Source organism: Onychostoma macrolepis, chromosome 02 (genome assembly GCF_012432095.1).
Source record: "Onychostoma macrolepis isolate SWU-2019 chromosome 02, ASM1243209v1, whole genome shotgun sequence".
NCBI lineage: Eukaryota > Metazoa > Chordata > Actinopteri > Cypriniformes > Cyprinidae > Onychostoma > Onychostoma macrolepis.
The window spans coordinates 21,693,013-21,765,101 of NC_081156.1; the positions used below are offsets into that span (position 1 = coordinate 21,693,013).

Sequence of the window (72,089 nt, forward strand, 5' to 3'; positions counted from 1 at the left end):
AACTATGATTGCAAGTTGCATTGTTGGTAATGATGGAACTTGGGACCAGTTGCTTTTGGGAAACGCACCTCTGGCCAGGAGTACTGGGGCATGAGCTCCAGTGAAATACAATAGTACCATAGTACTGATAAATCCTTGTATTTCCATGTGATTAACATACTCCGACCTGAGAATCGTTTATTTATTACAGTTTTTCTCAGTCGCTTTGGTGCATTTCTCAGATCAGAAATGAAATTCTCGAAACTACTTGTTCAACCTCCACATCATCTAGTCACTTGTGCACATCATAAAAGCAGTTTCTCATTCTTTTGAACAAGTTGCGATTGCTTTGGTACATTTATGCAATTGATTATGTACATTTGTCTGCGGTTTCCTACATTTTCAGTTACTATTGTCATGTTGCTCAAAATGTATTATATAGTTCTCTGTGCTATAGTCTTACCCTCCAAAACCTCAAGTCATTAGTTCATCGTATAAGTCATTACATGCAAAATGGTTGAACAAGTTGTCATAATATGTCAAGCATATTTCTATACATTTCCATTAGACTTTTTTTTTCTAAATCTGTCCTGAACTGGTAAATTGCTCCCAGGTGAATCTTGACTTTCTCTAACGAAGGCGCATCTCATGAACCATCAACTGGCAAGTATATATATAGCCGGAGCACAACACAATGTTACAATGCCTGACAATTGAAGTACAAGAAATTGGACGGGGTCAACAGCCAGAGAGAAGAAGAGGAAGAGGAAGAGGAGTGAGGCTGCGTGGCGGAGGAGTTGGGAGGCAAAACAGAGGAAGAGGCAGAAGAGGCCGAGGACATATGCGTGTTCCTGATGAGATAAGAGCCACACTTGTAGACCACGTTCTCAATCATGGGCTTACAATGGCCGAGGCTGGTCGAAGGGTGCAGCCAAATGTTGGGAGAACAACTGTGTCCTCAATCATTCAGACCTTTCGTCAACAGAACAGGTATGTAATCTAACAATAGGCACTGTACTGTAATACTGTATACTTTCTGTAGTGCTTCATACAATATTACAGTATTCCACTTGCATTTTACAATATACAGTAAGTATACTTTAAACAGTGACATTTTATCTTACTCAATTTTGTGTTTTCATTACTATATTTTTTCCACATAGGACTGCAAGACAACTTCACAGGGGTGGCAGAGGGCCTCTTTTCACACCTGAACAGGAGGAGGCTATTTGCACCATGGTTGTAGAAAACAATGCCATAAGACTAAGGGAGATAAAGAGTGCCATTATAGAGGACAACAACATCTTTGAAAACATCCAAACAGTCAGCATCTCAACCATTGACAGGGTGCTGAAAAGACACCAAATGAATATGAAGCAGCTGTACACTGTTCCATTTGAAAGAAATGGTGAAAGAGTGAAGGAACTGCACTACCAGTATGTACAGGTAAAACATGTATGAGCATGCAGCAACTGTACCTCACAGTAAACAGTACAACATCATATAGTGATATACAGTACAGTAAGTGTGACCTTTACACATTTGCTATGGCTGTAGAAAAGATGCAATATGTGCTGTCTACATTTGATGTAACTGTATCTTGGTCAAAATGAAAATGCGCATAATTCATAAAACTCATTTTGTGTCTTCTGGATATAGCGTATAATGGAACTGGAAGCAAGTGAACCACCGCACAGCTTCATCTACATGGATGAGGCTGGCTTCAACCTAACGAAATGCAGAAGGCGTGGTCGAAATATCATCGGCCACAGAGCTACAGTTGATGTGCCAGGCCAACGGGGCGGGAACATAACCATGGGTGCTGCTATCTCTGAGAATGGTGTGCTAACACATATTCCCATTATTGGGCCATACAGTACACTCTCTTTTAGACACTCTCTACAGGGATCTCATCCCTGAACAAGAGAGGGGTCAGATTGGAGATGACCTGCCAAAGTACGTGATAGTTTGGGACAATGTCAGTTTTCATCGCTCCAACATCATCAAGAGAAGATATTCATTGTGATGTGGATGAGAATTTGTGGCCCAACAGACAGGAACGTCAGGAGGTGTAGGAAGACTGCACTGTAATTCCTACAGCACTGCATGTACAGTTTTCCCTAAGGAGATTGTCCCATGTTCACATTTCTACTTTTTTTGTTTGTTTCTTTGTGCTATGTAGTGCTGTCTTTTCCTTTCTGTATCGCAATGACATGGTCTGTCAACAAATTACAGTACAAACAGTAAAAGCGTAAATGTGAATCTTGTCCAGTCTCTTTCAATCAATATCCTACATACAGTAATGTGTACGTTTGAAATGGATATATGGCATACATGAAAAGTGCAGCATTCTGCATTTCAATACAGTAACTGTCATTCAAACAGTTGCAATAGTTTACATCAGAACATCCCTCCAGAGTACACTGTTATATTGACAACATGACTAAGCAATTTGACTGTCTTGTCCGTACACAATGACACAAGGACTTGTCATTCTGATGGCACTGACATGTTCATTGACACAGATATTTATTTTTGAGAGATGAACTAAGTATTTTGAGCAAGAGACTGGCTTTTGCAGGTAATCCATGGTGTTTTGCTATTTGTACGAGTTGTTTTGAGAAATGCACTTACTGTTTTGCAAATAGTAAGGATGATTCGAGAAATGCACCAAAGCGACTGAGAAAAACTGTAATTTATTTAAAAAAAATTATATTTCAGCAATCAAGTTACAAGTCGTGCGTTTTCTCTAAGGTGATTAGAATCAGAACTAGTGATGCCAAATGCGCAAATGAATCATTTTTTGGATCTAATCGGTCAAACAGCTTTGCAAAAAGGTCCAATTAAGTTTGATTCATTCAGATAGTTCACTCATTGAATTGTTTGCAGTGGTTTCTCACACTGACATAGTAAAAGGATATTTTATAATGACGAAGCTCTTTATTGCTTGTGCAGCTTATAAACAACTGGTAAAGACAATTTTTTAGGAATTTATATGCAAAACAGTATTACAAAGAGTATCAAAATATGGACACACTTTTTTAATGGGGGGCTTGTTGTGACCCAGTACTGATGAAAGGTTAGAAACAAATGTCTCCGTTCTGTTGGCCATACCCTGAAATGCATCATATTATGGTAAAATGAATTACGAATGAGGTTTCATGTCAGCAAAATAGTGCTATACCAAAGTGCAATGCAGTCCATGAACTTACATTTGAACCCATGTTTCACTGCAGATCTCTTTATTATACATGAGGAGCTCAGATGCAAAAGCCTCTAAGTACGTCTGGCTACTATGCATAGGTTTCTATGTAAGTACTGGTACTTCTGAATGGGTTGAGGCTGGGATTTAGCGCATTTGAAGTGAACGTACTTGATGAACATAGCCTATACTATGTGTGGAGAGCATTCACTCAGTATCGTTATCTCATTTTTGACCAAGATGGCTTTTAGAGGCTTTTGCGTTGGAACTCTTCACATATACCTGGGCAAATATTAGATTCAGAGTCTATTTTTATGAGACTTCTTCAGTGTAAACGTACAGGGTGATGTTTGAAAAGCATCTCAGGATGATGCGCATCTTAAAATAATCATACCTAAACTGTAGTAAAGCCACCCAAGCAATGTTTTCATGTTTTCACTGTGGTCGTTCACCTTCATGTTTATTATTGTGTTCAGGTGCAGTTCGATGTCCCCGGAAGACTATCTGAGATGGAACCATTTAAGTTTCTGTTGAAATAAATGTTTACAGCATTCCAAACATTTTGTGTGAGAGACAGTATGTGTGGTCCTGTCGGCACCTAGTGAGAGGTGATGTCTTGTAAAGGTGTGTTTCTGTGCGCCTGCTTGTTTTACCTGTGTGTGTGGTTACGCGTGTGTATTTGGGAGAGAGAGAACTATGTCTGAGTCTATGTGTGTGGGAGGATGTCTGCACATGTGTGAGTCCCATAACTTTTTAACCAAAGTTTACACACACACACACACACACACACACATGCAATTAAAAAAGGGGGACAAAACATATGTTTTAGCACTTAGCCTACTGTACAATTGTGCACACTTACATTCTTTTATTGTAAATGTTCAATTTTACAAGAAAGAAAGAAAGTGAAAGAAAAAAAACTGAAGAATCGCATACATACTGCTTATTCATTGAGAACCTTCTTATGTTTAATTTTAGTAAGAATACATTTTCAACATTGTGGCTATTTATTTATATAAACAGATTGCTTGCATGTATGGAAAAGTAAGAAGGTTCCACTGAGACCGTAAAAGCAACACCATAAAATGTGTGGAAGCAATTGTGTGAATTAGGAGACTTTTATTATACAAAAAAAAGAAAAAGAAAAATTGCCAAGTTCCAATGAAGCATCTTGTACAACTCTGCTTCTGTAGCGATTTTGATGATTTTCTGTTTGCACAGCGCCACTTGGTGGTCCGTTTGCGTATTTCATGGGAAGTAAACAGGTTGTGATTTCCACCAGGTTCAAGCCAAGGGTCTTGCTCGCACAGGGGCCGAGGGTCCTGAGGCCCGGAGAGGGGGGTCCGGGGATGAGAATTCCTGCTTGCTATGGCTGGTAGCAGCTTCCGCTCACTCTGGGAAATCGGTTGAACTGGAGCCATCCTGTGAATCCCCACGCGGAAATAAATCATTCTTAACTAGCCCCCTCACACACCATACTGCGGCACAGAATCAGGCATGTGTTTCAGCCCTCTTGTTGTGTGTGAATGTGCACATATGTGTCGGATCTGTGAGTGTAGGTGTGTGTACGCAGCTGGATCTGTCTTTTATTCCACTCCCTGGAATAATGTTCCTCTCCTACGCATGGGGTGCTTTACGCTGTCTCTGAATAAAGACTCTGTACAAATGATAGCCTACTGTATATCTTACAATTTCTACCCCATACTGTCTTTTTCCATCTGTCTTGGGCTTAAAAGAAGGTATAGCGCACCATACTTATAAATAACACATGCATGATAGTGGTGAGGACACATTTAGTAGCTTTCATAAGCATGTGGCCATTCACAAAGTTCCTACAGAGTAGTATTTAAAAGTCATTCAGTCAATGACAAACACACACATGGAAACATGTAGGGTGTTACATGACTTTAAGATGGTAAGATTTTATAATTAATGTACCTAACATGAAGTTAGCATCCAGTTAAAAGGGATACTTCATCCAAAATGAAGACTATTTACTCACCCTCACGTCTTTCCAAATCTGCTTGACTTTCTTCTGCCGAAGTTTTAGTTATAATTGACTTTCATTGTTTGGAGAAAAAAAGCAGTGAGACATTTCTTAAAACATTTTCTTTAATGTTCCACAGAGGAAAGAAAGTCAAAGGTGTGGATCGAAAATGATGACAGAATTTTCATTTTTAAGTAAACTATCCATTTAATATTTTACCTAATTATGATCTTATTATCTGTTTAAACAACAGCATCCTGTCATAGTCCAAAATGAATGACGAACTGTGTAATTTTTTGTGTTATTTCTATTTGTGTCATTAAACATAATTGCAAAAAGTAATGTTGTAAAACAGATTTCCTTATAGTTGTCTCTGTATATTATGCTTAGAAAATATTTTAATATCAAAAAACTTGAACCTGATGCAACGGAGTCAGACTTGGCATTGCAGCATTGCAGGCCACTGTATGTCCTTCCCTGCCTTGCTCTGTTTCTCTCTCTCTCTCTCTCTCTTTCTTGAATGGACGCATGGGAATGAGACAAGAGCAGGGTGCAGTGGGTTTGCTTGGCAGCTGGCATGCCAACAGCACTCCCATCACCTCGTTGACTTAAAGCCAGTGGGAGTGACACAAAGACCACCCCAATGCAGTGTATCAGCCCCCGTGCCATGCTCACCAACACACTGGACTAGAGAATAATACAAACCAAAAGGATGAAACGTTTCTTCAGTGCCAAATTAGCATATTAAAATGATTTCTGATGGAACATGTGACACTTAAGACTGGAGTAATTAAAATTACATTTGAAAATGTTTTGAAATAGAAAACAACTTACAATTTAAAGTTTTAATATTTTACACTATTTCGGTTTTATTGTTTGTTTGTTTTTGTTTTTGATCTATAATGCTGCTTTGGTGAGCATTAGACACTTTTTAAAAAAAAATAAAAAAATAAATAAAACCTTAAAAAATATTACCAGTGTGTATATATGATTGTAAAATAATACATAATACATCAAATAATATATATGCGTGTCAAATTAATACTTTATGTGTGTAATTCATTGAGCATCCATGTAATAAGTAATACAATGAGCAGTTAATTTGTCATTATTGTTACATAAACTATGATTAAGTGATCAGGACCTTGTATTATCCTGTTAATTTTACAATAATGATTTTGAACATTTTCTGGCATAAGTACATGGAAATGGAGAGAAAAAAAAAACAGAAAAAAACACTAAACTGAAATTACTGATATAGATACAGGTCATGTGGAATGGAAATAATTTATTATAACAGTAAAAAGCATGAGCTTTGGGATGAGCATTTATTCTGACCACAGTTTTTTAATGAGTGAAATAGTGATCATATTACCTTTTATAATTATATATTAGTTGATTAGTTGCTTCAGATTTCTTTGATAAGCGTACAGATCCAAATACTTTTATTTTAATATTTGCTCAGTTGAGAAATGCCAAGTTTTAGGCAGTATAAACACCAGAGTAAAGTCTGTAAAATATATTATTTGCTTTAACTGACCACATTTACGATTCACAAATCGTTCCCAAGAGAGAGATAGGCGGTATCATATATGCCTGTTACTGTCCACCTAGGACTGTGCTTATATTTTTGTACAAGTTAAATATACTTTTTGTGGTTTACTAAATGGTTCCTGAAAATCAAATGAATCATGACCAGTTTCCCTTTTCAAACTGGCGCAACAGATAGAGCTTTTGCTGATTACACTCAGACTGAAGGCTGTCATTAGTGGAAATGGTCAACCAATCAATGGCTCAAATGTGGTCAGTTGAGGAAGGTGGATTTGCTCAGATTGAGTGAAGCGGCCGGGACTTTCCAGACCTGACCGTACACTGCACTTTCCAGACCTGACCATATCTTTGGCTTATTAAACGTAATTTTATACAGAATTAAACATTTTTAAAGTTATTTTGCTGTAATTGCACAACCTGGTCGCTCACATAAGGCCACACATTATTGTGTGTTTTAAAATATGTGAACAGTTTTTATTTGACAGTGACAAGTAACAGTGATTGCTTTTCCTTATGTGTATGCATATGCATGTATGTGTCTCTGTGTGTGTGTGTGTGTGTGTGTGTGTATAGCCTATTATAAACTGAATTTATTTTGGTTCATGGGTTCTGTTGACACTAAAGCAGCTTTGAAGCTCCTTTTCCATTCAGTATATCAATACATCTGTCTGGTTTCACATCAATGAACACTTGTTTCGAAGTCCAGCAACTTCTCCATTTGTTGCATTGACTCCTGATTAATGATTGCCCTCTGGTGGGAGACTCAGGTGATGCCTCTAAAGCTCCACTCATATGGTGTTATTGTCTTTCTCTGAATATTACTTGAGCTCTTGGTCTGTGTGGTCTGTGAACTGTACTTTGTTAGTCGACCTTGTAAAGCTGGTAAAGTGACCTAGGGTTTTGGACATTTTAACTTTTGGTTACTATTATTATAATTTTCATCCAGGATCCAGGGAAATACTGCATATATATATATATATATATACACTGTAAAAGTGATAAGTTGACTTAACTTAAAAAATTGAGAAAATCCGTTGCCTTAAGATGATTAAGTAAATAAAAATTAAAAAAAAAAAGTTAAGTGAACTTGACAATTCACTTAACTTATTTTTTTTTTAATTATCATTTACTTAAAAATTTTAAGGCAACAGGTTTGCTCAATTTTTTTAAGTTAAGTCAACTTATCACTTTTACAGTGTATATATATATATATATATATATATATATAGAGAGAGAGAGAGAGAGAGAGAGAGAGAGAGATTCTTATATTTACTATATATTATGTTATAGATATAAGATAGATAGATATATTCTTATATTTAATATACTCTATATATTTATTTTTCTTTTAAATTATTTATTAATTTATATTGATTTTAACTGTGACTTTGATGCACAACCTAGCCAACAGAAGTGTGAAGTTTTCCCTGCAGCCTTGTTTGAATGATTCCACCAAAATATGTTTTAACTTATTAAACTATTATTAAAATAAATAATTTATACACAAATATTACCGTTCAAAAGTTTGGGGTCTGTAAGATTTTTTTCATGTTTTTGAAGGAAGTCTCTTATGCTCACCAGGGCTGGATTTATTTGATTAAAAAAATATCATAAAAACAGTTATATTTGAAATATTATTACAACGGTTTTCTATTTTAAAATGTGATTTATTCTTGTGATGGCAAAGCAAAGCTGAATTTTCTGTAGCCGTTACGCCAGACTTCAGAGTCACATGATCCTTCAGAACTCATTCTAATATGCTGATTTGGTGCTCAAGAAGCATTTCTTATTATTATCATTGCTGAAAACAGTTGTGCTGCTTAATATTTCTCAGGAAATTGTGGGCATTTTTGAGGATTCTTTGCTGAATAGAAAGTTAAATAGAACAGCATTTATTTGAAATAGAAATCTTTTGTAACATTATAAAATTCTTTACTGAAACTTTAGAAAAATGTAATGCATCCTCCCTGAATAAAAGTGTTAATTAAAAAAATTAAAAAAAACTTACTAACCCCAAACTTTTGAATAGTAAATCTCTGATTTCTTTGATATCTCTTATGCTCCACTCATTATAATGTAGTTAGGGCCGGAGCATAGTGGAACAACCTGTTAAGAATGCGTCCTTTGCCTAATTACAACTCAGCCCTTCCGTCCCCTCCAGTCCTCTCCTCAAGAGTGGGCCCTCCAGGTCCTGTGGCCCCTCCCCCCCACCCAAACCTCAGCTGCCCCACCTCCTCCTCCCTCTCACCCTCATGCTCTTTTCTCCTGGTTGCCTGGGCAATGCCTAACAAAGCCATCATTTCACCAATTTCCACAGAAACAGGTGCTGGCACAATGGCTGCTTCCTTCTGCACTGAAAGAGAAGGTTAGTGAGGTTCATGGGAACTCGGGCGGACAATCTCAGGGCTGTCCAAGTGTCGTCCTTAGGCTCTGACATAAAAGAAGGCTAATTTGTTGTCGCTGTTTTCCCAGGAGGGGGGGAAAGGAGGGGGGACACATTTTAGGGAGAAACAGACCCTGTGATATCAATCTCAGAGTAGCCGAGAGCTCTTTTTCTGATGTAATTGACGTCCAGTGTTTTGCCTATGTGAAATGACACGTTTTATGTGTGTGGTTGTACGACAAAAAAAGCCAGGACAAAAGCAGAAGCGATGTCATTGCTATCAGATGTGTCTTTGGCTATTTGATGCTGGTATTCACCTGATATTGCACACTATTCCTGGTCCTTTCTGGCTGCCTTCCTCACTCCTCAGAACTAAAATCCAGGGATTGGGTGCTGGCAGCAAAGTAAGTCTGGATTTTTGGGGAAGGGGAGGTTCCCTTTTGAATGGTCCAAAATGATGTTTTGTGTAAACACAAACTGTGTAAGACAATGTCACTGATATAAATGCTTATTTTTTCTATTTTTTTTTTTTCAGCAGTAGAAACTATAGGCCCTTAGAATGTTAAACCTCTTTTGCAATACAAATATTTAAAGTAATTACATTAAAAGTATTATATTATAAAACTTTGTTTGTTTTATAAACATTAATGTTGCTGAAAAATGTATGTGTAGGAAATTAATCAAATTTAGTTTTGTGCTACATCATTTGCATGTGCAATAAGCGTTTCATTTTGAAATTCAGACACAGCTAAATCTCTTCTGATCATTTATGGTATTTGAGGAGTTCAGGCTGATTAATCAGTGTCTATTGAGAAGGTCTTGTTTACCTCTATTAGTGATGTTGTTTCCCCCCACATCAGGCTCCAAAGCACTGCCTCCTATGGTTCAATTTGGGGGCCACCAATGCACAAAGTAAAACACTCTACAAAAGAGTATAATAAAACATGCCACAGAACAGAAACAGGGGATAGAAAGAGAGAGACTGCAGGAGAGAGAGAGAGAGAGAGAGAGAGAGAAGAGGGGGGGACTGAGCGAGCGAATGAGAGAGAGAGACACTTGTAAACCTGTCCGAAAGCATTCTGATAAACAGTGGAAGAATGCAGGCTTATTTGAGTCTCATCTAGAATGTCTTTGTCAGAAAACTACACACCTTTAAAGACAGACAGGCGCACACACACACACACACACACACACACATGTCTGGTTTGCTATCCTTGTGGGGACTCTCCATAGGTGTAATGCTTTTTCTACTGTACAGACCGTATATTCTATTGCCCTACACCAACACTACACCTAAACCTACCCCTTACAGGAAACTTTCTGCATTTTTAGATTTTCAAAAAACTTCATTCTGTGTGATTTATTAGCTTGTTTACCCGTGGGGACCTCAATTTAGGTCCCCATCGTGACACGAGTCCCCATGAGTCTGTGTGTATTCAGGTTTAAGTCCCCACCTGAAAAAAAAACAAACAGGCACACACACACACACACACACACACACACACACACAAACAAGCAAAAGGCAAACAGGTACATTAGGATAAAGTGCAAGCTGGAAAAAAACCCCAACCAGAACAAAATAAATAAATAAACAAACAAACAAACAAACAAATAAATAAATAACAAAGTAAACAAAAAGTAATGTGTGAAAACTTTGTTTGTTTATTTGTTTAATTATTTTTTAATATATTACAAATTTTAGTATTAAATATTAACTTATTTTATTTAATATATTTGCCAAGGCAACATTTCTATTTTTTATTTATTTAAATATATTTTAATTGTAATTACGTTTATTTTACCTTAATTATTATTATTATTATTATTAGTAGTAGTAGTAGTAGTAGTAGTAGTAGTAGTAGTGGTAGTATAATTATTATTAATTATTATTACATATTTTAATCGTTTCAGTTACTTTAATCATTATTGATAGCTACTTTTGTATTTGATTGAAGTAAGTCATAATTGCTGAAATTACAAATTTATTATCTCCAAATGTAACTTTTTTAGCATTTTTGTCACCGTAGTGCATAATAAGATGCAGGACTTTTATTTTAAAACGACTATTTCCTGTGAATGTCAGGAAACTCATATAAAAAAATAAAAATAAAAGTGGACGGCGTCCCGTAAACCCAGCGGTTGTCTTGATATTATCTGGTCAAATCTCGACGACTTAAAATTCAATCTGGACCGATTTAATGGACAAATAAGGTGAGGAAATCACACCTCTTCTGTCACAGTCTTTACAATGCGTAACGCCACCTTTGAAAAACCGCTCTAACAGTACAAATCCGATACTTCGATCAAGCTAAGCTAGGGCTAATTGACACTCCGTTAACCAGTGTGTAAACAGTGAGTCTCGCTCACATATATACTTAAACCTTGACCTTATGTGTATTAAAACCATGCAGTTATTTTAATAACACTCCCCCTAAAGGATTTCGCTTCTGCTCGCGCGTAAGGTTTGCGTTAGGAATGCTCTGGGCCCTGTCAAATTGATTACAAACATCACAAGACCAATCTTCAATACGTTTCCAACGTCCATAACATTATTGAGCTGATTTGTGTATTATTTGCCTCACATTTCTTTTTTGCTACATTGTCACATTTCAACATTTCACTCTTCAGGGCAACCAGTTACCCCACATGAGCCCAAGTTATGTTATAACTAAACTACATTAAATAGGTCTTAAATAGAAAGCTCTGGAGTTAAATGTCAATATATAAGAAGTCTACGTGTTATTTATTTGTAAAGGAACGTATGTCACATTCTGATACAGTCAGTGAATTCATTTGTGATGTTTACTATGGGCGTGTGTTGCGCTCATATTTGTTAGTCATGCTGTTTTCAAGCTTGTTTGCATAGAGTTCAAATTGCTTGATCTCTGGATAATCATTTTTTAAACATAACTCAGCATTTGGCGCAACGTTCAGATTACTCATACATGCACAAAAGAGGCGTTTGAAATCATGTTGGCATGTTTTGAATGTATTTTTAATCTTTTAATTTCTTCTTTCTAGTAGAGAAGTATTTAAATACTAAATTAGTTTCCATTTAGCACATACTTCCATCCAAATCGACTTCTCATAGTCAAGTAACATTTATTTATATAGCATTTAATACAATGCCAAAAGCAGCTTCACAGTAATAAACAGGTAAATAACAGAATTAGTGTTGCAAACTTCTTCAGTAATAAGACAAATGCAAATTTAGCTGTAAAGCAGCTTTAAAAAAAGACATTTACTGTAAAGTCCATCAATCAGGAAACGAGTTCAATTCAGCTAAAAGCACCACACAAACTGACTGTTTTTTTTTTTTTTTCCCTAAGGGGTACCAGTGCACGCCCAGATACCACAGGAATGGATATCACAAGTCGCTGCACCCTTGGTGACCCCAACAAGCTCCCAGAGGGAGTTCCTCAGCCTGCCAGGATGCCCTACATCTCAGACAAGCACCCTCGGCAGACCCTGGAGGTTATCAACCTGCTCCGCAAGCACAGAGAGCTGTGCGACGTGGTTTTGGTGGTGGGAGCCAAAAAGATTTATGCACACCGTGTGATCCTGTCCGCCTGCAGCCCCTACTTCAGAGCGATGTTCACGGGGGAACTAGCCGAGAGCCGACAGACAGAAGTCGTGATCCGGGATATCGATGAACGAGCCATGGAGCTACTCATCGACTTTGCTTATACCTCGCAGGTACGCAGTCCTATTGATGTATGCTCAATATTATAGTTGCATTGAATGTTCAACTACTGTAAATTTTGATGCTTTGTATTGAAGCTCAATATTAAACTTTAAACCAGCTGACGTAAGTTGTATGGTGGCCTGCAGGTGACTGTGGAGGAGGGAAATGTTCAGACTTTGCTGCCCGCTGCCTGCTTGTTGCAACTGGCAGAGATTCAGGAAGCCTGCTGTGAATTCCTGAAGCGGCAATTGGACCCCTCGAACTGCTTGGGCATCAGGGCCTTCGCCGACACTCACTCCTGCAGAGAGCTGCTGCGGATTGCTGATAAGTTCACCCAGCATAACTTTCAGGAGGTAATGGCTGACCTAAACACGCCCTCTATTGTGTTGACAATGAATGTACCATGACTTTGAACTTGAACCTTTTTGTTTCCATTTCTTACTTGTTTTTGCTGTCTTTGAGTAGCACAGGTCTAAATATATTCTCTTTACTAATCATAAGTGATATTACAAATTAGGTAACACTTTACAGTAAGTAATTTGTTATTAGATTAGGCAACATGAACAACATTTTTAAATTACATTAACAAGCATTAAATTGATCCAAAATTACAGTCAAGACGTAAGGTTAGTAAAGATTTTTATTTCAAATAAATGCTTTTCTTTTAAACTTTCTATTAAAAATAATCCTGAAAAAAAATATATATATATTAAGCAGCACAACTGTTTTCAACTGTGATGATAAATCCTGTAAATTACACACAATTTATATATAGCCAATATAAATGTTTCTAGTTGTGTTGAATGAAATATTACTTCGGTTAGAAATGACACTGGTCAGAAAGTGTGGGACCCCTATAGAAGCCTCAGTTGTGACTTCCTTGTATCTAATTTTAGCCATACACACAACTTTTCCATCAGCTAGTTTAGGGTTTCCCTGATGACCGTGCAACCCTGTTATTTTTGACTCGTGAGAAGAACCCCCACTGCTGGTATCAAATTAACACCCCCGTATTGCTTTATTTAGTTTAAAAGGGTCATATACCGTATCATGGTTTTGACTCTGTTTTTATAAACAGCTGTAATCTGTTTATAAAATCTTCAACCAAACGTGAAGTGAAAAATTGATACGTGTCACACTAATGTTTTTTTTTAATAATTTCTGCTTTTTAGGTGATGGAGAGTGAAGAATTCATGCTGCTGCCAGCCAACCAGCTGATAGACATCATCTCCAGTGATGAGCTCAATGTTCGGAGTGAGGAACAGGTGTTTAACGCTGTAATGGCCTGGGTTAAATACAGCATCCAGGAGCGCAGGCCTCAGCTGCCACAGGTCAGATATAAGCATATAAAACACTAAAGACATACTGCTTATGGTAGGTGCTCATAATGTGTAATGAAACAATGCAATACATCAGCGTTTAAAACAAGTGTTCTGTTTAATATTATTCTGGAAACGGTGATACATCTTTTAATGAATAGAAAGTTCAAAAGACCAGCATTTATTTGAAATTGAAATTCTTTAACATATAACATACATATATATATTATATAACATTATACATGTCTTTGCTGTCACTTTTTATCAATTTATAGTATTCCTGCTGAATTAATGTAACAATTTCTACATTATATTTTTATTATATATCTCTTATTTAATAATGACTAGCTGACAGGCTTTTAAATGGTTGTGAATGTCAACAGGATTAAAAAAGGGTTCTTTGTAAATTACATGCAAATTTTGTTATTATTTAGACTTGCATCAAAGAGATGAATAATTCATAAGACCGCTCATCTCTTTTACCATGGCAACAGGTTCTGCAACATGTGCGTCTTCCCCTTTTGAGCCCGAAGTTTCTGGTTGGGACGGTGGGTTCAGATCCTCTAATCAAGAGTGATGAGGAGTGTAGGTGCGTTGTTTACAGTCACTTTTTAAAGTTTTAGTTAATGGTTGAAGATCCTCCTCTATCCAATATCTCTGAAGCATATTTTAATAGACTATGATGGGTATAAGTACTGTAGGTCTCTTTACTTTTCAGACAATTCTTATGAATTTTTTTTAATTTATTTTTATTTATGAAGTGAGACCAGACGTAGTTTAATTAAAAAAAAAAAAACACTTTCATTTGTTTTTCAAAAAATATTTATTTAAATTTATTAATTTTTCTATTTTTTTCATTTGTCTCTTGCCTTGAATATACCACAATAGCTGACAAAGTGCTCAATAATAAACAAACAATACTGTATTTTTAGGAATTTGTGCTTTAATCATGTTATTCAAACAGAAAATAATATTCTAAAAATATATAAAACCTTTTTGGAGACCCTTGCAAAATTCATAGTTGATAGGTCACCTTGATCTTTCGTCTTGCCTTGCTTGGCTTACAGCCATTTGCAATCAATCATTCTGTATCATTAAAATATGTGACCTTGGACCACATCCAGTCTTAAGTAGGGATGCACCGGTTGACCAGCCATAAATCGTAACCGGCTAGTTTTTGCTTATAATGCGCGATCGGCAACCGGCCCTTTTTTTTTTTTTTGGCTTTTTTTTTTTGGCCGATTTTTTTTCCAGAAGTGCGCCCACGTGCACACTACATTGTAATCATTCGTGAACATGTCATTTGTGTGGACGACATTCAGCACAAGCACAACAAACACAGAAAAACAGATACCAAGAAGCGAACAGCCGTTGGTGTAACATTACTGGCGCACAAATAAGAGCCGCTTTCCTGCACTCGCTGAAGTTGCGCGAGTGTTATCTGTCCGCGCCCTGCACAAGCATAGATAGCGAACGGTTGTTCAGCACAGCTTCTCATGTATTGGATGAGAAATGAAACAGACCAACTTGTGACAAAGCTGAAATGCTTTTTTTGTAAAGTTTTTTTTTTTTTTTTAAACTTGCATGCACTTTTGAAAAGCCATAAGTAAACATCAGTTTTGTACAGGATGATTATTTTTATTTTACCTTAAAATTACATTGACTTAATTTGATTTAAAAAGCACCTGCTGTAGCATCTTTGTTTTACTCGTTGAACTAAACATTATTTGATTTAACATTTTGGAAAAATGTATTTATATAGCCTACTTTGGTTTTATTTAGTTTAACTGGTAAAGACCTTTTTTCTTTACACCAAATTTAAAAAATGAAAACAAATGCTGATTAAGTAACATCTTTGTTTAGACTGTGTGTTGTTTGGATTGTAACTATGCAGTTGTTGCCTTTAATTTCACATGGTTACAGTTAATGTTTTCATTTAAGGACAGTTTTATGTAGTTTCAACCCAATTTAAGAAGAAAAGCTAAATGCTGATGTCAGTGCCATCTATATTTCTATTGAATGTACTTACTGCACAGTTACAGCCTTTAATTTCAGATGGTTACAATAGCCAAAAGCCAGTTTGGCCTGTTAAACACGAAATAAACATCTCATTATTTCTTGTTTGTTGCTTAAAGAAAAAAATAAATAAATCGGAAATCAGTATCGGAATCGGCCAGTTTGCTTGTAAAAAAAAAAAATCGGTATCGGAATCGGCCATGAAAAATCATGATCGGTGCATCACTAGTCTTAAGTCGCATGGGTATATTTGTAGCAATAGCCCAAAATACACTGTATGGGACAAAGTTATTGATTTTTCTTTTATGCCAAAAATAATTAGGACATTAAGTAAAGATCATGTTCCATGAAGATATTTTGTAAGTTTTCTACTGTAAATATATCAAAAATTTATTTTTGATTAGTAATATGCATTGCTAAGAACTTAATTTGGACAGCTTTAAAGGCGATTTTCTCAATATTTAGATTTTTTTTTTTGCACCCTCAGATTCCAGATTTTCAAATAGTTGTATCTCGGCCAAATATTGTTCTATCCAAACAAACCATACATCAATGGAAAGCTTATTTATTTATTTGACTGGTTTTGTGGTCCAGGGTCACACATGTTTTTATTTCTCCATTAACATTTAAATTGAAAATTTCCATTCCAATCTCTAACTGTGACCGATGAATCAACACCCACCCCTATAGGGACTTGGTTGATGAAGCCAAGAACTACCTCCTGCTACCCCAAGAGCGCCCCCTAATGCAGGGACCTCGAACCCGGCCCAGAAAGCCAATCCGTTGTGGAGAAGTACTGTTTGCTGGTGTGTGTTTTAGCAGCTATATCTTGGTTCTATTGGTTGGTTTTTGTATGCTTTCTAAGATTTTCCCTTTGCACATCTGACTTCTGTTTGTGTGACTCAGTGGGAGGTTGGTGCAGTGGTGATGCTATCTCAAGCGTTGAGCGCTATGACCCTCAGACCAATGAGTGGAGGATGGTGGCGTCCATGAGCAAACGGCGCTGTGGAGTTGGTGTCAGTGTTCTGGATGATCTGTTGTATGCAGTTGGCGGACATGACGGCTCATCTTATCTCAATAGTGTGGAGAGGTGCTGCTCGATTAATACAAATGAATCAGTGGTGTTTATCACGCTTCTAGAATCTAATGAATGAATCCTCACAGGGTGAAATGAAATTTAATTATGGATGAAAAAATGAAACTCAACATTTCTGCTCTCTGCTGGCTTTGGCAGGTATGATCCTAAGACTAACCAGTGGAGCAGTGACGTTGCCCCTACTAGCACCTGCAGGACCAGTGTGGGTGTTGCTGTATTAGGAGGGTATCTGTATGCCGTGGGAGGTCAGGATGGTGTTTCCTGTCTCAACATTGTAGAAAGGTTAGTATTAAGGTAATTACGGAATTATCATCTAAATATCTAAATGGGCATGGCTTGAAGTTTCCTTTAGGAGGGGATTTAATTAGATTTAATTTTTTTTTTTTAATTTTTTTTAGGTATGATCCGAAAGAGAATAAGTGGACTCGTGTTGCCTCGATGAGTACCAGGCGGTTGGGTGTAGCTGTAGCTGTATTAGGAGGTTTTCTTTACGCAGTAGGTGGTTCAGATGGCACATCCCCACTAAACACAGGTAAATACTGGAAGATGTAGAGGCAGAACTCCGTAATATTGGAGTCAGTTCAAAGTGATCAGACATTGCTATGTTTGTAGTTAATATTTGATGTGTCTTCTGTATTTCTAAGAATAAATGCAGCTGAGGAGTGTTTTGACAGTTTTAAGATTAAAGTATTGGATATTATTATTCAATTATATAAGTAAAACTTTGAAATCGTCAGTTCGGTCAAATTACGGTAATTATTGTTCAAAGTTTCAGTAGCACCAAATATAATAAATGTAGGAACTTTTTTGCTAAATTTGTCAGTACTACAGCAAAAACGTTAAGTTAAATATGAATATATATTTCGAATAATTCACAATTCCTTTAAATTGTTTCAAAGTAAATATTGCTTCACGATTTTCCAAGCAATTAAAGAGTTTTATTATGCTAGGTGAGAAGTTTTCCTTGTTTTAATGAACAGATTCATAACTGACTGTATTTACATTTAAGATCTTGCCAAGACACCATTTTTGACCACAAAGTGCATATGAACACTCATGTGGCGCTGTATTGTTGTTCATTTATTTCCTTTGTCAAATTGATATCGAAGTACTGGTATTTTCAGGGCAGGGAAGGTTACTTTTAAAATGTATTTCACTACAGATTACAAAATACATGCTTTAAAAAGTAATCAGTAATGTATTTCGTTAGATTACTCAGGTTTAGTAACTTAATCTAAATACTTTAGAATACTTTGAAATACTTAAGCTATATAACACAAAGGAACATATTAACTTAATGTCTTGTTTTTATGTTTTCTCTTTGCATTTTTCAGTTTTCATTCATCAGTTTTCCACAGCATTTCTATGAACGACGAAAAAAAAAAATGTTATGTCATTAAAATCTACCAATCAATATAAATTCAATTTGAATACAATGAATGGGATTCCGTGGTGTTTCATGCTGCATTCCAAGCTTCAAAACGAATCCAAACACACCAAACATATCATAAAAGTAGCCAAAACAACTGGCACAGTTCTCCAAGTTATACAATAGATTTGTTTAATGAATGGACCAAACTTTAAGTGATTACTTCATAATCCTCTCTATGGAGAAGCGATTGCTGAGACAAAATTGACAGGGCTCGTTTCCCAAAGCAACTACGGTCGCAAGTAATGTCGTTATAGTTCAATATAATTTAACAACCACAGTTCGCTAACGATGCTTTTGGGAAACATACCCCAGATCTATCCAGTTTAATGTGAACCATTCACACTGGTTTCGTTAAACAAAAGAAATGATTAATTTAAAAGATTGACTCAAAAGAATCATCTGTGCACGAATCGAATCATGAACTCGCATTACCGCGCCAAAGATGATCCATTCTAGATCATTTCAAATGAATAAAGACACACAGCTATCGTTTGACTTTATAAACTTTTATTTCATGCATGATTCGTATGGATCTGTTAACTGAATTCAAAGTGTGAAATCTAGGAGAATTCAGTGTCATTTTTCAATTAAAATCTTAGAAATATTAAACGTAATGATTCAACACTCAAAATGTGAGAAAATAGAAAAACGATCACTGGATAAAATTTTTCAAAGATCAAGAACAACTTCTCTCAAGATACTTTTTCAGATTAGACGTTGTATCCTCCGATGCTGATAGAAGTTTTGTTGCAGGTAGGCATTTCACTGAGATGTTTCGTTATCTTTTTCAGATTTATATAATAGTCTTTGTATTTCCGCAAGAGAAATGCATTATGCGAATGGCTTTCTGTTGTGTCGCACAGTTATGTGTCGTGATGAGCGTATGCACTCTCTCTATGAGTTGCTAAATGAACAGGCTGCTGCACGCAGTCTTTTTCTTTTTTTTTTTCAACGGAGAATCAGTTGCCTTATTGGTTAAAATCCCCAAACTGTTTGCATAAATATTAAATTAAGAAATTACATTAAAATTAAAAGTAATCACTTTGGTAATCTAAAATACTTTTCGGATGTAACTGTAATTTGATTACCACCTCTTTAAAATGTAAATATAACGAAATACAGTTACTCATATTTTGTATTTTAAATATGTAATGCCGTTACATATATTTTGTTACTCCCCAGGCCTGGGTATTTTTAACATCCCCAAAAGTGACAGTAAAATCAGTTACAATGTTACAAAGGATTTCTATTTCAAATAAATGTTTTTCTTTTGAACTTTGTTCATCAAAGAATCCTGTAAAATCTCGGTTTCCACAAAAATATTAAAGAGTTTTCAACATAAGAATGATAATAAGAAATGATTCTAGAGAGTCAGATCAGCGTATTAGAATTTATAATGGATCATGTGACACTGTGCCATCACAGCAATAAATTACAAAAAATTTAAATATTAAAATAGTAATAATATTTCAGTGTTACTGTTTTTATTGCATTTTTAATAAAATAAATGAGCCTTGGTGAGTGTAAGAGACTTTTGTCAAAAACATTTGCAAAATCTAACTGACTCCAAATGTTTGAATGTAGTGTTGATTGCTGTATTTCAGATATTATAAAGCAAATGCAGAATGTTTATTAACAGTGATTTTGTTGGCAGTGGAGCGGTATAACCCTCAAGAGAACCGCTGGCATACAGTGGCACCCATGGGTACCCGTCGGAAACACCTGGGCTGTGCCGTATATCAGGATATGATCTACTCTGTGGGCGGCAGAGACGATACAACGGAACTGAGCAGCGCAGAGCGATACAATCCCAGAACCAATCAGTGGTCACCAGTAGTCGCAATGACGTCCAGAAGAAGCGGGGTATGTGAATCTTTGAATTTGTTTCTGCCTCTTTTAAAAAAAAAAAAAAAAAAAAAAAGAATTGCCCAGCAAATCAATTCTCTCTGTTGTTCTAGGTTGGTTTAGCAGTAGTAAATGGCCAGTTGATGGCAGTTGGAGGATTTGACGGTACCACATACCTAAAAACTATAGAAGTCTATGATCCTGATGCCAACACATGGAGGTATGTACACTACCATTTTTTTTTTTTTTTTTGTATCATGGTTTCCACAAAAATACTAAGCTGCACAATTGTTTTCAACATTGATAATAAGATATGTTTCTTGAATGCAAAATCAGCATATTAGAATGATTTCTGAAGGATCATATGCCATTGAAGACTGGGAAAAAATGGCTGTTGAAAATTTGGCTTTGCGTTTAACATTTTAAAATGCATGAAAGTAGAAAACAGATATTTTAAATTGTAATAATATTTCACAATATTGCTGTTTGCATGGTGACTGTTAAAAAAATTGTATTACCCCAAGATTTTGACTTGAATCATATTTTTACTGTCACTGATTATTTTTTCTGTTTTGTTTTTGTCCCCCCCCAAGGCTCTATGGAGGAATGAACTACAGGAGGTTGGGAGGTGGCGTTGGTGTAATAAAAATGACTCATTGTGAATCACATATATGGTAACACCTACAGTATCCATCTCTCAGATGCCTCACCATAGCTCGTGCCTCATAGAGACATTGTACATCATGCAAGAGGGAAAAAAACTCAGTATTGTCTCCAGTTACTGAGATGGCAAAAGTACCATCTCCTGAAGCTGCTCTGAGGAGACTCACCTGGTCCTAGAGCATCACTCCATTTTGTTTTTACATTTGGTTTCTCTTTCATACTTGAGAATAGCCAAAGGCAATGTTTTGAAGAAAGAAACAGCAGCCGGAAACGCGTCATCCAGAGCGTTTGTTTTTCTGCAAGGAACTAGGCTTCTGCCGGTCTGTTTGACTGCATTGCAGAATAACTACAGTAACCTGAAACGCACATCGCTGGGGATTGGTGTGAATGACACTCGTTCTTATGAGCAAATGTTTCCGATTGATGTTCTAGTCTGAATTGGATGCACTGTGATATCTTTACCATTTCTTTAAGTTTAGGTTTTTATAATGAGTTGTACACTGAGCATAAACTGTTCTCTGCATTTTACCAGATGTAAGCAGATTAGTTGACGTTTTTCTCTTTTTCGTTGGTGTACTGAAAATGCAGTCCCTCCTGAAACATTGCAATCTAATGAAGGCTGTAAAAGAAGAAAATAAGTTATTTTTGAAGCAGTAAAAAACAGGTTTGACGTATTATCAATTTGTTTACTTTTATACAACTGAATGCATCAATGAACCAGTCCATGCACTTTAATCCACTAAGAGTTTTTCTATTAAAGTTTGTATTTTTTTTTGTTTTGTTTTAATATTGTTGGATGTATTGTTTTATGCAAGTATGAGGACCCAAGGTAAAAATAGATTTTTTTTATAATCTGAAACTTTACAACAGGTTTGCAGTAGTAGCCTGCACGTATGAAAAAAAAAAAAAACGTAATGTAGAGCTTGTTACTGAATGAGATGAATCTCTTTGAATTGTTACAACTGCCCTTACATTTTTTTTTTTTTTTTTTAATGAACACTTGTTTTCCCACACGACAGTTATGTGTTCTAATCTTGGTGTTGAGATACGGTTACATAAAGTATATCTTCCATGATCTTATTTAATTTTAAAGATGTACAACTGTCTATACATTTCACATCTTTGAAAGTGGAAATAAAATATCCAAAGAAAAATAATCCAAATATTTGCAGTCATTGAAATTGTGTCTATTGGTGATCAACCTTTTCCATGAGGTTTAGATCAGTGGTTCTCAACCTTCTCAATTTTGAAACCCCTCACTGTTCAAGACAATATTTTCTCTGGTATGTCTGCTATAATGACAAAGCAGCTTGTTTTCAAACATTTTTATTACCGAAACTAGGAGCATCAATAGATACAATAAAAATACAGTGATTTGTGTAATTTCCTCAATTTCTAAAACTCTGGTCTTCACATTTAACATGTTTTTTTTATAGCAATTTTTATCATTAAACTTATAAGCCCCCTGTTTGAGAACCACCGATTTAGACTCCTTGAATTTAAATGTCCATTTTTCCTCATACAAATTTGGTGATCTCTTAAAAAAATAAATAGAAAATTCAACTTAGATTTGTGCTTTATTTAGAGACAAAAGGTAACTCAATTCAAATACATTTTGTTATGCACATCTTAGGTCCTTTTCTGATGTAAATGCTTAAATGAAGGGTGTTTAGAGTGCAAATCAAAGAACTAATCAAAGTAATATGCAACAACACAAACAGTCCATTTAAATCAATTACAAATAAGAAACCAATCAAATCCAAACTAATTTCAGAACTACCATTAGAACACAAACTTCTGCTACCTACAGGCTTTGTAAAGTGTTATACATTTAGATTGTTGGATTCTGACATTGTTGGCACTACTAGCAAAACGTAATCAAATCATTTCAGAGGCCCTGAGTCAAAACACACCAAAATTAAGCCACTATTCATTATGTGAAGATAACAAATATATGATTTACACACTTTAAAAGGTTCAAAATGTTTGTATAAAATATAAACATATGTTACAATATACTAATAGACATATTGCCTATTTGTGTGAACTATTTATAAGAACCTATACATATAGTAGTGATAAATTTACACATAGTTAATAATCAGGTTTATTTGTGACAAATGAGTTGTATCACATTAATATAGGCCTAAGACTGACATGTTATTTGTCTTGATAAAACACTAGCAAGTTAAAAAAAAGAAAACAGGCAGAATAAAAAGTTAAATTTCAAAAGCTGGAAAACAAACATAGACATATTTTACAGCACAAAAAATAAATACGAGACAATAAGCTTTAAAAGATATAAAAGTTTAAATGGCATAGAAAGCAAAAAAAAAAAAAAAACAACCAAAAATGTATTTACAAATCTAAGGTAGAAAGCAGATTTTAGGTTGGCATTCTCAAAAGAGCAGACTCTGTCAGCAGGGTAAGTAAGGTGGTGATGTAGTCACTGTTTCCAATCTGAAAGAGAGAAAAATCAAGTTACAAATACAGATGCAACTCACTCACGCAGTATATACAATGAATATATACGACACATAACAATTACCTTGATTTTCCCATCAAGATGTGCTGATCCCAGAGCGGTAGATACTTTTACTAGTGTACCAGCAGACAGGTAGATCTTAAAGTGTCTAAAAAAATGAGTCTCCAGCCCGTTGATGAAAGACTGGACCTCTTTAATATCAATCTTGTCGTCTGGAACAGCATTCTCCTCTGGGTGAATGCTGTTCCAGAGCTCCCACGCATCCTGTGGGTTAACTGTATATGAGACATCCAGCGGTGGCTGTGTCGGAAGGCTCCAGGCCAGTTTCAGATACCTGATGTTGCAGGTGGGATGGCAACCAGTCCACAGAGCAGCCAGCCAGTTGAGAGTGGTGGAGTTTAAAGCCAAAGAACCAAAGTTGCAATCAAAAGCCCTCTCGAACCAGGATTTAACCAGGGTTGTAAGAGACTCCGGTCCGCTTGTGCAAAACAGAGGTAAGCTGACAAAATCAGGAGGCAGCGACCTCAGGTATTCTGGATCACCATTGACGCACGTGAGCCAACCGCGCCAGACAACTTTCGGTGCATCTGCAGCTGCAGCAAATACCGGTTTGGACTGGATCTGATGGAGTAAGAGAAAAATGTTAATTAAAAATGTATATGCTTCCATTCAAAAGTTTGATCGGTGAGACTTTTTGAAAGAGGTCTCATATGAAGAAGAAGTCTCTTATGTTTGCCAAGGCTGCATTTATGATAAAAAACACAGTAAATATTGTGAAATATTATTATTTAAAATCTCTTTATTTTAATCTTTTTTAAAATGTAATTTAATCCTGCGATGACAAAGCTGAATTTTCAGCAGCCATTACTCCAGTCTTTCTTTCAGAAATCATTCTAATATGCTGATTTGATGCTCAAGAAACAGTTCTTCTTATTATAAATGTTAAAAACAGTTGTGCTGCCTAATAGTATTGTAGAAACTGCTATTTTCTTTCAGGATTCTTTGATGAATCGAAAGTTTGTGTGGCAATGTTGCGTGATCTTTCAGAAATTACTCTAATATTCTGATTTGGTGCTCAAGAAACAGTTCTTATTATTATCAATGTTAAAAACAGTTGTGCTACCTAATAGTTTTGTTGAAACTGCCAATTTTTATGTATTCTTTCGTGAATTGAAAGTTTTTGTAGCATTGTCAATGTATCTATTGTGACATCAATTTAGTGCATTATACTGATTAAAAAACATTTTTGAACCCAAGCTTTTCTCGTGACCTTTTAGAAAGGATTCTAAAATGCTGATTTGGTCCTAAAGAATTATTCTGGTTGAAAACTGGTTTGATGCATCTTTTCAGGATTCATTGATAAATAGGAATAAAAGCATTTATTTAATATCTTATGTTACATCATAAATGTGTTACTTTTGATCAATTTAATGCATCCTTGTTGAATAAAAGCATTTATTTCTTAAAACAAAAATGAATGAATTAATAACCTGTTCAGGTTTACCTGAATAAAAACAGTCTCGGCATCCTCATCAGTTTCAGCCAGTCCAAGAACTGCAGTAAATGTGACCTTAAATCCCACTTCTAACCCAACTTCAACTGCAACTCCACGTTGTTTCTCTGCTACGATGAAGGCTGCGAGATGTTTGGAATATGATTTCAGCTGTGTATGTCTGAAGTGATGCAAAGGGGTGACGTAAGAAAGCTTCCACTCATTTTTCACCAGAAGAGCGATATGCTCAGGGTCAACCTTATTCTGTAGAAAAAAATAAAGACATTTGACACTCGACCCACTCTGTATCACATTGAGATATTGAATGAGTCTTTTCCATGATCTCTTACAGTGATGAGTTGTGATTTGGCAGCCTCTCTACTGGTTGGGATCTTCAAGACTGTTAAATGTCCTGGTGTTTGCCAGAAATATGAGGGTGCTTCCACACAGCTCCGACCATAACTTTTGCTCCTACGAGTAACAGGTCTGCTGGCGGGAGTGTTGACGGCACTGCATGGGTAATACAAGCAACAAATATAGTTATTATTATTAACGACTCTACTACTAATGGAACCAACAATGATCAACAACTTCTGTTTTAAAGACAAAAATACGTTATATGTCGTAAGTGTACGCTTACAATACATTAAATTTTTCATTTAATTAAACGACTTGATCAGAAAAAAGACAACACTTCAGACAACCGCTAAGTTACTATTAGCATTTCGCTAAACCACTGCATGATCCATTTTCGTTGTATTAAGTGAGACGCGCATACGTGTTGTGTTTCAAATAAACATTCTGCGCGACAAAACGTTTTAAAATAAGTTTAAAATCTTAAATCTGTCATACCTGCCTCTCCCCTCCATGATGAACAAAAACACACCGAGCCAAAAAAAAAAAAAAAGCAGGAAGAGGATTTGAACATCCCGCTTTCCCATCGTGCAACGGGGCGGCACAGGAATACTAATCGAATGCTGCTAGTAAGAGTAATATGCATCACATATTCCTACATTTAGTCGACTCTATATCATATTTACCAGGATAAGTAAATGGTGTTTATAGACTTAAAATTATGGTACATGAATATAATAAAAGTTATTTATTGTCATGTTACAAAAGCATAGATCGATTAGTTCTAATTTGATTAGTTATGCCAAAGTATTCTATGCGCCGGACTGTAGCACACGGATACAGTTCAGTCATGATTCAGAATGTCAGTGAAAAGTCACATGGATTAAGATTTTGAATTTAATTCAGTTATTTTTATACGCTATGTGAGGCAAATTGTATAGGTGTTTGTATTCTGTAGACCGACTTAGGTGTAAGATTAAGGAAAGGAAAGAAAAACAAAGGTGACCGTCAGTGATACATTCATTGCAATGATGTAACTGCATTTATAGATCTAGACTCGCGTACACAAAGAAGACATAAACAAAACACAATTATGTGAAATAAACAGCTCTGAGAAGTATCTTTTCATTTGTTAAAGACAACACAGAATAAATCTGATAAAGGACGATGGCAAACAAATACAGACTATTTTTTCTTAGATCAGCCCAGCAGGTATTGAGATGTCTGTATAGCAGAAGATCAGTACCTTCCATCAATCATATTTATTCCACAAAACCACCTCTACCTACAAATTCGTTAGCATGGGCTCATAACTTCTCCAGAAACTGCTCTACTTACTCATCAGGTAACGTGACCTTCATTAAACGAGACAGTATTTGTAATAGCCTTTTTTTTTCTTTCCGATATTTTAAGTGTGATATTTCTAATCTGTTTTGTGTCTTGTAGGTCAAAGCAGTTTTTCATTGAGAAGCCACTCCTGTGGAGAATTGTGTTCCAGTCATATAGATGAAGAGGTTTCTTTATGTGGCTGGATTCAGTACTTGAGGTATGAGACACAATGCTTATTCTTTCAAAAAATAAAATAAAAAAAAACACTGAGCCACATCACTATATCAGACAGACATATCTGTACTTGTCTCTTTAGGCAAGATCTTTTTGTGATCTTGAGAGACTTCAGTGGATTGGTGCAAATTCTTATCCCACAGGATGAGGTAGCTTTTATTGCTTATATTGTGTCTGATCATTTAATTCTGGTGCTGCTACCAACATATGTTGGCTCATTTGTTGCAGTAACATGTTTTTACCATTACTGTATATTTTTCTTTGACACTTTATTTCTTTAGTCCAAATCTGAGTTGAAGAATGCTTTTCTTGGTCTTACTGTGGAGTCCGTCATCATGGTTAAAGGAAGGGTCAGGCGTAGACCAGAGGGACAGGAGAATAAGGTCTGTTCATATGCACAATAAAGAGAAAAGTATGACACTGTGTTCAGTGTGAAATATGTGTAAAATTGTCATTTTTATTCAATACTAGAAAATGTCCACAGGAGAAATTGAGGTCTGTGCTGAGAGCATGGAAGTGTTGAATACCTGCCAAAAGCTGCCGTTTGAAATTAAAGAATTTGTCAAAGTAAGTAAAAATTATTTTGACTATATCAAAAAGTGTTGCATGTATGAAATTTCGAAATGCATTATGAAGTAGTTGTAGTTTTGCCTACAGTAGTTCTAGAGTGAATCTCACAACGAACATAACAAAGTCATATTTCCCTACAAGATCAAAAGTGAAAAAAATGTGTACCATTGAAAATATTTCTTTCAAAAAAACATTTTTAATTTCATTTCTTATTATCTATGTTAAAAACAGTTTTGCTGCTTATATTTTTTGTGGAAAACATGAGAATTTGTAAAATTCTGTAAAAATGTAAAACTGTTTAACTAATTGCTGTTACTTTTTATCAGTTATCTTGCATGGACAAGGACAAGACCTTTGATTCAGTGTCATGGAAATGATCTCACAATGAAAAAATCTTAATTGGCCTAAAAATGTGAAATATGACCTTGAAGTGTTTCTTGCCAGTGTTTGTGATATTCAACCTATGTCATTTGCTGTGCAATAGCCAATGAATTTCATTCCAGATGGATATTGATTTCATTATTTATTTGAGGTTATGAATTTCATAAAGTAACACTTGTTGTCCAAGTAGGATAAAACATCCCTGACATGTTTAATTTTAATTCTTATGTTGGCCTTGAAGAAATCTGAAGCCCTCCGGATGCAGTATCGGTATCTTGATCTTCGGTCGCCCAGGATGCAGTACAATTTAAGACTCAGATCACAAATGGTGATGAAAATGAGGGAGTACCTTTGCAATTTGCATGGTGAGAATTTACAGTGGCATTTTTATACTTGTATATACATTTATTAATGTACTAGAATACTCACTGAACATTACCTGTCTTTTCCCAAGGATTCGTGGATGTGGAAACACCAACATTGTTTAAAAGAACACCAGGGGTAAATATTTTTTTCCTGTATAAACCAACTGTCATTCATATAACCAAAATATAAGGCAAGGTGCTAATTCAGATACACTATTTTTTGTTTCATAGAAAGCTTTGCACATTTAATCAATATGGAATTGTTAAGAAAAATATATGCATACATAATATGTGCTTGCAATTCAAATGCACTCCAAATGACTTCAGGAATTCAGAAACGTGGCCATGAGTGTTTATTTATTTGTTAACTTTATTAAACTTCCAACATTGTAAATTGCACTCATAAAAATGCAATACAAAGATAATACCTGCTGAGCCAAATCCAAAGAATGAGAGAAATTATGAATGCAGAATGTAGCTTGACACACTAAGCATAAAAACGTTTTGTAATTGCAGAAAGGTTACATTTATGAGAGCTTATTTTACGCTGCACAATGATTCTATAGTGACTCATGCTTCTGTTTCTTGTCTCCTGCAAGACACCCCTGTAAGGCTTGCCCAAACATCAACAAAATACAGCTGGTGCAAAATATTGCCAGATCATTACTCACAAATTTGTGAGCAATCACATCACTCTGGTTTCTTCCCGCTGGCTTTGTTGTTCTAAGAATTTTTACATCTGTTTTCAGCGAATGGACTTTTAAAACTTTTAAAGCTTTGATACATATGTATGAGCGTCTGACTTGATCTTGGGAACCCCGCTGTTATTGGACACTTCAGTTTGCAGAATAAATGAATCAAGACTTGAGTGAGAATAGTGAATTCATACAATGGTATCGGTAACTGAAAGCATTTTTGCATTTATTTGCATTCATGCACAATGTGTGATTGACACACTTAAAAACAATTGCATTTGACATATGCATAACTACAGTGTTTTTCTATACTGTTGTCACTTCATTTAAACATAGCCTATATGTTTTTGTAAAGTCACACAAATTGAAATTAATTAAATCACTTCAGAAGTATACTATTGGACTTGTTATTTATTGCCGAAACAATTCAGTAGTTTTGGCTAAATAAATTCATTTTAGTGCCTCACTAGAAACAGCCTTCTAAATAGTACAAGTACAGTTGAGGAATTGTCTTATTTACGACATGACACAATGAGGCCGGGCAGTTGCAGCAAAGTGGTCTGTAGGGGGCAGATGATCATCTAGAATGTTACAATGTCTGCTAAGTAGCTTAAATATGAAAACCCACATTTGTACAGTTGGAGGTGTTGAATAACCTTCTATCATACGTAGGAGGACTTCTCTGTATACAAAACCCATCTATGTTTCAAAAGAAGGATGGATGATGGGGGGGGGGGGGGGGGTAGATAGATAGATAGATGGTGAGGTGTTTTTAATATTCTTTTATATTTTGCATTTTTTTTTCTCCCTCTGCACTGTGCTAATTTATTTTGTTTCTCTCTTTTGTGTTTCATAATGTGACTTTCATTTATCAGATTGGCTTGAGATATGCTGGGTGATTCAGTTCTCACTGAGAGGCAGGAATACACAGAGTTTATTCAAGTGTAACTGTGTTTCTCAGGGTGCCAAAGAGTTTGTGGTGCCATCTGGAGACCCTGGGAAGTTCTACTCTCTTCCACAGAGCCCACAGCAGTTCAAACAGCTTCTTATGGTGGCTGGCATAGACCGGTAAAAGTCATATTTTCTTGCCTTTTTCTATTTCCTTCATATTCACAGATTGTTGTCAGATGCTTGGCACGTTCACTAAACTCTGCCTTCACTGACTGACAGCACCTTGAAAACAAAACTACATCCTGTTGGCCAACATACTCTCGGAATCAGTCTTATTCTTAGCTGTTAGCAGCTCTGAATTATGCAGAACTGCATTCATTCCAATGCTGTGTGAAATGCCAAAACAGTGACATGCATGTGGAGTGTACCGCCTGATACGGATTAGAATGCTGCTTTGAATTCTAGCTGCTTTATGAATGTTTTTCTAATTTGGAATTCAAAGCAGAGAATTTTGAGGTGGTTTTAGCACATCAGTCACTGTGTGGGTTGCTGCTGACATGTTTAGCTTTGTTTCCAATGTTTGTGTATTAAACGGGTCTAGGGCCCATGTGAGTAGTTAACATTAATAGTTATAATAGTAATAACAGTTAACATTAAAGAACTGTCAGATTTCACAGGACCTAATATATGATCATTTCAAACTCAAACGATGAAGACACTATGAGATTGACACTATAAAAAAAATATTGGAGCTCAAAAAGTTTACTAAAAAATTGTAAGGATGAATGTTTGAGCATCTGCAGACATTTTGCATATGCAGTGATTCTGTTCGGTACAATGAGTAATATTTTTTTTCTAAATAAGATAAAACGCTAAACTAAAATCAGTAATTTTAAATTTTACAATGCATCTGATATGTTAAAGAGTATATAATAAGACTAAATAACTTTTTAAATGAATTTGAGATGATGGCAGATGTAATATGAATGTACATAGATGAAATGAACATGCACAGTTAAATATCCAATATGAACTGATATAAAAAAATCTCTAATATTGACCAATAACCATTATGAGTTCCCTTGTTATGATATCACCTTTTATTTATAATGCAACTATTTTTTACTAATTATAAATATACACTACTGTTCAGAGGTTTGGGGCAGTAAGAGTTTTTTTTTTTCAAAAGAAATTGAATACTTTTATTTAGCACTTAAAAATCAGCATATTAGAATGCTATAAATGACATTTTGAAATGCTGAAATAAAAAGTTATTTTCAGTTGCAATAACATTAACATTCACAATATTACTGTTTTAAAGTTTTGTTTTTTTTCGAAGAAGTTTAGCCGAGGTGAGCATGAGAGACTTCTTTCAAAATCACTGGAGAATCTTACTGACCCCAAATGTTTGAATGGTAGTGTATATTATTTATTTATTTATTATAAATATTATAGTATTTTCCTGAGTGCACCTTTAAATACTTAAAATTAGATTTTTTTGGTGAAACAAAGTTGAATCAAAAGCAGCTGAACAGAAGTGTGAGATGTGTATTGTGTTGTGTTGTATTGTGTTGACGGTTTTGCACAGGCAGCACCTCTCTCATTTTGTTCAGTCTAGTTGCTATTAGATTATGGAAAACGATAATGACCACAATAGGCTCATTTTCATTTCAATTTTGGCAGCAAGTCTCTTTGCATTAGTAGTTGCGCTAAGCCAGGACTGCAGGCTAGTTTTATGAAAAGTCTGTCAAAGGAAAATGATATTCTATGCATGATTTAAAAATGTCAGTCAGAATTGGCCCATAGTCACTTATGTGCTGGTTATCTCCCACAATCTCAGGTACTTTCAGCTCGCTCGCTGCTACAGAGACGAGGGCTCCAAGCCTGATAGACAGCCTGAATTCACACAGGTAATGATGTGCTAAAGGTTGAGGGGAAACATGCCGCAGCACGTCTGACAATATCTGCGAAACTGGGGCTCGGTTCTGATGCAGATGAATATTGAGTGTTTTAATGATGTGGCTCGCTCTAACTTCCACTCGCGAGAGTGAGAGCTGCTCATAGGCTTTGCAGGATTCTCACTCAGACTAAAAATCATGAGCCCCAAAAGACCATTTTGCTTTTGTTCAGACAGGCAGCAAAAATCAGATTTTTTTTGTGTGTAATTGAGTCAAATCCGATTAGTTGTTAATGTTCTGAACTGCAAAAAAAAAAAACCTCACCTGATATCTGAAACCTGATCCAAACCGCATTCAAGTAATTTGAAATCCGATTAAAATCATATTTTATGCACTGTCTGAGCAAAAGAATCAAATTTGAAAAACAAATCAGATTCTTGTGCAATGTGAACAAAGCATTTTCACTCATTTGTCTCTTTTTTTGTTGACACATCTCCTAGGTGGATATTGAGATATCCTTTGTAGACCAGGCGGGAGTCATGAGTTTGATTGAAGGTTTGGTCCATTACTCCTGGCCAGAGGACAAAGGACAGATTAATGTTCCTTTTCCTTCCATGACTTATGAGGAAGCCATGAGAGACTATGGAGTTGACAAACCAGACACTAGATTTGGGATGAAGGTGACCGTACATTCTTTCTTTGTACACATCATCCTAGATTGGACGTAAGACATCAATGAGGTTGTTTGCATGCTGGCCGTCCTTGGCATCACGCTGTGCTGGCATCCTGTTTCCCTACACATCACAGATTTTCATGCAGTGCTCAACAATTAAAAAGGAATCTCTTGTGATACGTTTTCTCACACCGTTGTGCGTCCTGAATGCATTCAGTTCTGCTCATAGAATTACAGAGCCTTTTGCTGAATCTGGTATGTTTTAGCATTTAGAAAAGTAATAGATAAATGTGAAATCCACAACTATTCAAAAGTTTGCGGTCAGTAAGATTTAGTTTTTAAAGAAATTTATAATTTATTAAATTATATCGATAAATTAAATTCTTATAAAATTGACAGTAAAAACATGTATAATGTCACAAAAAAGTGTGTATTTCAAATAAATGTGATTCTTTTGAATTTTCTATTCATCAAAGAATACTGAAAAAAGTATTACAGGTTTCACAAAAAATATTAAGCAGCACAACTGTTTTTAGCATTGATAATAATAAAAAGTGTCAAATTAGATTAGAATGATTTCTGAAGGATCATGTGACACTGATGAGTAATGATTGCTGAATATTCAGCTTTGATATCACAGGAATAAATTACATTTTAAAATATATGAAAATATAAAATAGTTATTTAAAATTGTAATAATATTTCACAATATTGGTGTTTTTTGGCCAAGTAAATGCAGCCTTGTTGAGCCTTTTTCTACCCCACACCTTTGAATGGTAGTCTGTGTATTTATTTTAATTACTTTTTATTTTATTTAAAACTAATTTTAAAATATATATTCATGTATATTCCATAAGACACATTAATAACTAAATTTACACAGTTTGTCTTGTTAATAAGTTTATATTCCCTTTGTGTCCCGATCTGTTTTCTGAAGTGTTTTTTTTTTCTTTTCTTTTCAGCTTGTGGATGTCACCACAGCATTCCAGGAAACACAAATTGAGTTCATCAAAGATGCACTTCTTAAACCAGGTGGCTGCGTTCAGGCCATCTGCGTCCCAGAAGGAACGGTAAGAACAGAATCCGTGGATTCTGATTCTTAAGTCCCAACACCGCAGCTGAATCTACAACACAAACAGTGTAGTCAGATTTCCAAATGAATTAATCTTTTCAGTCAGTTCTTGGTAGTGATTTAAAACTGACAACACAATCAGTGTTGCCTGGTTTTCAAACAAATAATTATTATGATCTGAATGAATGTATCAATCGATGAAATAATTAGCCACATTAATAAATTCAGTATTAAATGAATTTCCTTTGCACCTCAAAAGAACTAAACGAATTGCCAATAAACTAGTATTGATTAGAGGATTCAAATTATTTTTAGATTCCTTAAAATTCATATTCTTGTCCATATTCTGGCACCAAACTGGAAATGTGCTACTTTTAACTTGTATTGCTCTGGAAATTAATGAGCAGCGTAATCAATTAAATAATTCACGTGGTCTTTATTCTATTAGTTATTTTATTAAAAAGTAACTTAATGTGTTCAGCATTACAATTTCTCCCATTCATATATCTCCTCCCCCTTATACTAACTCTGGAGCAGTTGAAAGTAACTGTGTGTGGCGTTTCTTCCACAGAAACACCTGAAGGGCAAAGACTTAGAGTTCCTGAAACAAACAGCCAAGACACAGCATGGTCAGGTGAGTTGTGTGTCTTTCTCCCTCTGTTTGCTGATGGAACGCCACCAGCATTCAGTGTGTGCACATCACTGGAAGTCTCCTGAAATATTTATCTGAAAATAATCAATAAGTCAGGATGATTTGGTGGTAAAACAGTCAAATGTAACACACAGCATACTTACCCTGAGGCAAGATCAACCTCACTAGAGGGACACAGCTCCCTATTTGTGTTGTAGGTCGTCCATGGAGTCCTATAAAGGGAATGTTATATGTGTTTTTTCTCCACACCATACATGTTAGTACATTTCTAATTTATAGCTTGTAATGATTCATGTCATATAAAATCGTTTGATCCATTTTTCACGATAATTCACGTTAGAATCTTTGTACTGATATAATAAAAACTAATACTAATTTGCATCTTGTCTCATTCTGCTCTTGTTAGTGGAGAGCTCTGTATTACTATTGCTCATTATGAGGGAACTATCCCTATTGGGACAGTTTACCCAAAAATTTAAATTGTTGTAATTTTCTCACCCTCATGTCATTCAAATCTTGTATGACTTCATTTCTGTTATGGAACATAAAGGAAGATATTTTGAAAAAGTTCCAACTTTTATGATCTTGATCATTATGATCAGTTTTTTTATCTATATAATATCTATTATAGATTAGTGTTTGGACCCCACTGACTCTCCTTATATGGACAAAAACAGAAAATCAAAACACCTTCCTTTGTTTTACTGAATACAGTAAGTCATACAGGTTTTGAACAACATAAAGGTGCGAAAATGATGACACAGTTTTGATTTTTTAAACCTATTATAGCATGACCAGTGTAGTTAAATTCCCAAAATGAATGGCTCTTTTAAGTAATTTGTTTACCATCCACCGTAACCAGTGTGATCCAACTAATTTCTGAACATTTCTGAACAAAAACAAAACATTTTTGAGTCTTTATTTTTGGTGAATCGGTACCATATAGCACGACCAGTGTAGTCCAGCTGATTCCCAAACAAATAACTCGTATGAGTCATTTCTTTGTCGTGAATAAAAACATAACACAACCGGTATAGTCAGACTCCTGAACAACTGATTCTTATGAGTTGTTTGTCTTTGGTGAATCAAAAAAAAACATACAGCACGACTAGTGTAGTCAAACCACATAATGAATGACTCGTATGAGCTGTTTCTTTCTAGTGAATCAAACATAGCTCATAGCTTACTGTGTTATTTTGTACTTGAGGAAATGTAAATCAATGTAGTTTTGCCAGTTGTACTTTTAATTAATTAATTAAAATTAATCAATGAAATGTTACCAAAATGTTTTTTTGTTTTTTTTGCATTATTTACCCTAACCTAACACTAACCATAAAGTGTTTATTTGATTTAACATTCTAAAAGGTACATTTTGTTCACTTTTTTTTTTTTTACTGAAAAAAACTAAAATCTCATTCCTGTCAAAAGGGGAATGTTGTTTTAATAATGGTTTCTTATAAATGTCAAGAACATAATTAATGTTTAATGGTCCTAAATACTTCTGTCTGTGCCAGTAGCCTTGTGGTTGTGCTTTGGGCGACCCGAATTCAAGTTCTGGCGTCCCCTTCTCACATTCCATTCTGTCAAGTCTCCGCTATCCAATAAACTTAAAAATGCCAAAAATAAATCTAAAAAAATACAAATGTTCTTAACGCTTCTGATAGCTGACTGTTCTGCTTAGTTTTCCCACTCCAAACACTCTATATTATCTTCTGTCTGCATTTATAAATGGAAAGTGAACTTTGAGCTAGTGTTTTTGGCTTGAACTAAATGGCACCGTCAAAGGTGATTCTCCACTGCTATCCGTTTTAGTCCAGGTCTTGGCTTCGTTTGTGTCTGGGAAACCAGCCCGCAGTGTTCTCGAGACTGATGATTGCTCAAGAGTTTGTGCCCTATGCTGTCAATGGAAATTGAATATGGGCCGGTGGAGGAAATGGATGATCATTGCTGTGTTTGCACCGTGTGTGTCGTACAGGAGGTGAGTGTGGCTCCAGTAAGGGCAGATGGTTCACTGAAATCCCCTCTCAGCCGGCTGCTTTCGGACACGGCCAAACAGCAGCTGCTCCAGATGGCCCAGGCCAATGCTGGAGACCTGATCTTCATCACAGCCGGACCCCGGGAGAACGTGGTGCGTACCCGCCTGCATTTTGTTCCGCATCCTCACAGATTCATATATTCATGCTGATTCAATCTCATAAACACATCATGAGAGCTCAGTGAGCAAATATTGACATAAAACTACAGTTAGACCACAAGTACATGAAGCAATTTTGGGTTGGAGTAAATAATTCAATGCCCAGCATCCCTATTTAATGTCCTCAAGTACCTTCCCATCAGTTTTTATGTCCTACAGTGATTGATAACTAAGGGTTTTTTGGAAAATATGGCTTCAGAAGAATGCTGACATGATCTAATCACTTTTAAAAGAATATTCATCTTTTCCATGCCTCAGCTCTCGCTCGGGGCTGGTGCAGATGGTGAGCTTGGCACAAAGTAAGACGGCTGTTTAGTCACAAAGCAGAGATGTGGGAGATGGCTAGGGATAACTGGCGAGCTTTGTGAGCTGAGGTTGTGGGATGAATGGTGATGTTGCTAGTGCAGAAAGTGAGAGAAATAAGAGCTGGGGGAGATCTTTCTCCTCAAATATAGTTGTAGAGACTTAGGAATTCATTTGCATGCTCCTGCCCTCAAATACATGCATTGTAAAAGCCTCTTGTGGTCTCATTTTTAGCTGTTTCATAAATTAACAAAAATCAGAGTTGTAGTTTAGATTTCTCTAATTTTTAAAATGACTACTCCGAAGTTAGAAGTTATTCTCCAGTGATCTGTAGCTTCTCAGAACGTGTCCTTTCTAAGGCAATCCTGAATGTCCTGTTTCTTATCCTGAAACATTCCAAAACTTTTATGCAAGTTGAAGGGATAGTTCAAACGAAAATGAAAATTCTTTCATAATTTCCTCATCTTTCATCATTTCCTCATGTTGTGCCAAACCTGTATGACTTTCTTATATATATTTTGAAGAATGTGTTAACCATTTTTGTGTTTAGAATGAAAATCAGTAGAGCAGGACTCCTTTGACTTTCATTGTATGGACACAAAACATTCACACTTTAGTTTGGAGGCCAGTTCACACTATTAAGTACAATCTTTGCAATCAGTAAACCCCTAATTTGCTATTAGAAATCAAATTTAAGTTATATAAAAATTTATATAAAAAAAAAAAGACAAAATCACATAAAACTCTCTTCAAAAGATAGAGGTTAATTTAAGCCATTGTGAGTGTTGAAGGTTTGAGTCTGAAACCATTCACTCTTTCTGTGCTAATGATTTCTTGTAGCGCTTCGCTGTTTAGCTATATCATAGAATGTGTCATGTTTTAGCGCCCTCTGTTGGGGAAGCTGAGACTGCAGTGCGCGGAGCTGCTTGAGAGCTTTGGCGTGCCTGTTCGTGACCCATCTGTCTTTCACTTCTTGTGGGTGGTGGACTTTCCCCTCTTCTTACCCAAAGAGGATGATCCAGAGATGCTTGAGTCTGCCCACCATCCCTTCACAGCTCCAGTCCCCGAGGATGCCCATCTGCTGTACACCCAACCCCACAAGGTATGCACCATCATATCTCAGGCAGTACATCAACACAAATTATCTTTTTTAACCTTACAGAATCAGAGCTTTGCATTTTGATGGAAAATCTTACAGGAGATAACTTTTTTGTTGTCGTTTTTGACACTCACCAAGGCTGCATTTAGGGCTGTCGCGATTCGTCGATTTTTGCCGGCAAAATACCGGAAGTGGCGCATTTCATGGACGAAAATCCATAAAACATATTAATGGACGAATTCCAAACAGAAGTGAGCATCCCTATGCCCTACTCCCTTCGAAGGGCAGAGCCCTTGAAGTGTGCTCTTTGAAGGGTGTAGGGCATTATGGTCTCGTATAAGCGCTTGGAACTCCCTTGGCAAAGGGAATGACTGACAAAATGTTACCTTGACAACGCTGCAAGTGCGTGCAGCATTCAGCGCTCCAACAGTTGTTGCAAATAAATATTTCTTCTTATTGTTATTACTTTATTCAAATACTGTCTAATTGTGTCTTATTTACTATTAAACTTTTTCAAACTAAACTTGCTTAAACTTGCTAACAATACAGTCAAGGGGCGCAAAAAAGCCATTTGGAATTCGCCCTTAAATCATATTTTTATCACTGACGAAAATATTTTGTATTACATTAAAGAAAAATTTTATTAGCTTATTCTACTTACGTTTGTATGTAAAGTCAAAATAAACCCCAACTTTGCTTTAAAATGCATCGCAAGATCTCCTAGTGAAGATAACATGATCACAAATGGAAATCACTTCCGTGAAGTGACCATCGCATGTTCCCTTCACTAACGGACTTCTGCAAGGGCGAGATGGGTCTGGCTGCAGACCATGGGCGAGTGGAGCTCCACACTACGTCACCTCCACTCTGTGTTGCCAAGTCCGCGGTTTTCCCTCTGATTTTTAAAATATATATATATATATTTTTTTTTTATTGATGCCAAAACACTTAACAAGCACATAACCACAACAACCTCAAAAACAACAGAGGACAAAATACAAAAAATAATATAAGATAGAAAGTAAAATAAATAAATAAACTAAAAGACAACAAATAAATAAATAACATAAACCAAAGGGGGGAAATTATACAAGGTTAAACATTGAAAGCAATTTTTGACTTTTTAATGATTTAAAAAAAAAAAAAAAATGTTTATGCTCATTAAAGACAAAGCTTAAGAATTAAGTTTGCCAAGTATAATAAAAATATTAACAATTTTATTAAAAACTAACAGGATTTAGAGTTATTATAAAAGAAAATAATATCAAAAGTGTTGATACATATTCTAACATTTGTTTTATCTGAGAGATAGGTACATAACTCATTCCCAAAAAATTAACATAAACACATTTACAAAAAAAGATGTACAATGGACTCTTCTATATAACAGAAAGTACTTTTTTCCCCCAATATTTTGCATATACTTATTAAGTACACTATTACAAGGGTAGCATTTATGTAATATTTTAAATGTGACTTCTTTTATTTTGTTTATTAATAAATATTTGTGCGGAAGAGACCAAGCGACATTCCAATTAACGTTGTACAATGCCATACATTTAAAAGAAGACGCTGGAATAGATTTTCTGTTGATATGATTTCAAACAAAGCAGTTATTGAATTTGTCCTTAACAATCAAAATCCCTTCTACTGAAATATAATAGTTAGGCCTATATATTTGAAGAGTTCAGATGCAAAAACCTCTAAGTGCCATCTGAAATTTTCTTCTAAAATGAGCATTTTTCTCAGGCTCCTTTGCTTATGTTCAGTTATTTCACTTTAATGGCAAAGAAATGCACCTATCCACTGCCATTAAAGTTAAATTATTGAAACTACACATAGGAGCCTGATAAAAACGCTCATTTTAGAAGAAAATTTCAAACGGCATTTAGAGGCTTTTGCATCTGAACTCTTCATATAGAAACAGGATTAAAGGTTTGCTCTCCTTTTCAATAGAGTTTTTATACCACTAGGAATGGCATTAAATACAATGTTATATTCTTTTAACGACGCCCCAAAATCAAATTTCCTGGAAAAGTCTGAAAAGGAATATAGCTGAACATTGTCATCTATCAACTGATTTTTTCCCTCGGAATTGCTACTTTAAAATATGTTGCCGCGGGTTGAAGCGAAACCAATAACGTGATATTTAGCCCCTGCAATGCGATTTTTACCAGGAGACCCCCCTCGAAATGCCATTGGGCTGGATTTGGGCTTTTTATTTTTTTTTATTCAAAGAACAATAACATACAATATTTTATCAAGAAATAACATCAAAAAAGAAAAGGAAAATAAAAAGGAAAAGGATTGAAAAATAAATTACAACAAATAGGAGCTGCCGGGGGTAAGTATAAAAGTTTTAAGCAAAGAAACAAGATATACATAGGCCCTATATACATACACGTGTACATATATCAAAATCAAATAAATAAATATATTATAAAGTTCACAAGCTTTCAAAGTTCTTACAGCTTTCTTATTCAAAGAATCCCTCATATTCATTGCTGAAAATACAATTTACCTTTGTTTTTTAATTTATTTTTGTAAATGATTTGCTGGATAAATGATCTGTGAATGAGCTTAAAAGAAAATTCTTTAATCTTATTTCTAAGATAATATTTCTGTGGTAACATCCAGAAAAATCAATTTTCCTGTGGTCCAATGAGACAAAACATATGGTACAGTAACAATTTATCTTTGGAAAAGAGTACGAATAGCTCTATTATTACTCTTGGGATTTAATGGAAAAACAAATTTGACCAATATAAGATTTAGTAACATCAAGAGAAGCTGAATCAGGAGAATGGTCTTTATTAATACCTCTACATAACATGCGAGTACCTGAAGAGATTGAACCAATAACAATTGAGTAATTGGTATTTTACAATAAAAAAGGAATTCATCATAAGAAAAGAATGTTCCTTCTTTGTTGTATAACTGACTAACCAATTTAATATTGTTGTGAAACCAGTTCTTAACAAAAGAGATTTGTGTTTGTGCTTGTGCTTGAAAATTAGCATTTTCACCATGGATGTGTGTATTGTCAAGTTATGTTTATCACAGACCATATTTTATTCATTATTTGTAAAAACCCATTATAAAAACTCATAGGAAAATCTTGAGGGAACCAGTGGAGAATTACAACTAAAACACTCTATTCTCAGGGAAAGCAAGAACTGAAATCTATTCTAAACCTATTATAAATCTATTATTATATCACTTATATATTATTGTCTTGTTGTACTATTTTATTATCACTACTAAAATTTGTACTATACTTTTTAAATATCACATATCACTTTTACTATATGTTTACTATATTACTATATTTATTATCAGTGCATAATGTTTTACCACTGTAAGTTTTACTGGATCCATAAAGGATTATCACTTATATTTCTTATTGTTTGTTGTGGAGTTTATCTGTATAGAGTGCTATGAAAATATAGAAAGCAGACTACCAGTGTGTCAATTTTTGATTTGTATTTACTGATTTTATTCCATTTTATCAATGATGGTCAGTTATTAGTACTTAAAGATGTATTTGTATTCCGTATTTCAAAGGGAATGATGTGTTCTGACCTGAAGCACAAGACAAGCTAAAATGTTGGGGTTGAAGACACAGAAAGCAATTTCCACAAAGAAAAAACTTAATTTAATTTCATGTACATTAGATTATTTTACATGTATCACAGTTATACTAAATTAATATTAGAATTGTTTCCAGAAAACAATTTGCCAAATCAACAAGCGTGTGAGCTGTCACAATTTTTAACGAAAATTAATCATTTCCCAAGCATAACTAAATAACTGGAGACAGTTATTTTTAATTCCATGTAGATCACAAACCACTGAAATCGACTGATAAATGTAAACGTCATCGTGTTTTTATCCAGAAAAAAAAAAAAAACGCAGCTCCGTTTACCTCCATCAGTTTTAAAGGAACACTCCACTTTTTTTGGAAATAGGCTCATTCTCCAACTCCCTCAGAGTTAATAAGTTGAGTTTTACCGTTTTGGAATCTATTCAGCCGATCTCCGGGTCTGGCGATAGCACTTCTAGCATAGCTTAGCATAGATCATTGAATCCGATTAGACCAGTAGCATCGCGTTCAAAAATGACCAAAGAGTTTAGATATTTTTCCTATTTAAAACTTGACTCTTCTGTAGTTCTATCGCGTACCAAGACCGGCGGAAAATGAAAAGTTGCGATTTTCTAGGCCGATATTATTAGGAACTATACTCCCATTCCGGCGTAATAATCAAGGAAGTTCACTGCCATAACATGGCCGCGGCAGGCGCAGTTGATTTTTTTTTTGGTGGGAAATTAATCGTTTAGGTTAATCGATAAATTAGTCGATAGATTAATCGAAATAAAAATAGTCGTTAGTGGCAGCCCTAGCTGCATTTATTCGATAAAAAAGTAAAAACTGTAATATTGTGAAATATTATTTAAATTTAAATGAACTATTTTCTATTATAATATATTTTCAAATGTAATTTATTCTTGTGATGGCAAAGCTGAATTTTTAGCAGCTGTTACTCCAGACTTCAGTGTTACTTGATCCTTTATAAATTATACTAACGATTTGGTAATTTCGTGCTAAAATAATATTTCTTATTATTATTAATGTTGAAAACAGTTGTGCTGCTTAATACCTTTATAGAAAAAAAGAACTGCTTTTTTACGAATTTAATTTGTATTTTTTTATATGAAATTTATCTGAATTTGTTTGTAACAATGTAAAAAGTCAATTAATTTAATGCATCCTTGCTTTTAAAAAAAACAAAAAACATTTCTGACCCCAGGACTGTGGAACAGTAATGTATATTTTTCTCTACGGTTGTGCTTTGCTCTCATATTTGCTCGCAAGTCATAATGATTTATGAGTGAATTATTCTTTGGAGTCATTTTATTATGAGTCAAATTGGTTCGCAAATTGGTCTGTATGGTTAATAATTAGCGACTTGGTCTGAATAAAAACCACTTAAAAAATGCTTACCCAGTCATAACAATCGACTGGAAATGTAATGTAAATGTCACAAAAAAATAATTGATGTTTCTTACCTACCAAAACAAACCTACTTCTAACATCCAATAATTCATGTCAAGGACAAAAGTGACATTTCAGATTATTATATTACAGTTCATCGCAACGTATTGAATCATGGCATACAGTATTATTGGGGTCCAAAAGTCTTAAGGCGTCATTTAAAATGTGAGACCTAAGTATATATAACTAGATAGCTTAATAAATATTAGAATTTGTGATAGGAATACATTTTCACTGGTAGTCTCAATCATTTTGACCCCACTATGTATTTAAATGTGCACGTACCTTGAGATAGTTGGCGATACCCAGAAATAGTCTGTGGTTTTATCACTTTGTGAGTCTACAGTCATGAGCCGAGTATTTCATGGAGGAAATTTATGATCTCGCTTTGAATTCCACACATTTCCCCCACCTGTTTATCTGCTCTCTCAGGTGCGAGGCCAGCATTACGACTTGGTGCTGAATGGCTGCGAGATCGGAGGAGGTTCGATTCGCATCCACAATGCCTCTCAGCAGCTGTACATCCTGGACACGATTCTCAAGGTAATGGAACAAGAGTGAAAAATTGCACAGCGAGCAAAGAGCATCATTTAATGCTACTTTGACAGCGAGTTAAAGCACTTGTAATGGACGTGTCCAGATACCCGACTGCACCATTTTCTTATTTGTGACTCTTACTTAACACCCCCGCACCACCGACTACCCGTTCGGTCGCTGTGGCAACCCATTAAGCTATATTTAACTGCCTTTAAAGAAAACAAATGCTTTGGATCTTAAGAGCCAGGGAGAAGAAACACCACATTAGGGTGATTTTACTTAGGTCGATCTTAAGATTTGTGTCTACAAAGGAAATCTTTTTGAAGGTCTATTTACTCTGTTGACACTAAAGTAGTTGTATGGATCTGTACGATTTATACATGACTATGAACATTTCCCTTTCAAGCTGAAAAAGCTGTGAATTACAAAGTCCACTTTCTCTGTCCTTTTTTCTCTGTCTTGCTTGTGTTATAGGAGGACCCTGCGCTTCTTTCTCATTTATTGGAGGCTCTGGACTCCGGGGCCCCTCCTCATGGTGGAATCGCATTAGGTGAGTGAACATTCAACACATGCTACCTTGGACTTTCGCAAGGTTGTTGGGTACCACTGTGACGAAAGGCCTTGTTGATTACATTCTCCTGTTGGTTAAAGTGGAACGGTCATGCTCAAAAACTCAAATTGCTTGCTAGCCAAGAATTTTTGGCAGCTTTGTTTCAGTTTGTGACTGTAAACTGAAGCATGAAGTGCCCTTGATCATTCGAGAACCTCTGTTTGGGTTTATTTCTGTGTGTGGCAGCTCTAGAGCTGTTTTTACAGCTTGCTTAAACTGTGATATTCAAATTTGCCATGTTCTTGTTTACATTACAACATCTAAAGAGTAAACAAATTCGATTTAAATGTGTGTAATTATCAGGGATGCATTGATATTATTAAAATGCTTTTTTTTTTTTTTTTTTACTTTTTTTATGTGATGCCTGATTCTATACTATTTTGTCTAAATATTTAAAAAATCAATAGCTAAAAACTAATAGCAGTTGTTTTAAATGCAATAAGTGAATTCAGGCATCACAACATAATATAATATAATATGAAAAACATTCATTTTGAGATTTTCTTAAAATTTACAGTGTTATCAAATTATTCATGTTTTTAAATATTAACTTGATCATGACAGGTCATTTAAATGAGCATGCATTATTAAATGTATTGGATATATATTAATAAATATTTAAATATAAGAACACTGCAGTTCAAAAGTTTGGTTGTTTTTTAAAATTAAGTTAAAGAAATTAATACTTTTATACAGCACGGATGAATTATATTGATCAAAAGTGATAAAGACATTGATAATGTAACAAAAGAATTCTGTTTAACAAAATAACTTTCTTTTCATCAAAGAATTCTGAAAAGTATTGTGGTTTTCAACATTGATAATAAGAAGTGAGCACCAAATCAGCATTTTAATTTCAATAGAATGATTTCTGAAGGATCTCAGACTTTTGGTTATGGCTGCTGAAAATTCAGCTTTGCCATTTCAGGAATAAATTGCATTTAAAAATTAATTAAAATAGAAATATATTCATAATAAATACATTTCTATATATATATATATATATATATATATATATATATATATATATATATATATATATATATATTACTGTTACAATATTACTGATTTTCTAATCAAATAATTGTTTCCTTTGTGAGCATAAGAGAATTCTCACAAAAATATTACTGACCCAAAACCTTTAACAAGTAGTGCATATTAATTGTATTAAATAATTATACATAATAAATATGGAAACAATATAATGTGCATTCCTAATAATTATAAAATTGCTGTTTTTCTCCTGAACAGGGCTGGATCGACTGGTGTCCATCATTGTAGGAGCTCCCAGTATCAGAGACGTAATAGCTTTTCCAAAATCCTTTAGAGGTCACGACCTCATGAGCCGTGCTCCAGACTTCGTCTCTGAAGAGGACCTGAAGCCGTACCATATTTCTGTAGTCTGGCCTAGCGCAGATACAGAGGGTCAGCAGGACAACTCAATGTAAACTCTAAAATCTGTGTTAATATGCGTATGATGTTCCGTTTGCATCAGGATGCAAGACAGTTCTCGATTTCCATCGGCACCGTACGGTCGCCATCTGTGTCCACGCCTGTGATGGACATCAGAGCAGAAGCAGCGGGATCACTTACTGTCCTGAGAGAATTGAGCACCGTCTTCTGAGTGAAGTCAACGTCTGTGTCCCCCACATCAACAAACACTTTCTTCTGCTGCTCCAACAGATCAATCATGTACTTTCTTATCATATACATGATCTGTAATTAATGTTTTCAACTGCAAATTCTTAATTACATTAGTTTCAATGAAAAAAAGTGGTGGATTGTGAGCATAGCTGAATATTCCATTAGGGGGCAGCGTTGTTCCATTGCAACTGTTTCCATTGCTTCCCTACCCCCCACCCCCTCCCCCCTCTTCACATGCCCTGCGGTGAAGTTAGCACGCACCATATCCTACATTTTTTTCCACCACCAGACATACAAAATAAAGCTACATTTCAGTTTTTCTCAGCGATGCCTTATCTGCAAAAGCAGATGCTCATTTTTCATGCCCAGGTACAGCTACTCATTACAGCTAGTGTTGTTTTAAAGCAGACCTGCGAGTTGGCCGCCAAGCTGTGAACACAGTTCTGTGTAAGACATGCTGTTTTTGCTGTTCTTCCAATGACTTTTGCTTAAGTACCCACTCATTGCCTATTTACACGACTATGTTTACTTGGAAGTACCTACCTACATTCGGTAGATGTTTCCGTTAGTGCTTTAGAGACAACTGCAGTACTGAACCTTGGCTGATTTATATAGAGCTCTTCATTAATAGTTTGTAAATGCGACCCACAAGTCAACTTTAAAATTCTGGTTTGTGCTTTTATCCTTTGTCCTCTTAAAAAGGGATGATTCACCCAAACATGAAAATTCTGTTTTCAGACCGCCTTGTTTTTCTTTATGTGGAGCACAAAAGAAGATATTTTCAAAAACATATTTTTGGCCATAGTGTTTTTCACACTTCAAAATAATCTTCTTTTGTGTTCTCCAGAAAAAAGAATTGTATACAGTCAGCAATAAAAACACTCACCTGGAAAAGCAAGTTTCAGACCCAAATCATAATGTTTATTTAGCGCTTCTCTCATGGCATGTTTTGACCACGTCAGCGTCCATCTCATACACACTGTGCATTACCTAAAACAGGTATGTGCCTAAATATGATGCTAGGGAAAAAAATTTGTTCGGCTGAAATAACATTTTGCAAACATTATGGGAAAGTTACATGTAAACCATCTGAAACTTGTGTTAACTAGTATTAACGTTAAAAAAGTTACAAGAACATCCAACTAAAATAAATCAGAAAAAAAAATCCATGAATGGTGTATAATTATTTTGTGCTAAGGTTTTGAGAACATTATTAAAGATCAGATAATTGAACAATCGTTCTATTAAGGTTACTGGAATAATGTCAGAATGCTAGCCGAAGTTCTGATAATGTTCCCTGTTAGCTTGGATAGAATTGCCAAAGAACTTTACCATGACTGGTTTAAAAACACAAAACCCTGAACAGCATACAGAGTTCAGTTACGTAAGTTTAATTACTGAAAATTTATGTTCAGCTTTGTTTTTTTTCTAAATAAAACCTTTTTAATTTTGGTTTCGGTAAAAATAAAAACTAATTTCAGTGCTTCACTAGTAGCCTATGCAGGTTTGGACTGAGTACATTTGGAAAGTTTGTATTTTTGAGTAGATTTCACTTTTATTTAATGTTAATTTGATATATTTTCATTTTATATAATAAAAACATATGTAAATATGCAGCTGTAGTCTTTTTTGGTTAAATTGACTGCCAGCCTATTTCCTTTTTTCACAACCCTGCAGCTACGTTTTATTTTGCTGTCTGAAATAAAATGATTTACAAATATCATGTGTGAATTGATTGCTGTGTATTTAAGTTCTTATGTCTCCCCATGTGTGAAAAATCTAGGTGTGTTGCTTGATTCAGGTCTCAAGTTCGATAAACAGATTAATTCTGTCGTTAAGACATGCTTTTATCATTTACGACATCTTGCAAAAGGTAAACCTTTTCTTTCTCTAAAGAACTTTGAAATAGTCGTCCATGCATTTATTACTTCACGCCTTGACTACTGCAATTCACTCTATTATGGAGCAATCCAATCATCGATTGGACGCCTTCAAATGGTTCAACATGCTGCAGCCAGGCTGCTGACTGGTAGTCGCAAATCCGATCGCATTTCTCCCATTTTATCTTCTCTGCACTGGCTATCAGTCAAACGGAATAGAATTTAAAATTTTAGTTTTGGTTTTTAAACCATTACAATGCCTTGCTCCAACTTATTTATCTGATCTTTTACGTTGTCATAATCCGTCCAGGGCACTAGATCCGGCAACCTTGGAGTGCTTTCTGTTCGTCGATCGAGGTTAAAACATCGTGAAGACCGTGCTTTTGCTAAACTCTGGAATAGCCTCCTGGTATCGATCCGAATGGTGCCATCACTCTCCTCTTTTAAATCAAAACTTAAAACGCATCTTCTTAGTGTGGGTCTTTAATGTATTATTCTAATTTTATGTAGCCTATGTTGGTTTATAGACTGTTATAGATTCTTTTTTTTTTTTAATTTGAGCTTCCTGATCTGTACAGCACTTTGGTCAACCTTGGGTTGTTCTTAAATGTGCTTTATACAGTGCCTTTCTTTCTTTTTTTCACGTTTTGTTGCTGCCTTGTGTTAAACTGCTTTAAATTCCCCACATCAATCTACACTCCATACACCATGATTGTAAAGCAAAAAAGTTTTTAACATCTTTGCAAAGTTATTAAAAATAAAAAACTAAAATGATTCCATTGCATAAGTATTCATACCCTTAACTGGGACAGTTGAAATTCAGCTCAGGAGCATTCATATTGCTTGTATGTGTTACTACACTTCAAGTGAAGTTAACCTGTGGCAAATTCAATTGAATGGGTATGATTTGGAAAGGCACACACATCTTAATAAAAGGTCTAACAACTGTTAATGCATATCAGAGCAAAAACCAAGCCCTGAAGTCCAAAGAACTACCTGTAGAGCTCAGAAACAGGTTTGCGTCAAACCACAGATCTGAGGAAAAGTTCAGAAAAAATTCTGCTTCATTGACGTTTCACAGAAGCATGCAGTCTCTGTTACCCTTAATGGAAGAAGTTTGAAACAACCAGGACTCTTAATAGAGCTGGACTCCTGGCCAAACTGAACAACTGATGGAGAAGGGCTTTGGTTAGACTGGTGACCAAGAACATGATGGTCACTCTAGTTGAGCTCCATGATCATATATGCAGATGAGAGAAACCTACAGAGGACAAACATCACTGCAACACTCTACTGATCTGGGCTTTATGGCGGTGTGGCCAAACTCAATCCTCTCTTCAGTTAATACACATGAAAACCCTGCTGAAAAAAAACAATAGAACCCCGCCCAAAACACAACAGAAAATGTAATGGTTTTAATGGTTATAATGGGAATTGTATTGGTTTTAATGGAAACTATAATGGTGTCTACTGGTATGTGATGGATTCTATTGGTGGGATGTTAAATCCTATTGGAAAAAATGCCCAAAACACACTAAAAAAAAATTTTTGTAATAGTTTTACTGGAAAAAGCTAATGGTTTATAATGGTATTTTAATGGTAACCATTGGAATTTCTGTGATGGTTTCTATTGGGCTTCTATTGTTTGTTTGTTTTTTTAGCAGGGAACACACTTGGAATTTACAAAAAAGCAACTAAAGGACCCTCAGACTCTGAGAAACAAGATTCTCTGGTCTGATGAACCTCAATTCTAAGCTTCATGTTTGAAGGAAACCAGGCACTGCTCATCACCTGCAGAGAACCATCCCAAAAGTAAAGTGTGCTGGTAGCAGCCTCATGCTGTGGGGCTGTTTTTCAGCGGCAGGGACTGAGGGACCCGTTAGAGTGGAAGAAAAGCTCAGTGCACCAAAATATTGAGATAGCCTTAATGAAAACCCAGTCCAGAGCATTCAGAACCTCAGACTGCGCAGAAGGTTCACCTTCCAACAGGACAATGACCCTAAGCACAGCAAGAGTGGCTCATAGACAACTCAGTGAATGTCCTTGAGTGATGCAGCCACAGCCTGGGCTTGAACCCAATCAAATATTTCTGGAGAAACCTGAAAATGTGCGTCTGCCCCCATCCAACCTGACAAATGAGAGGTGAAGAGGCGAAGAGAAAATGGCAGATAATTGCCAAATGATGATGTGTAAAGCTTGTCGCATCAAACAAAAAAGACTTGAGACTGTAAAGGTGCTTCAGCTGAATATTTAGTTCAGGGTATGAATACTTATGCAATGTACTTATTTCAGTTTAAAAATAAATAAATAAATTTACGAAGTTGTGACAATTCTGTTTTTGCTTTGTCAGTATGGTGTAGTGTAGATTGATGTGGGAAAAAAAAGTAATTTAAAACAGTTTAACATAAGGCAGCAACATAAAATGTGAAAAAAATTAAGGGGTATGAATACTTTTGCAAGGCACTGTAAATAAATAATGAAATTAAATATTTTGGTCCTTTTATGTTTAAATAACTTCTGACCGTTACATCAAAGAAAGCATGATGTTTCTGATATCTTAATGGAGATGCTACCTGTATGATCGGTAAGAAGAAAATTGCAGTTCTCAAGGAATACAATCTTAGGCGTCATTACTCCTCTCAGCATGCAGTGCAGTCTGCTAGGTATGGGGTTGAGATGAGCTGCTCAAAAAAGGTCATGCATCATTAACTGTATATAGTTAAAATCCATAGTCATAAAAACCCATTTTTATTGCAACTCTTCAACTGTCCATCACCTGGTTAGTAGTCACCAGGTATTTTGCGTTTAAGACCTCTGATCTAAGAGGATAGTGCTGCTTCTGCTGTTGTCCAGTGTTACTATCAGCATCCTCTTGGGTTCAAGTAGACCTTTACTTCAGCCCTACTGTTTTGGCGGCCAGCCTGAGCAATGCTGCAGGGAATTTAATGTCTAAGACACCTGCCTGATAACTATCAACAGAATTGACCGGGTCTCTCCAGTCACCTCTATTCTCATCATTCTTTCTGCTGTGTAACACATCCACTTGTCTGGTTTGTCTCTAATTGGCCTACATAACCAAAATGGCCCATGGTTTTTCACAGCAAACATAAAAGTCACATAAAGGACAATGAAAATTTCCTCTGGATAAACCACGTTGTTTTTCAGTACATGACTTTCAGTGACGGAAAGGTAATTATAATGTATTCCACCATGAGACACTTTTAGGCCTCCCTAATTTGTTTCTTTTTAATTCTCCCTATTTTGTGATCTCGAGGGACCACACTCTGTGATAAACCAAGCTATTTGACGGGAAGACCCTTTAGGTAACTTGCAAACATAGTGGGGATAATGAGCTCACTGGATTTATACCTTTATACCTTTTGTTTCAGATGGCTTTTTTTTAAGTGCTCAGACTAAGGAAATAATTGGTTAGTTCTTGTTTCTCTTTATCAATAAAGGAATATAGGGTTGCCTTGCCAGTGAGATTCACATTCAGTTTATTTCTTCAAAGGTGTGACTCACAGATCTCATTGGTGATTTTAGCTGTTTTTGTTTCTAATCATTTCTAATTTGTTTTCATGTTTTGGTTTGCACTATAAATGGAATTATTTATAGGCATTGTTATGGGGGTATAAAAGTAGTCTACTAGCCCAACTAGTAATTGGCCCATGTATAAGTAGACATACATGTGACTGTGACGAGGTACAACGTTGTGCCAGGTAGCTCCGCCCACAATGGAATCGGATTGGTCCAAAGTATCATTCGTTATGCACATAAAACATATAAGATTCGAGATTATTTGTTAAACTTTAGAAGAGTATATCACATTTTCCTCACGTTTCAAAAGCATACCTTTAAAAATTACAGAAACAGTTTCTTCCCTCAGGCAATCCATCTCATGAACACTTGACAATAATTTTGGAACACACACTATTTATACACTTATTTATCTAACACACATTTCAATTTGCACATAATATACCTGTACATACAAAACTGTCTATTGTAATATACCTGTACGTACAATTGTCAATTTGTATATTGTTATTCCTTATTTACTTGTTCTATTTTTAAATTCTTTTTATTATTCTTCTGTGTTTTTTGTTCTGTCACTGTCATTCTGTTGCACCGTGGAAGCTTCTGTCACGAAAACAAATTCCTCGTATGTGTAAACATACCTGGCAATAAAAGCTCATTCTGGCCTGTGTTTATATTCTAGTGCACTGTCGTGTTCACGACCTAAATATTCTCACAACGCTCTTGAAACATTGTTCAGCTTCTAGGACTGTGTCTGAAATCAACCCATACCATACTCTTATATAGTGCACACTTCGAAGAGACAGCCATCTGTAGTGGTGTCCGAAACCAAAGTGAACATTATCGAGTGCACTTGTGTACAAAAACAAGCATAGCCTACAACCACTGTACACTTCCGGCACACTCAGTCTACAAATTTGCTGGCTCATTTTCAAGCTTTGTATACATATTGGATTAAAGTGATAATAATTTGCGACATGTAATCATGTCGCAGGAAATTACATCCTCAATATCTCAAACTTGATTTAGTGTTACCGTTATACAGATTTATGACATTGCAACTAGAAAACGTAATGAAACATCATATTTTTTCATTCAAAATGTGAACACTCACTCATCAACTACTGTTGGAAGAGTAGTTGACTATTGTTACTCCTCCCTACTTCAAAACAACATCCCTATGGATTTTTATATATATATATCAAGAGCTGAGAGGATGAATGAATACGTATTTCTCAGAGGCTCTGAAGATTGATTCAGGGTTTTTTAGTTTTTTTTCCAGTAGGCTACATAATGACTCGTAGCCGAAATTTAGTGCTCAGAGCAGAAAAAGTGTACTACTGATATATCAGGCTGCAATCAAGTGCCTGACAATCACAGAAAATCACATAATTTAATCTCCAAAAGCATAAAAAGCTTTCTAGTGCTATGCTGCATTATAGAAGTACAGGGGATATTCAGTAAGGTTTAGCAATGAATAGCATGCTTTATGATGCTACGGTGTTATAGAAAATCTTGTATCATTCATATCCTTTGGGAGAGAAACAGAATCAGGAGGGTTCAAAAAGGCAATAGGATAGAATTATTTAAAGGTACATCTCAGTGTCAAGCCATCCAGAATTTATTAAAACTCATTAAGAAAGGCTTGCTGGTAAATTCCCTAAGGTTTGAAGAAGATTGCTTTAATGATGTCTCAGGAAGCAAACTGTAGTCTGTATAGTCTTACACAACCAAATTAGCTTTAGTCCACTGGTATTTTGAGGTGAACCATACAATTGGTTGATTAAGATGCAAATATTGAAATATACCCCTGGGAATACAGCCATGAATGTCTGCAGTTATAATTGTGTTTCCCAAGCGATACTTGACACTGTAACAAGTCTAGCTGTCCTGTTGTTGACATGGAGTCAGGGATGTCAACTGCGTTTCTTTCTGGCAAAAGAGATTGAGTATTTGTCCTCTGTCCTTAAATCCATCAAATTGCATTGTGACTTGAATAATAGATTGTCTGTCAAGCCTCCCGATGTCATTTTTTTTTGTCAATATTGAAGTAGCTTGTGTGTCGTGGTACGCTATGGGACTTGCTGCTCAGTACATGCCTGCTGAATTATTCTGAGCACAAAGATAAACACATCCAAAATGTCTAATTTGGAGGCATGCTGACTGGTTTGGTAAGGAAGCATGAATGTTGATCAATGGGAGCTGTGTTACTAAAATAGAAAAAGGATCAATAAAGCAAGCAATATTTGCTTGCAGAGGCTGCACGGTTTTCCAGTACAGTTTGAATATATCAAAATGAGACGAATGGACGTTTTTCTTCCATTTCTTGATGATTTTCATTTGATTGATGTGCATCATGAAGGTCACAAGACCTTGAATGCTTGTAAACAAGCACTCTAGCTTGAGAGCTTGTTCTCTAGCCAGACCAGACAGAAACCAGCCACTTTCCATTTGTACAAAATGTAAGGGGAGAAAAAAAATGAGTGAGAGAGACTGAAATCCTAACCTCATGGGCAACATCCATTTTAAGTGCATGTAAAGTTTATTCCCTCCTGCTATATGTGAAATTTTGCTTGTAAATTTAAACTGATAACACCTACAGCTGTTTTGTCGTTTTTCTCAGTCTCAGTCCCAAAAGTCTGGTGCTCTGAAACTAGCAAGGAGGAACATTTTTAGAGCTCTGTTATGCACAGTTCTACTCTTAAGCTCACGTACCCCTTGTAGAATCTTCAAAATGTTTTTTACTGTCTCATATTGCTTAAACAGATTTTAAAAAAGATTAAATGCAAGATTTAAGTAAATGAAACATTTAATTTGAAATTTTAAATGAAATTATTAATTTAAAATGTTTTTTAGATTATCATAGACATGTTTAGATAAACTGTGGGAAAAGATTTAATAATGAAATGCTAAAGATTGTTTTGAATTTAGTGTGTCTCCTATTATGGGCCAAATATAACTCGGATAAAGGAACTATGAAAGTTCTCAGAAAGCAAGTGAAATATGAAACGGGTAAAGGCCATACCGAACTGTGAAAAATGAGAGTGCAGAACATTTAATAGTCCTCCGGTGTGGCATTCATTTCAGTGCAAGACCTGGTGACAAAAGACATTTGAGTTATTTGTTAAAAGCTTTAGGGACTGCAGTATCCCCATCCACCCGCAATCGTTCCCAAGCATCAGAGAACAAGCTCGCTGCTATCAGTTACTCCATTCACAGCTGGTGGTCTCGTCATGCTACGTTTAATTTTAGAAAGAGAATTTTTTTTGGATTGAGTCAGCATCCAAAGGCATTTATCTTAAAGCAAAGTCAAACTTTGTGATGAGATGGAGCTGTAACTACTAGATGTTGTCTCTGAGGTGAGGAACTGCTGCTGTTATTTTTGAGCCATATACAAGCTCAAGTTTTGATGGTGCCCTTAAAGCTGAATTTTTGTGATATTAAAAACTTTCTCCTCTCCTGTCCTAGTTTGATTTCCCCTGAACTGTGTAAATACTGTACTGCTATCACCATCCGGACAAAACGACGTCTTAAAGGAAAAGTTCAGAAAATTAACGTCTTGTAAATGGTGATTTCTCTTCTTTTTCAATGGAGAAAGCAATATTGTGGGCTCTGAAGCAATCGGAAGCAACGATTTGAAGTTAAACATTTTTAATTATGGATTTGTTTCTTAAAAACACACAGGTCTTCACTTCACGCAACATTAATTGACCAACTGGAGTCATGTTGGTTACGTGGATTATTGTGATGCTTTTATCAGCTGTTTGGACTCTCATTCTGACGGCGCCCATTCACTGCCGAGGATCCATTGGTGAGGAACAGATATAATGCTAAATTTCTTTAAATCTGATGAAGAAACAAAGTCACTTACTTCTTGGATGGCCTGAGGTTGAGTAAGGAATTAAGGAATTATGTGTGTTTGGGATGGGACCATCTGATCGTGGGACACACACACACACACATGATAAGTTTAAATTGATAAGTTCACACTATAAATATGACGGATTTCATAGAAGTAAAGCAGTTTGAGGTAATTTAATTAGTCTTTTGCGTGATTGCTTGCTCACGAACAGAATGAGCAAGTAAAATGCTCCTGGGAAGAGACGGAGATTGCGAAAGGTGCCTGCACTGAAGTGGGCCCTGCTTCAGAATCCCGATGACTATTCATCGATAGCGGTCCCTGAGCAGTGAAGGGTAAGAGCAGTGCACTCTGGGAAGGAAAACCATCCACACCAGAATTGGAATATTATTCCGCTGCATGCCTCCAATAGACTGCAGTTTCCTTTCTGAAGTGCGTTAAGCCTCACAGCCTCTCTGAATTCAATCAGTCATCAGGGCTGGTGGCAGGTTAGTGCTTCTCTCTATTGATTTCAACCTAGGGAAGCCAGAAGCTGACAACGTGCATTTTCAATCTCGACGGCTCTTGTGCTACTGTGAGAAGTTGCATAAATAATACATCCAATGCATTTTCATCAGCCGCTGTATTTCTGTGCGAGCGTCGCGTGGCGTGACGAGGCCAAAAGATGTGCATCTAGAAGCGGTGAATAGAGCTCCACTGCTCTGCCACCATCAAGATCATGTCCTGCAGCGATGTTTTTGTTTTAAGATACATCGATACTTCATTTCTGAGGTGTGAAGAGGGGTAATGAATAGTTAATATTTCTGCCATTCACTGACAGTGATTAACTAGAATTATTACTAGAGTCCTTTACCACCACACGCAACGCTCTCCGTCCCCGGATGATGGATGACAGATTCATCCAGAGACTTGAAAACACCCCAGATATCCGTTATGCAGAGTTCAATGAGATTCCATCTGCCAAAGGCATCCTCTTCTATTTCTCTGTAATAAGTGGACATTTTTCATATTGGTCTGATTTGTCTGTGCAAGATGCATTAATTCATTGAGATTTACAATGGAATGACAATCTATAAAAAAAAATAAAAACAGTAAGAGTGATGGCCCCAGGGACATGCTGGATTTCTATTCGGGCTATAAATCTGGTGGAGGGAACGGCGTGGCAGATGATATTAAAACACTGCTGAAGCCGTCACACCTTATCTAGGTTAACCTTGAGCTTGTATCATCTTCTTCGCTGGTGCGGTTGCCGTTAATGAAAACTGTTCAACAGCAAGCTAAATTGTGAACGTGCCACGTTGTCACATTTTTCACATTCTTTGTGTTTCTAATTTACATGTGCTTCTTTATCACTCCTTTAACAGTTTGAAATTCGTTAAAATACAAAACAGTTATTTCAAATTGTAAAAATATTAAATAGTATTACTGTTTTTACTGTATTTTTGATTGAATGAACGTATATAATACACACACAAACCATTGTAAATCTATTAGTATACACTACTGTTCAAAAGTTTGCGTTCGGTAAGATTTTTAAAAATATATTTTTAAATAAGTCTCTCATGCTTACTAAGGCTGCATTTATGTAATCAAAATAGCTGTTTTTCTATTTTAAAGCATTTTTGCCATTACTCCAGTTTTCAGTGTCACATGAACCTTATATGCTGATTTGGAGCTCAAGAAACATTTGTTATTATTATTATAAATGTTGAAAACAGTTGTGTTGCTTAATATTTATTTTTTTCATGATTCTCTGATGAATACAAAGTTTAAAAAAATACATTTACATTAACAAAAACATTTACTTAAAATCTTTAAAGTACTGTATAATACATTTCATATATAAATTATGGATATATAAAATAGTTATTTATTTATTTAACACTATTTGGATGTTTTCTTTTTTTGTCCCTAATGTACAAATGCTTCTTTATTACCTTTTTTTTTTTTTTTTTTTCTATAGAAAGTTTAAAAATTGCCTGAAATTCTTTATATAAGTAGCATAATGACTTATTCCTTTCTTTAGAGATCTAAATTGCGGTAATTTCTACTTTAAAATGAACATGGAACAATTTTTGCAATAGCATGCTGCCCACAGTTGATTATATGCACCTCATATATTGTTTAATAGGGATCTTGCATATGCATTTTTTTTTTCTTCCAATGAGCTGCAATTACTAGACAACCTAATCCCCATATCTAATCCTCCTGCCATTTTCTCTGGTAGGGTTGACCTCTATCACAGATAAAGGGACCACCTGCTTTTCCTTTCCTCATTAATAGTCCTGAGCCCAGCCTGATAAACTCTCTCTTTTAACTGCATTTTGTCAGACAGTGAACCCTGACCTGTGGAACACAGTATTCAAGTGTTCACATTTACCAGATGAGCCGAAGATGGAGGTCTCAGGGGAGCGATGCGTTATCCATAGAGGGCAGCACTGACCTGGTGACAACCACTGAAAGAAGGATTGTAAGTGGCGCAATGAGAAATTAAATTTTTACTCTGCATTTACAGAGACAGTGCCATAGTAAAATAACAGAATAAGATGGTAATGGAAACAGGATTGACACCACATACAATGACGTTCAGTCGGTCGTACGGTCTTAGACTAACCAGGCACAATGCAATAGGTTTTCAGCCATTCACTATAGGCTCCCTTAGTGGCCTTTTCCTTTTATCTCAAGCTTTAAGATCTTAAGGGAGAATTTGCAACTTAATGGGCTTTCAATAATGTATGGGCTTGCATCATAAAGCAGAACCACCACAACTCCCAGTGACAATGTCCGAAGAGCTAATTGAGCTAATCAATCACTGACACATTGCGCAGTAGTTGAGACAGTGAGACAGCTTTTGTCATTAAGCATGCAGTCTGTTGGTGTTATTTGGTAAGGTCACGTGTAATGGATTGTCACAAGCTGTTGTAGCCTATATCTTACTACATGATTTGATGTTGGCATGGAAACTTGAAGGTGCAGGAAGTTGTAATAATAAAATATAATTAATAGTTACATTTTATTTGTAATTGTACATGAAATGTTTATATTTAATGCAGTTTGGTTAATGATACTGAAATAAAATACAAGGACAAGTACAAGAACAAAAAAACAAGTAAATAAAATTACAATAAACAACACCCTTCAGTGGTTTGGGGTCACATGAGTAATATTTTTCTATATAAAGGATACATTAAACGGGTCAAAATGACAGTAAAGACTTTTGTAATCTTACAAAATGTTTGTGTTTCAATTAAATGTTGTTCTTTCTATTAATCAAAGAATCCTGCAAAAATGTACTAAATCAGAATATTAGAATGATTTATGAAGAATCATGTGAAACTAGAGATTGTAAGTGAAGAGTTGTGGCTTTGCCATCAAGTGAATAAATTACATTTTAAAATACAAAACAGTTATTTTATATTGTAATAATAATATAAATATAAAAATATATACATATACATATACACACTGTCGCTCAAAAGTTTGGGATCAGTAAGATTTTGAATGTTTTTTTAAGGGAGTCTCTTCTGCTCATCAAGGCTGTATTTATTTGATCAGAAAAACAGTAATATTGTGAAATCTTATTGCAATTTCTAATATTGGTTTCCTATTTTAATATACTTTAAAATAGAATTTATTTCTATGATGCAGCGCTGAATTTTCAGCATCAGTATTCCAGTCTTCAGTGTTATATGATCCTTCAGAAATCATCTGTTGTGCTGCTTCATATTGTTTTTTGGAACATGTAATACTTTTTTTCTTTGATTATTTGATGAATACAAAGTTAAAAAGAGCAGCATTTGTTCAAAATATATTGTTAGAAAAGATTTCTAAGTCTTTACTATGACATTTATTCATTTAACACATCCCTCCTGAATAAAAGTATTAATTTCATAAAAAAAAGAAAGAAAGAAAAAAATGTACTGACCCTAAACTTTTGAATAGCATTGTATATTGTAACACAAAATTAATTTTTTTAAATAAATGCTGTTCTTTTTAACTTTTCATTAATCAGAGAATCCTAAAAAATATCACAGGTCCCCAAAAAAATATGAAGCAGCACGGCGGTTTCCAACATTGATTATAAAACAGCATATTAGAATGATTTCTGAAGGATCGTGTGACACTGAAGAATGGAGTAATGAAGCTGAAAATTCAGCTTTGATCACAGAAATAAACTATATTTTAAAGTATATTAAAATAGAAAACTGTTATTTTAAACTGCAATAATATTTTACAAAATAAAATAGAACTTTTTTTTTGTCTGTATTTTTGATCAAATAGATACAGCCTTGATGAGCAGAAGAAACTTCTTTAAAAAAACATTACAATTCTTACTGATCCCAAACTTTTGAGCAACAGAATATACAGGTGCATCTCAATAAATTTGAATGTCGTGAAAAAGTTCATTTTTTCTTGTAAGTTATTTCAAAAAGTTAAACTTTCATATATTTTAGATTCATTGCATGTAAAGTAAAACATTTCAAAAGTTTTTTTGTTTTAATTTTGATGATTAGAGCTTACAGCTCATGAAAGTCAAAAATCAGTATCTCAAAATATTAGAATATTTATATTTGAGTTTCAATTAATGACCATCCCTACAGTATAAATTCCGGGTATCTCTTGTTCTTTGAAACCACAATAATGGGGAAGACTGCTGACTTGGCAATGATCCAGAAGACGATCGTTGACGCCCTCCACAAAGAGGGTAAGTCACAGAGGGTCATTACTGAAAGGTGTGGCTGTTTACAGAGTGCTGTATCAAAGCATATTAAATGCAAAGTTGACTGGAAGGAAGAATTTGGGTAGGAAAAGGTGCACAAGCAACAGGGATGACTGCAAGCTTGAGAATACTGTCAAGCAAAGCTGATTCAAACACTTGTGAAAGCTTCACAAGTAGTGAACTAAAGCTGGAGTCAGTGCATCAAGAGTCACCATGCACAGACATCTTCAGGAAAAGGGCTACCAAGCCACTTCTGAACCAGAGACAACATCAGAAGCGTCTTACTTGGGCTGTGGAGAAAAAGAACTGGACTGTTGCTCAGTGGTCCAAAGTCCTCTTTTCAGATGAAAGTAAATTTTGCATTTCATTTGGAAATCAAGGTCCCAGAGTCTGGAGGAAGAGTGGAGAGACACAGAATCCATGTTGCTTGAAGTCCAGTGTGAAGTTTCCACAGTCAGTGATGATTTGGGCTGCCATGTCATCTGCTGGTGTTGGTCCACTGTGTTTTCTGAAGTCCACAGTCAACGCAGCCATCTACCAGGAAATTTTAGAGCACTTCATGCTTCCTTCTGCTGACAAGCTTTATGGAGATGCTGATTTCATTTTCCAGCAGGACTTGGCACCTGCCCACACTGCCAAAGGTACCACAAGCTGATTCAATGACCATGGTGGTACTGTGCTTGATTGGTCAGCAAACTCACCAGAATCTATGGGGTATTGTCAAGAGGAAGATGAGAGACACCAGACCCAACAATGCAGATGAGCTGAAGGCTGCTATCAAAGCAACCTGGGCTTCCATACCACCTCAGCAGTGCCTCAAACTGATCACCTCCATGCCACGCCGAATTGAGACAGTAATTAAAGCAAAAGGAGCCCCTACCAAGTATTGAGTACATACTTTCCAGAAGGCCAACAATTCACTAAAAATGTTTTTTTTTTAATGGTCTTATGAAGTATTCTAATTTTTGAAATAGTGAATTGGTGGGTTTTTGTTAAATGTGAGCCTAAATCATCACAATTAAAAGAACCAAAGACTTAAACTACTTCAGTGTGTGTGCATTGAATTGATTTAATACACGAGTTTCACAATTTGAGTTGAATTACTGAAATAAATGAACTTTTCCACGGCATTCTAATTTATTGAGATGCACCTGTATATATATATATTTTTTTTTATGTTTATTTTTTATTTTCTCAAAAATGTCTCTCTCTATATATATTTTTTAATATACTTCAGCTGGAAAACAACAACAACAAAAAAATAGATTAAAACAGTAGTGTGCACAGACTCAATGGTGCTGTGGATAACAATGCCCAGTGCTTTTCTTGTTTGTGATGACAGGTGCTTGGACTGCTAATAGAGAGCTTGGGTACTGTCAGACGAATTTCAAGGCCACGTGGTCCACTGATGGGTATCTTGGGAGCTTTCAATGACTTCCAACAAAGCCTTCCCTACACCATCTAAAGCACCACACATCCACATCCTGTTAGTGGTCATTGACAGCTAAAAATCACTGATTTCCTGTTGTAAACAACACATTGGTCATGGTTTTTGTTTTATTATTATTCCACTCATTTTTATGTTAATATTTATGTTGTTAGCAAAGGCTTTCTCACCAAAACAGCTTGCGTAAGTGACAGACCCAGGACAGGTAGATAAGAAAACAAGTCATATACTAAGCTTAAGGCTAAAAAAAAAAAAGAAAAAAAAAAGAAAGAGAGCTCAAATGAAATGATACAAGCATTTGCATATACATTGAAATACTGTTTTCACAGACGAGCCTGAGACAACAGGCTCAATAATTTAGATTTTTAAATTAGCATTATTTGTATTTTTCTGAACCTTTCTTATTATTTTGTTTGTTTGCAGAAAGTGAGTTTCATAATTAAAAAAAAAAAAAAGACAGAACAACAATATGTGTTTATAGCAAGGCTCTGAATGTAAAGTTTTCAGATAAGACAGAAACATTTTGTTTGATATATTCTGTCATTCCAAAATAATTCAAGCTGAATTTATTGTTGCAGATACAAGGAAGACCGATATGGGAATAAAGTCCAGAGAGTAAAAGGGCAAACAGTAAGAGCAGAGAGAGTAATGAGGTCCAAAGACCTTATATCTTCTCATGACTGAGATAATTATCTGGCTGCATAGACAAATCTCTCATTTAGGGATTTCTAATAGGTTAATTCTGCTTACATTAAAACTATATCAGCGCTGTATATAATTCCCTGACATCACTGCATTAATTGGTTGCTGTAGGTGAGGTTGCTCATTTTAAATTAGCTACGGCTTAAAGAAAGCATTCATTAGAGCTTTGGCAATTTTAGACTCTGTACCCTGTAATACAAAAATCTATATAATGTAATAGACTTTGCAACCATTTCCTAAGCACATTAAGAACACAAAAGCAGTCATTTTGATATCTGTCCAACTGAAATAGCTGTAATTGTGCAATAGTTTTGTAGCCAATTAAATCTCCTTGTGTGTGTTTTTTTTTCTTTTCACTCAGATTCCTTTTCTACAATCATTCAAGCATCGCTAAGCTGTTCAAACACATTTCATGACAACTTTTTCAATATTTAGATGTGTACCGATAAGCTTAATCAACCTTTCCCATTGCAGCAGTGCTTTCAATGACATCTAACAAATCTTACAAACAACGTCCCTCTCTTCACTTGACAGTTTTTCAGCAACACGGATTATTGGAAGGCTTATAATGAACTCATTATCATTATCTTTTATAATCGCAAATGTTTATTCTGCTCGGTTGAGTCACATTCCTCTATTTAAGCTGTTATTTATGCAGGAGTCCGTTGCAGAGCGACTGCGGTTCCCGCTGGCATCTGTTAGTGAGGCTTTTAAAAGCAGAAAAAATGCACTACAAAGTGAGCTTTAAACTCATTAGGCATTTACTTCAGAGCTCACTTCCCCTCCCATCAACTTCACATCCCCTCAGTCCAACCCAAGACAGACAGGTATGAGCGAGGGGGAGTAGAAGCCTTCCAAGACTGAATATCAAAGACAACGTCTGCTTTTTCATCGACTGCTTAGGGATCAGATTGGAGAGTGTTTAGAGATCTCAATGGGCCTTGAATCCTTGGAGGGGTGGGGATTGGTTAGGCGTGAAGGCTTGTGTTATTGTTGACAAACTTGTTTTCAGAAGGATTTCTCTTTTTTTTCGCCCTCCGTCTTAACATGAGATGCAGCCATCCATCATGGCTGTTCTCTCATATTGAGGTCCGGCTAGTGTTTGGTGGAGCAAAAAGATGTGGTCTGTTTGTGAAAAGTAGTCACGTATTTTTGTTGACGATGAAAACCTGAGGTGTGCTAACACTCTTTCTTTTCTCGTCATTTCTCTTTCCATCAGAGTTTGAGCATTTTAATTGGCTCTGTGGGGTATATAATGGAGAGTCGGTGTACAGCTCATTTTAAGCAGACTGAATTTTATAGGTTTAGTAAAGTGTAAAATGGCCGTGTCAGACCTTAGAAGAATGAACACACACTGTGTTGCTTTCAGTGTTGATGGAACTGCAGCTGGCCTTTTTACACGTGTCCTAACCAGATGCGACAAGGACATTTTGTTAGTCGCTAGTTTCTTGGTACTCCTGCCTATGGCTGGGTGATAAATGATATTGATATTTATTTTTAAAAATTAATCCATGACATTACTAAAAAAAAAATATACTGTATATATATATATGTACCTATATTTTGCCTACATCTTGATGATCAGGTGTATGACACAGACAAGTTTCTTCTTATTATTTACTTTTACTTTTTCTATTTTTATTATTTTTATTATCTGTGTCTTGTCTTGCCACTGTCATTCTGTTTGTACTGTGGAAGCTTCTGTAATCAAAATATATACCTCATATGTGTAAACATACCTGGCAATAAAGAGTTCCTATTCTTTTTCTTATTATTTAAGGATTATCATACATCAAGATGTATCCATATTTTAATTTAAACAGTATATAAATAAAAATAAAATGCAATGTTTTGTTGTAAATTAATTATTATATTTACTCACCCTCATGTTGTTCCAAACCCGTAAGACCTTCGTTCATCTTTGGAACACAAATTAAGATATTTTTAATGAATTCTGAGAGCTCTCAGACCCTTCAATAGACAGCAAGGATCCTACAACTATTATGGTCCTGAAACATAGTAAGGACATCGTTAAAATAATCCATGTGACATCAGGGGTTCAACCGTAAATTTTTGAAGCTACGAGAATACATTTTGTGTGCAAAGAAAACAAAAATAACAACTTTATTCAACAATTCGTCTCCGCTGCGTCAACTTGTATCACAACGTATTTGTGTACTTTGAAATTACGTTTCTGGACCTTGAACTTGGTAGGACCCTTGCAATCTATGTGAGGGTCAGAGAGCTCTTGGAATTCATCAAAAATATCTTAATTTGTGTTCTGAAGATGAAAGAAGGTCTTACAGGTTTGGAACGACATGAGGGTGAGTAATTAATGACAGAATTTTCATTTTTGGGTGAACTATCCCTGTAAGTTTTATGATTTATGGGGAAGTCGTGGCCTAATGGTTGTGAGTTTGAGTCTTAGGTCCGGCAGGAATTGTAGGTGGGGGGAGTGAATGTACAGCGCTCTCTCCACCCTCAATACCATGACTGAGGTGCCCTTGAGCAAGGCACCGAACCCCCAACTGCTCCCCCGGCGCCGCAGCATAAATGGTTGCCCACTGCTCCGGGTGTGTGTTCACTGTGTGTGTGTGTGTGTGTTCACTGCTGTGTGTGTGCACTTTGGATGGGTTAATTGCAGAGCACAAATTCCGAGTATGGGTAACCATACTTGGCCTCACGTCACTTTCAAGTTTTATGATTTAATTTCTTAGTCACCATACAAATTTGTATTAAATTATGAAACAAATTGAAGAAATGTATAATAAATAAGTAAGTAAGTAAATAAATAAATACAGATTTTGGGAATAATTCATTAATTTAATGGACCCTAAAGTTCTGTTTAAATCCTTGAGATCTAAACATGCAGAATGTGTTTTCTGCCTCATTAATGAATATTGTGATTAATATCAATATTGAATGAAATGAAAAAAAAAATAAAAATACTGTGGTAATATTTGTTGGCCCTATCATCCAGCCCTACCCTTGCCCACTGTGAAATTAAACATCAAAATCTTCTGATTGTTTCTCATTTGTCACATTGCTCAGCACTTGAAATATGAGATTTTGTTGCACTGAATTTAGAGTTCATGAAATACTTTTGAAGATTTGGACAGACAACTGAAAGCGTGATACTTTTGAATATAAAACATCATCCAGCCATTATTACTTTGGAGACATGTCTATTCCACCTCCATCAAACGTTGCATAATTCACTTTCTGGGTGCCAGGATTCAGAAATTTCTATACCGTAGAACGGATAGGATGCAATTTCGAGATAAAGAGCTCTGAAGCAAACTGTCCCCTGACTTTGAGGCTGCATTCATTCAGAGGAGTCTTCTCTCATCTCACATAGTGTTTGAACAGTACGAACATCTTCCCATGCCATTTTATTCCAATCACTTGCTGACTGGGAGACCATTTCAAACCGACTCTCAGCATATTTCACCCTGTTACAATCTCTGCTGGATAATTTGGACTGGTGTGGTGAATTATTACAGATATTACGGCTTGATTTAAACCTTATTTAGCCTGCACTATCGATTTTCACTTAGTGCCCCCAGTAGCGCGCTGCCACAGAGAGTTGCGAGCGGAAAATGGCAAGTCAAATTCAATCCGCATACAGCAGGTAAAAATGACCTTTATTAGAGGGCTGTAAGTAAGCCAGTGGAGATCCATCCATGTTGTGTTAAACAGCGGGCCGCTGTGGAGCCTAGGCTGAATAAATTAGGAAGGAGGGATATCATTTATTGTGCACTGCTGCACCAGGGGTAAACTGACATCATTAATAATCCTGCTGGTTGCATTTGCTTCCATTCCTCTGAATTTAAATAGAGGTCCTGCTACTGAAATGTTGGACATTAGACTCTGGGTTCTTAGCTAGACCCTAGCAAATATGCCATGGCACTTTCTTTATTATCTGTGTAATGGATTACATACGCATCCATCGGATTGACTAGTATTGAGGTTTCACTAATAGACTGACTGGGCTTATCTGTGCTCAGTGTCTGAATTTCAATGTGTAAGAAATGTGCAAATGATGCTGACGAGCAAACATCTACAGTAATCCTTCCTTGAAAACAAATCTTGTATAAACAGCGTGTTTATTGGATGGAGGACAACTGATAGCTTGTGATGACTGGATATAATTCTGGGGACATTTCATGAACATTGACAGTTTTTCATGTACTAGTATTGTATGAAAGGATAATGTGATTTTATTTATTTATTTAGTAAGCAAGAAAGTATCAATGTAATGAACTGCATAGGAGGCTGCAGTCAGATGGCCGTTATGAGAGCCTTTATGTACATGTATTTATATTTATTTACACTTTGTCATTCATTCATTTTAACTGCATTAAAAGAACCAACTCATTTGTTTATAAATCAGTAAAATAATCAATTCACTAAAAGAACCACCTCATAAGGGTCATTTCTTCATGAATTGGACTACACTGGTTGTTTCTTGAGCAGCCCACACAGACAAATCAACACAAAGTTGTTTCTTACCATAAATTTGCGGTATAGTGTACATAGTGCTATTCCTAGCTGAGGTAAGATTGCCATGGCGCTGAAGATTCTGCAGTGTTGTTGATGGAAATCAGTGCAGGAATTACTAATGTGAAAAGAAAGACTTTGAAAGTGAAACAACAGTAGACTTGAAACTAGAGTTTAGCATCATTATCCAGTATTAATCACAGAATGCAGAGACTCACAAATCAGAAGAAAGTGTTCAAGAGTGCTGTAATGATGAGTTTCATTTTTAAAACGTGTGTTGTTTAAATAGTTAGGAGGAAAAAATAGTTTGCAATGAAAATATGTCTTTCAAAACACTTTTGGTAAAGGGAAGATTCATTTTTCATGCTTATCTACACATTGACAGTTGGTAAAGAGAAGAAACGCTATAAAGTGTGGCATCAACAGATATCTTTAAATGCAACATCTAGAATAAGTTTCTGCCTTATGTTGGTACATTTTCAAGCTTATTGGTATATTTTTACCTCAATGCCTGTGGAAAGTAATAATAATAAAAAAAACTAACGGGAAAACTTCGGCTGATAAGAAAGAGTTACATCACTCAGACAAGAACTGCAGTCAAGAAATGCTGAAACATTTTCTTCACTATGACTGAGCTTCATGAGAATAGCCTCCAGCAATGCTGATTTTCATGCTGAGGTAAATAATGAGGGCAGAGAGAGTTCTAGATTAATTTGTTTTGTCATTTCAGACTAAAAGAAACACAGACTAAATATAGGTCTTGTTGATATTCTTTAACACCTCAGATTATGTGTTTTCCTTTTTTTATGTAACACAACAATTCAATTTCTGCACACAGAAAAGGAAATTATTGTGATAATATTTTGTGTGATAATATATTGCCCGGCCCTGCCCTTGCATGAAATTTCATTGGTCCAAAATCCTGATCATTAAATGTTGTATGTTTTCTGCACAGAAATAAGTACATTACAAAGAAATGCAGTCAGACTGCAATACATATCTTGTAATACAAAAAAAGAAAAAAAAAGAAAAGCATCTTCTTCACACATTAATGTGTGTGATTAAGAACACTGCATGGGCAAATCAGCCCAATAAGTCTATAACCTGTGAAAATTTATATGATTTAACTATTGCAGATAAATGTATAATAAATATCGTATTAATTTGATGTATTGTGCAGGGAGAAAACATTTGTGATGCAAGTGCTATGAATGATGACTCTTTTAGTTTAAAATGACATCCAAATAATATTTGTCTCAGGCAGTGCAGACTATCATCAGGATCACTAAGGGTGTAATTGTTTTTTAACCTCATAAAACCCTTGAGCGTTCACATAAACCCATCTACTCTGTGCGACGCTTTTTCATTCTACCGCAAATAATGTGCATCAGGTTGCTTTTATTTGCTCAATTCACCCACATTCCAATCAGGCAACTGTGGAACTTGTTGGATGATTTGAGTGCTCATTTTATGTTTTATGTACTGATTTGAAGGAAAATATAACAGCAGTCTTCAAAACTTCAGGGTGGCTTTATCCTGGTGTAATCCGTCTTTACTATGCTTTGTGGATACAATATTATTGCAGCGAGGAAGTTTATTGCTGTGTTTGCAAATGGTGTTAACATATTTCTCTGGAAGGATGAAACAGTTTTAGAGACATGTAATTCCTCTGAGCCCACACAATTAATTCTGAATTGAAAAGCCAAGGAGCGTTGGGACCAACAACAAAAGGCGGAAGATAAATTTCTTAATATGAACTGTACATTTGGATAGAGTTCACGCAGATTAAGTTTTAGAATGAAAGCTACTGAGTAAACATAAATGACACAATCTGTGTCAGGGAAGGGAAGACAAAGCTAAATTGTATTGGTGGGAAAAGAAGCTGATTGCACCCCGCTTTTGTTGTATTGTGCAGTTATTATTAGGGGTATCCATGATGATAAAGAAGAGGCATTAAAATTCAGGAACATTCCCTCACTTGAAACAACCCAGGTACTTTTAATTGTTTTTTATATCTGATGAGATTCCCTCCATTGATTGACTGCACCTTCTCATTTATTGTAGCTGATAGAATTTATATGAAGCTGATAGAAATAGTTCCTGTGACACTAGTACAGTTGGCTGGAACTGAGGATACCTTGAATCTTTGAGGCTTACTGGCCAAATAAGAAATTAAATACTTTAAATTTATGTTCAATTTTATTTTTAATTCATTTTAATTCACTATTTATCAGTGAGGTCATTAGAATAGAATTACTTGTAAACTTTAAATGGGGAAAAAACAAGTTTTAGGATTTAAACTGGAAAAAAAATAAATAAGATTTAAAATTAAGAAAATAATTAGGATTCTATGGCATTTTTTAGGTTACTATGTCCAGTGTAAGCAATTATATGGCATTGAGCAATTCTGAAATTTGTGCTTTTTATATTGTTATTATATTTTTATATTATGCAAATAATATAATTTGTGATTCGTTGTTTTATATATTTTTTAAAAATGAAAAGTGTTTGTTTTTCAATGCCGCTGTATATGAACTTTTTCAGCAACATTGCTTACATGAGGTTAACAAGCTACCTTTTTACTTTATTCCTGAACTAGAGTATGCAACATATGATAATAATGAAAATCATGAAAGCAAGTGTTAGCCAGATGGTTAATGTGACATTACCATCTGCCTTGGATTGTGTTTGGTGTCTTACTTCTGATTAGAGCTGTAAGTTTCCAAACCCTGGCTATATTTGCTATGCAGTGTCAAAATGGAGATATTTTAGATGAAATGCGGCTTAGACAGAGGTAATGAAGCAAGGACAGATGGACCAACGGCTGGAAGATATGTGCTTTAACCATTATGAGAGAGCTGAATCACAGACAGCCTACATGAATTAAAGTTACTGCTTTAAACCTCTGCAAAGAGTGACGAGACACAAGAAAGAGCCATGAGCTGCTCACTCTGACTTTCTGTGCTTTAAGGGCTTTTTCAGATTCAGTTCTAGCTGCATTAAATGATTTTGTTTTAAAATGCAAATACTTGATTCTGTTGACCTCATGTAAGTGTCTGATATCTTAGAGACAGAATATCACTCTGTATCAGTTTAGATTTTCAAAACTCATTCTTTATGCATTTCATCATGGATTAAAACATCATGGTACTTTCCATAAATAGGGCAAATAATAGTATTTATTGATAATAATAAGAAATGTTTCTTGAGCACCAAAAAAGAATAAGAATGATATCTTAAGGATCATATGATACTAAAGACTGGAGTAATGACTTCTGAAAATAAATTACATTTAAAAAATATATTGAAACAGAATTTTTTTTTTCACAATATTAGTGTTTTTACTTGATCAAAGAAATGCAGCATTGGTGAGCATAAAATACTTCTTTAAAAACATAAAAATCTTACCAACCCCAAACTTTTATTATTATTAAATATATTTTAATTAAATTTACAAAGCCATAGAAATTGTTCTTATAATGCCAGCACTCAGAGGGATTTGGGACTAAATGTTGGTCATTTATTTATTGTTTTCCTAAATTACAGGTTCATCTCAATAAATTAGAATATCGTGAAAAAGTAAATTTTTTCTCACAAGTTATTTCAAAAAGTGAAACTTTCATATATTTTAGATTCATTGCATGTAAAGTAAAACATTTAAAAAAAAAATTGTTTTAATTTTGATGATTAGAGCTTACAGCTCATGAAAGTCAAAAATCAGTATCTCAAAATATTAGAATATTTACATTTGAGTTTGAATAAATGACCATCCCTACTGTATAAATTCTGGGTATCTCTTGTTCTTTGAAACCACAATAATGGAGAAGACTGCTGACTTGGCAATGATCCAGAAGACGATCATTGACACCCTCCACAAAGAGGGTAAGTCACAGAGGGTCATTACTGAAAGGTGTGGCTGTTTACAGAGTGCTGTATCAAAGCATATTAAATGCAAAGTTGACTGGAAGGAAGAATTTGGGTAGGAAAAGGTGCACAAACAACAGGGATGACTGCAAGCTTGAGAATACTGTCAAGCAAAGCTGATTCAAACACTTGTGAGAGCTTCACAAGGAGTGGACTGAACTTGGAGTCAGTGCATCAAGTCACCACGCTCAGACGTCTTCAGGAAAAGGGCTACCAAGCCACTTCTGAACCAGAGACAACATCAGAAGCGTCTTACTTGGGCTGTGGAGAAAAAGAACTGGACTGTTGCTCAGTGGTCCAAAGTCCTCTTTTCAGATGAAAGTAAATTTTGCATTTCATTTGGAAATCAAGGTCCCAGAGTCTGGAGGAAGAGTGGAGAGACACAGAATCCATGTTGCTTGAAGTCCAGTGTGAAGTTTCCAGTCAGTGATGATTTGGGCTGCCATGTCATCTGCTGGTGTTGGTCCACTGTGTTTTCTGAAGTCCACAGTCAACGCAGCCATCTACCAGGAAATTTTAGAGCACTTCATGCTTCCTTCTGCTGACAAGCTTTATGGAGATGCTGATTTCATTTTCCAGCAGGACCTTGCACCTGCCCACACTGCCAAAGGTACCAAAAGCTGGTTCAATGACCATAGTGTTACTGTGCTTGATTGGCCAGCAAACTCGCCTGACCTGAACCCCATAGAGAATCTATGGGGTATTGTCAAGAGGAAGATGAGAGACACCAGACCCAACAATGCAGATGAGCTGAAGGCCACTGTCAAAGAAACCTGGGCTTCCATACCACCTCAGCAGTGCCACAAACTGATCACCTCCATGCCACGCCGAATTGAGGCAGTAATTAAAGCAAAAGGAGCCCCTATACCAAGTATTGAGTACATACAGTAAATGAACATACTTTCCAGAAGGCCAACAATTCACTAAAAATGTTTTTTTTTTTTATTGGTCTTATGAAGTATTCTAATTTGTTGAGATAGCGAACTGGTGGGTTTTTGTTAAATGTGAGCCTAAATCATCACAATTAAAAGAACCAAAGACTTAAACTACTTCAGTCTGTGTGCATTGAATTGATTTAATATACGAGTTTCACAATTTGAGTTGAATTACTGAAATAAATGAACTTTTCCACGGCATTCTAATTTATTGAGATGCAGCTGTATATGCACATATACATATACACACACACACACACACAAACACAAACGTTCGTTTTTGTGAAAAGTGGGGACATCCCATAGGCGTAATGGTTTTTATACTGTACTTACTGTATGTGCTATTGCCCTACACCAATCCTACACCTAAACCTTACAGGAGACTGTGCATTTCAACTTTCCCCCAAAAAACCTCACTCTGTATGATTTATAAGCGTTTTGAAAAGTAGGGACATGGGTCAATGTCCTGAAAAGTCACCTTCACCTTGTAATACCTATGTCATACCTTTGTCATTATACAAATCTATGTCCTGACTTTTCACAAAAACACGCACACACACACACACACACAGAGTATATACACATGTACACTATTTTTAAGTCAGATATTTATTTGTTTAGTTAGTTATTACTTTTTTAACAGCATTAGAAGCACAATCCCATTTTGATGTTGGGAGAATTATCTTGCTTAAAATGAAGCCGTTTGTTTTGCAGTACCTTATTTGTGGAAAGTGGCACACAAAGCTGTTGCCGTGCCAGTCTCATGGTGCAGACAGTTTGGTGTGACCTTTAGCATTGCTGCAGTAGCGCTGAAATCATCAATCTTCTTTGAACTGTGTGGGGACTCTGCTTGCCATCACTTACAAATGACAAGTGATACTTCAGTGACATCATTA

At 35.6% G+C, this 72,089-nt stretch overlaps 3 protein-coding genes across 4 annotated transcripts; 2 read left to right on the plus strand and 1 right to left on the minus strand.

Moving 5' to 3' along the window:
* Positions 1–11,140: 11,140 nt before the first annotated feature.
* Positions 11,141–22,315, plus strand: klhl20 (kelch-like family member 20). Its single transcript, XM_058745593.1, is given in 12 exon segments — positions 11,141–11,313; positions 12,432–12,798; positions 12,934–13,140; positions 13,960–14,118; positions 14,601–14,695; positions 16,813–16,928; positions 17,029–17,212; positions 17,357–17,500; positions 17,617–17,750; positions 20,305–20,513; positions 20,609–20,715; positions 21,089–22,315. Coding segments are annotated over 12 exon segments (1,980 nt in total). The 3' UTR covers positions 21,174–22,315.
* A 401-nt stretch (positions 22,316–22,716) lies between these two features.
* On the minus strand, positions 22,717–26,082 carry cenpl (centromere protein L). Its single transcript, XM_058745607.1, has 5 exons — positions 25,988–26,082; positions 25,486–25,645; positions 25,148–25,399; positions 23,707–24,264; positions 22,717–23,618 (listed from the first exon to the last, which is right to left on the minus strand). Exons 1-5 carry the CDS (start codon positions 26,074–26,076, stop codon positions 23,544–23,546), a joined length of 1,134 nt encoding a protein of 377 aa, XP_058601590.1. The 5' UTR covers positions 26,077–26,082; the 3' UTR covers positions 22,717–23,543.
* Positions 25,710–47,308, plus strand: dars2 (aspartyl-tRNA synthetase 2, mitochondrial). 2 transcript variants are annotated; one of them, XM_058745581.1, is made up of 18 exons: positions 25,710–25,759; positions 26,689–26,834; positions 26,936–27,035; positions 27,135–27,201; positions 27,334–27,435; positions 27,524–27,619; positions 28,245–28,368; positions 28,458–28,504; positions 30,025–30,131; positions 31,795–31,864; positions 32,353–32,532; positions 33,488–33,595; positions 34,169–34,231; positions 36,225–36,377; positions 37,630–37,848; positions 43,331–43,441; positions 43,910–43,985; positions 45,297–47,308. In XM_058745581.1, exons 1-18 carry the CDS (start codon positions 25,755–25,757, stop codon positions 45,491–45,493), a joined length of 1,971 nt encoding a protein of 656 aa, XP_058601564.1. In that variant the 5' UTR covers positions 25,710–25,754; the 3' UTR covers positions 45,494–47,308. The 2 variants fall into 2 exon arrangements, with proteins under 2 accessions (XP_058601564.1, XP_058601556.1); XM_058745573.1 differs by lacking the exon at positions 25,710–25,759 and having other exon boundaries at positions 26,317–26,834; positions 45,297–47,307.
* The last annotated feature ends 24,781 nt before the right edge of the window (positions 47,309–72,089 follow it).

Bases quoted from the DNA above. Each gene is read 5' to 3' on its own strand.
- cenpl (XM_058745607.1), bottom strand. From the start codon at position 26,076: ATGGGAAAGCGGGATGTTCAAATCCTCTTCCTGCTTTTTTTTTTTTTT. The intron at 25,400-25,485 runs GTAAGAGATCAT...TTTTTTCTACAG, and splicing joins CCAAATCACAACTCATCACT to AATAAGGTTGACCCTGAGCA. The intron at 23,619-23,706 runs GTAATTGTTATG...TCTCTCTTTCAG, and splicing joins ATCTTGATGGGAAAATCAAG to ATTGGAAACAGTGACTACAT.
- dars2 (XM_058745573.1), top strand. From the start codon at position 26,657: ATGGCAAACAAATACAGACTATTTTTTCTTAGATCAGCCCAGCAGGTA. The intron at 33,596-34,168 runs GTAAGAACAGAA...TTTCTTCCACAG, and splicing joins TCTGCGTCCCAGAAGGAACG to AAACACCTGAAGGGCAAAGA. The intron at 43,442-43,909 runs GTAATGGAACAA...CTTGTGTTATAG, and splicing joins TCCTGGACACGATTCTCAAG to GAGGACCCTGCGCTTCTTTC.